The sequence below is a fragment of the Electrophorus electricus genome, chromosome 2, assembly GCF_013358815.1.
Source record: "Electrophorus electricus isolate fEleEle1 chromosome 2, fEleEle1.pri, whole genome shotgun sequence".
In the NCBI taxonomy this organism is placed as follows: domain Eukaryota; kingdom Metazoa; phylum Chordata; class Actinopteri; order Gymnotiformes; family Gymnotidae; genus Electrophorus; species Electrophorus electricus.
Window position 1 is genome coordinate 9,637,813 of NC_049536.1, and position 72,089 is coordinate 9,709,901.

The 72,089-nt window shown below is 38.4% G+C and overlaps 1 protein-coding gene across 1 annotated transcript; it reads right to left on the minus strand.

Moving 5' to 3' along the window:
- Positions 1–11,775: 11,775 nt before the first annotated feature.
- On the minus strand, positions 11,776–37,874 carry wnt7bb (wingless-type MMTV integration site family, member 7Bb). The gene is made up of 4 exons (XM_027020084.2): positions 37,533–37,874; positions 31,266–31,492; positions 16,508–16,779; positions 11,776–13,411 (listed from the first exon to the last, which is right to left on the minus strand). Exons 1-4 carry the CDS (start codon positions 37,613–37,615, stop codon positions 12,932–12,934), a joined length of 1,062 nt encoding a protein of 353 aa, XP_026875885.2. The 5' UTR covers positions 37,616–37,874; the 3' UTR covers positions 11,776–12,931.
- Between the last annotated feature and the right edge of the window lie 34,215 nt (positions 37,875–72,089).

Genomic DNA, 72,089 nt, shown 5'->3' on the forward strand with positions numbered 1-72,089 from the left:
AGATAAATAGTGTGCCAGATAAATAATGGTGAAGACATTATAAATTGCTGAACCTAATGACAAATAAGATATTTGTGTAATGAGGGTTATTAAGAAGTAAAAGGATTTAAATACCCAGCTGTCATGAGCTCATCTTTCATTGTGGGCATAGACCAATCTACACACTGGCTTCCACCCAGACAAGAGTGATTGTGGTGAGTATTGGGGAGTCGGTTCTATGGAGTGCACCATTGATTCTGAGCTCAGTTGCCAACTCTTAGAGGCCAACCCTAACCGCCACACATGGGACTTCGACAGGATATCTGGCACACAGCCACATTTGTGTGCTCCATTCATTTTCGCCGCTATTTGGCTGTACTTTCCTCTGTACCACTTTCTCAAAGTCAAAAGATCTTCATAATTGAGTCTAAGTAAAATGGTCTCAGAGCACCTGCAAAAATAAAACTCTAAACCATATTCACCGGGTTTGATTTTATCATTATAAAAACAGAAGTAGTACCATCCCAAAGATGAGAAGCTGCTGGTAAAAACACAGCTTAACTGTGTAATGATGCTTTAGTTCACACAGGTTTGCGTCCCAGCTGTGAGGCATTTGATGCAAGGCAAACTGACTATTTTGCTTCCCTCTGCATCCACACTGTAGTGTGGATTCATTTATAGGATGAATTAATTTAAATTATAATTGTAGTCAAAAATAAATTAATAATTTGTGATCAAATCTGTCCGAGTGATGTGTCAGAACGATCCCTCTGCATTGCATGCTTCTCATAAAGCATATAAAAATCCAACAGTTTGTGGTTAAATATTTTGTGTGTGGATGTTTAGCAAAAACCATGGAATAAACTTCTTATTGTGTAAATTTTCCACTGAAATTCTGACATACTTGGTAATAATCACTGGTCATACACTTTGTATACCAGCTCAAAATTTTTGGTTTGGATTTCACATTCAGGATGGATTCGTGTGACTTTTTTTCTTGGTCAGAATTCTAAAAATGAGATAAAATGCTTCTGAGTTTTAAATGATCCTGCATTGCATGCTTCTCTTAAAGTAAATAAAATCCACCAGTTTGTCTCCCATATATCAAGGTTTCTCACACATTTCTTCAACTTAAGATCAGCCTCCTGAGCTTCTATCAAAGTTCCATTATTGACAAATAATACTGGCAAATATCAGTCAATTTATTCTGGAGCCAGGCTCTCAGTTCAGTGGGGCAAAACATTTTTTTCATTCTCAGGTACATCCATAGCTCAATTAATCAGAAAAAAACCCATCTCATTAGCTTTTTGTTTTTTGGTTACCTTTCATGAAGGACTTAATTGTATGAACTTGAAGGTTTTCATGGATTCATCAGTCAGACAGCAATACCCTATCTGTACCCAAAGTATATATCCTTGAAAGGATTGGGAATCATATGAAGATGCACAAGAACCAACACATAGATCTTGATCTGTAAACAAAAATTCAGAATAGGAAAGTTGATTTTCCAGTGAAGCAGGGGTATGGTTTTATGGCCTTTGATGATGAGAGGTGTGCATTGGTATCTGACGTCTCTTCCAAATGAGACCTAATGCATTCAAGTTTCAAGTTTCAAGTTTGGTTTATTTGTCACATACATAGTCATACACAATATAACTCGCAGTGAAATGGTTGAGAGTGCTCTGTCCAAACTGAGAAAAAGAAAACAGGGGTGCATAGAGAAATATATATTCTATATATGTACAACAATATATTAACAATGTATGTACAATATATGTATATTATGTTATATTATTCATTCTTGTATTTGTGGATTTTATGATAATGATGCTCCATAAAGGACACAAATATGACTGAGTTTACTTTGGAGAGGTAGAAAAGAAAGGAAAGCCAAGAATAAAAATTAGAAAAACACTTAGTTCATAATTTTGAAAGCATGTAGGTCTGAAAGATTATTCACTTAACAATTATTTTATGTAATTTGTTATTTTATATTTTATTATTTCATGTCAGTCAGTTTATAGAACACCTTTTAAGCAGTGCTGAAACTAGCTAAGGAGGGACCTCAGTAGTTTCCTAAGATTTGATATGATATTGATATGAACAGCTCTCAAATGGCCTGAGAGTAGATCAGATGGTGGCTATGGACTAATATAGACTAATTATCATACATTTGTCTGTATTTAGCTGCTAAACTAGACCTAGTCTAGTTGGCATATTATTTTTTCCCCCCTCAAAACAGCCTATTCAGCCAGACACTGAACTGTTGGAGACATTAGATAGTGTTTATTCCCATGGACATAAATATAACATTTATGCTGATAACCAAATAAATTTTAATACATTTTCAAAGTTGTTCATTGTTTCTTTGATTACATTTCTTTATTTACTATGTAATGCATTTGTGTGATACTGTACTGCACATATGTTGACCTTCTGTACTGTTCGCACGGCTGTAATTAATAAGTAATTAGTCAGATGATGCTCATGTGTTATTTTATTGAGCCCTAAAAGACAACTGGATGATAATTTCTTCTTGCTCTGTGAATGCTTATGTACTGCTCTTATCTTTGCCCGAAAGAATACCTGCCAATGGCACCTTCCATGTAAAAGATATATCTACCAACTCTACTCATAAGTATTAACATGTACAAAGCCATGTTTTGCCAGTAGACCCCAAACACAAAGTGGCTCTGCTTCCACTCTCAAGGACTCTGGATGTAGAAACAGTGAACTGGAAATGGAGATAAAGGCCCATGCTGTTCGATCATGAAGCAGCTCAGTTTGGCCTTCGCCTGTAACCCAAAGACTATGGAGGCTATAGACAATGTAAGGAGGAGGAATTATTAATAAAGCTTGCATTAGAGGTAATTGTTTTAGCAACCCTTTACTGAATGATATACACAGTGAGTGACAGATTAGACAAGCAGAACTTTCCTAAGGTGCTAGACCCTCTCACTTAGCCTAAAATGCACTGCAGTGTGAAGAGACAATGTCCTCTGATGCTACTTCTGCTTTCTCAATATTACAACCTTTGTACACCCTTGGCTTATATATGAGTATAGATGTGCCTATTCTTGAAAATAGAAAAATAGAAAAATTAAAGTAAGTGTGAAGACATTGAATACATTTCAGATTGTATATATTTGTATAATGCAAATAGGTCAAATTATAAAGAATTGTAAATTCTTAAAATAATGCATACTATTGTCTTGTATTTGCTCCAATTCTTGTGCTAGCGAAGTCTCATGCTGTTATAAAGGCTAACACTAAATTCTTTGTTAAAAAGCCTCACGCTGTTGCAAAGCCTCACACTGTTACAAAGCATCACACTGTTATAAAGCCTCACACTAAATTCTCTACAGAATGGTGTTTCTCCTCATCTGCCAGATGATTTGTCTATAAACTCTTCCCTCGTTGACATCTTGTGCACTGTGAGAGCTAACCAAGATGTTGAAAATGCAAATATTTTCCAAATGTCCAGGGATCTTTTCTTTGGGGTATCAAGTTTTGTGGTCTCAGCTGTGTAGCACATTTATGTTTTATCAATGGCATTCAGAACATGGCATGTAGACATGCAGTTTCACAACCCCCAAGTCCTGGCTGAACTATGTAAGACTTACTTACTTAGTTACTTACTTACATCTCCACACATTTCCAGTTTTAATTAAACCTGTCATTGTTTAAACTCACCTGATAATTATATATAAATTGATCAGTCTTCAAAGTAATTTGACATTAGCTAATAGCTAGGTGTGTACAATAATCTAAAACTACACTTCAGTGAAGTAATGAATCAAGTGGAATTAAAGCAGCCTGTCCAAAAACAAAAACAAAAAAACAAACAAAAAACAAACAAACAAATAACAACAACAAAACAGCTGGAGTAGCAGAAGTAAATAACCTAAACTGCTTAAGTACTGACTTACCTACAGCACTGCAAGGTATCTATGGTATGTTTGGTATGCAAATTGTAGTTAGGTGCTCTTCTCTTTATGTGATACTTTCAGTTTAACCTGATAAAGCCCAGTGACAGATATGACTGGTATATCAAAGCACTCTAGAAGTTGTCATAAACAGAACATTTTGATTTAAAATACAGACAGAAATCAGAAAACACAAACAGAAATTAGAAAATAAATGTGAATGATTAATTCTGTAAATAAAATAATTCATTTGAAAATAATCATAAAACCATCAAAGCTGTACTGAGTAAGTGTAGGTCGGCAGTGGTAGCTCAGTCGTTAAGGTATTCAGAAGGTTGCCAGTTCAAGCCCCACTGCTGCCAAGTTGCCACTGTTGGGCCCCTGAGCAAGGCCTTTAACTCTCAATTGCACAAAAATTGTACTCAGTCGTAATTGTAAGTTGCTTTGGATAAAAGCGTCAGCTAAATGCCGTAAATGTAGCTAGTTACTACCCATGTCTTCTAACTGCCCATTATCATGTAAATTTCTATGTTGTGAGACACTGGTAAAAATGTGTGAGAACATATTCCCAAAGGATAAAAATCCTAAATGCTTTTTTTTTTCAAAGCGAGATTTCAACCAAAAAGAATTACATATCACTTTGGTGTCTTTTAGGGATATAAGCCCCAGCTAAGAGCTAGCCATCAGAGAAGGAGGAGGTTTAGGGAGATCATGCCCCTTGCCTAACAGTGAAATCAGATCACCAAATCTCAACCTTAGTGTAGTGAAAAGAAGGTGAAAATATTCTCAAGGGGAAGAAGCCTTGGCCCAGGAGCACTTCTGCCAGACCCAACAGGGCTGTGGGAACCAGACGTGTGTGGGCTGTCCTCGAAAGCTGCACACACATACCCACACACACACACACACACACACACACACACACACACACACACACACACACACACACACACACACACACACACTGATGCACATGTACATTGCAGACTAACACTTGTTCTTGCAAGCAAGTTTCTTAGAAACCAACATAAAACAATTATAACAGAAAGGCACACACATTGCATAGAAGACTAAAGATATATACACGCGCACACACACACACACACACACACACACACACACACACACACACACACACACACAGACAAACACAAGAACCTTTTCCCCTGGCCATTAGACAACCCCACCCTCTGAGGCTGCTGATGCTAGTCGCGGTGTGAGGTTGGAGGGCGGCTCCACACACGCATTAACCCCACTTGAGTTTTGTGAGCACTGCTAGCCCAGACCAGCCAACATAAATAGATACACTGGCCAAGTGGAGAGCAATTCTTTACTGTCCTAATGTCTCATCTCTCCTTTGCCATGTATGTACACTCACTGCCGTATCTGCTGATCTGACATTATTTACGGTTTACTGTTATTCATGGGAACAGATAGTTATTAAAGCACAGTTATTAAATATTCTCACTAGGGGACAATCTGTCATAAATCTATTATTTCCCAGTACTGGAACTGAGTTCCAACAAGCCATAATGAATAGTTGCAGTTATCTTCTTGCTGAAATACTCCACTTGAGAAGAGAGAGCTATTGTAAAAGAAATTTTAAAGAATTATTAAATTACTTCTAAATGTTCTGCAATAAAGCAGATTTGGATTAAAATCCTAAACTTTCTAAACACTGTGAACCACGATAGCAAACTGTCCCTCCCCACCCTCTCTCTCTCTCTCTCTCTCTCTGTGTGTGTGTGTGTGTGTGTGTGTGTGTGTGTGTGTGTGTGTGTGTGTGTGTGTGTGTGTGTGTGCATTCAAGACAGGTTAACATGTGCTGCTGCTTCATCCATAAGTATGATACTTCATGAAGTGTTGAAGTATGTACATCAATGAGTATAGAACTCAAAAGTGTCATCCATTTTTATTTATCCATGTCTTTTATACATCTATATATTATCTTAATATGTATGGCAGCCAATCTATTCCAGTGTTGGTGGCATTCCAGCACAGGCAAACCTCATTCTAGGTAATGAGATATTGTTTAGGTGATCAGCCTGACCCAAATCTTATTTAATGATCAATGTGAAAAACTGGTGGAGAGCATGTGAAGGCTCATGATAACTGTGTTGAAAACTGGGGTGGTTTCATCAAATATTGATGTATGAATTCTTCCTGCGTTAAAACATTAGTACTGTGGGGGGTTGTTTGTTTTGTTATTATTGTTTGTTTTGTTATTTTGACCAGATGTAATTTTCTGTAAATAAATGCTTTAAATGATATTTTTATTTGGAATGTGTGAGAAATGTGGTCAATAGTTTATGGAGAAAAACTAAAATGTTAATTTTACTCAAACACATTCCTAGTAAATAGTAAAACCTTAGAAACTGATCATTTTACAATGGCCTCTTAATTATTGTCTTCTGTCTCTGTTTATAGAGTTCAGATGGCCCTATAATGATAATGATTCTCAAGTTTGCTTGTTTCTTGTGCTGATCTTTATATATTTGTGCTTTTAAGTGACTATATAAAGCATTTATGATTTCTGATCTTAGAGATCTTAAAGACTACAAGCAGGACAAATCAGGTAGTCCTTATCAAGATTAATCTCCACTATATGTTCACCTCTCCCTCTACCCAGCCTGCCTCTCTCCCTCCTGCCATGTATGATGTCACCAGGCCTGTGCCTTTGAATGGCCATGTGTTCCTTACCACTAATATTAAACAGATGAGACAGAACCTCAGAATGATGGTCTTTCAATGAGACAAGCAGTCAAAACAAGGAAGAGATGATGATGAGAGGCACGATTTCTAGACAAAGCTGTGCATTTGTCTCTTTGATGCAGGCTGCACATGCTGCAGCCCTGGGCTAAAAGAATCCTTAAAGGGATCAGGAATGTGCATGGACTCTGGGAAAGACTAAACCTTATGTGTCATTTTAAAGGGTTCTGAATTCAAACAACTCAGGCCAAACCTGACAAAATCCACTATAGCTGTATTAAAACTAAAAATGGATCATACCCATCCAATAGATTTAAAATCTGCAACAGTCACATCCTAGAGACTTTTTTTGACTTTTAACTTTTTTTGTTAATAATGATATCCAGTTCATCTCTGTAAACCAATGATCTAATAGTGTGACACTTTGTGCAGTGCAAGACAAATGTAGCTGGTGATTTCCCAACCTTACCCAAAATGACTCACTAAACAGCTACTGTCATGGCAGTTCATTTTCATGACATGGATGCCACTGATGATGCATTATATGTCAGAAATATGTTAGCTCATGCTGAGTGACTTTCCTTTAGCATGTACATTTATTGGTGCATTCGGAATAGGCTTGAGGGAGTCTGCCTTAAAGCAAAACAAAACAAAAAACTTTTGCTATGCTGCGATTGCACAGAGAAGTTATGTTAAGGACTGACAGAATAACAGTTTTGATTAATCCTTTCATTGTTAAGCACAGTAGTGCAGCCATGTTCCCTTTTATCACTTTGTCTAATGCCATTAACTCCAGGATAACAAACATAAAAGCCATGAGTAAGGGCTTTCCCACTGACGCACTGCCCACACTGAGGGGATAGGGCTTAAGAAGCTCTGGAATAGAGGAAAGCGGCCCTTTCTTCACCAGCCGTCTCTGGAAAATCTCTGATGTCAGTTGAAAGGACCCCTTGACTTCTTTGACTTTACCCCTCACTCCCTCCTCATTTTTTTTGGTGTAATTTATTTTTCACTACCCTCGTCCCTCTCCCCCTCACAGCTGCATGTTATCTCTCCAGAGAGCAAAGCCCAGAATGTCCGAAGGCTGCGAGGCTGACACTGATTCCTGGAACAAGATAGCTCCTCTGGTTTTTTGGTGTATGGTGAATCCTCTGGTTCATGGTGTATGTGCATTATGCATATGTCACCGTGGATATTGGCAAAGTCTGTGACAGTAACAGTCCCTGTTATATATGCTCATCTCTAAATCCTGAGAAAGATGAAGACCCTGAGAAAACTGTGTGGTCAGTTAGGCAGCTTTGTAGTGATGAGCAGGGGAAACACTTAATCACTTCATTAATCATTACTTTTACTAAACTCTACAAAAAAGTAGGCTATGTTTATTCAAACAGGTTTGTGAACCAGTTCTCGTCACCATGACTTTGGCTATGTCTGTCATAAGCCTAATCTTTATGCAAGGGTCTCGCCTCAGAGCCAAAAAATGCTAAAACATCACATCTACTCAGTTTCTGCCCCAAAAGATGCATGCACTGTTTGAGCCTCTCTTACCACCCTAAAGAAGAGATCACATCCTTCCACAAAGCACATGAACTCATTCACCCTTTCAGAGTGCTTAGTGGTAAGACCACACATCTGCCCTCTGCCCATCTCATCTCCCAGCATCTATACCCTGCTCTCTGCCTGATGCCTGGCAACAGGCTTCAGCAGCACAGCCAGAGCTTCAGTGAAGCAAACTGATGAGGCTCATTTCCTGAAGGCCTGAAAGGGGACTTTGTGAGAGAGAGCTGGCGGGTCAAGTCATGAGCACCTCTCTCGATGCCAGTGGGCCGAGTCACCCCAGGGGAAAACAGGGAAGGATTTCATCGGCAGCAGTTGATCTGAGAGGCTTAAGAGACAATCCTGGTTTTTATTGTGCTCTCTTATTCTTGTTTTCCAATGGCTTGTGATAGGAGCTGAATGATGTTTGGCAGTCATTCGGCTGTTCATTAAGCATTTAAACAGTTTAAGCCAGTTTTCAGGGTAGTCAGAAATGGCTGACATAAGAGACTTCTCTCATCACTGTCATTCACATTTTATCTTGCAAGCTGCTTGCTAGCTGAACTGTGCTACTGAAGAAGGAATGTGGTTTTGTATTAGAGCTCTCTCTTTTACACCACTGCCAACAGTTAACAACAGACTGTCCTGTTTATACTGTTCCATTCAATTGGCTGCACTAAGCCATCCATGATTCTGTAAAAAATGAATACAAATCTAGATTCATTCTCATTTTCCAAGTATTAACATTAACTGTCTGAGAATATATTCAAAATGAGAACCTCTGTGCTACAGTGATGTTGGTAAACTGTTTAATGTGTTATTCTGTGTCAGCTTTCTATCATCAGCTGATAATGCTTAAAATTATACTACCAGCAGAAAGTGAGCAGAGGGTACAGTATTAAACATGGGGTACTAGGATCTTCCTTCCCTGTGTTGGAGTGTCACAGCAGGCTGATGCAGTGCAGCTCTGAATCAGCTCTGCTGCCTGCGTGGAAAAAGGCCACAGGCATTAACTGGCAGAATGGAAGCCCTGATGAACTAATGATCCTGACACCTCAACAATAGGTGCTTTAAGAGTGAACACACAAGCAGCAGTCTCTGTTTTTCTCTGTCATATTTTTTATGACAAAATGTTTGTCAGAAACAAATGGATTTATTTTGGTCAAATCCAGGTATAGTACAAGAGCTTAAGTGGTTCCGGGCACCAGAGGTTCAGACGACTAACAAAACACTCCTTACTTCTGCTTGGCTGCATGTCTGTAATGCTTTTCAGCCAAGCCCAAAGCCAGGGAGAGCCTAACACCTCGGCAACAGTGGCATACGCTACCCCCCATAAAAAAGAGGACTGCATATGTTTGGAAAATACTTACTTTTAGGATAATTGTTTCATTTCAATTTGTTTTCAATTTCATTGGCTTTATTGCTTTCTTTCATAACTCATTTGGAATGGTATCTTTTGGACAAACTTCAGCTAGGTGAATAAATGTATCAGTGATTATATTTCTTCAGAAATTTGGGTAATTGTATGCCTATTAAAATGACATTGTCCCTTTAAAGAGTTTTAGATTTTAATCTGTAAAGACTTGGGGACTTGACCTCAAAGCATTATTAAACTATCAAAAGATTAGCAAAAGATGTCTCGTACTGCGGCAGTAAGTAGTGCAGTTTCAGTGTGGAAGCATAGATACAGAAATGACAAGGGTATATTTGTTTTCAGGCATAAAAATTATATACAATTATTAATATTCCTAAAGATAGTCATGCCCTGAACAACATTTTGATTCTAGTTAAAACTACTCCAAGTTGGTCTTAAAAGGGTTTGGGAATATATCTATATTGAGGTCAGTGCACTGAGAAAGAAAATATAATAGAAGCTTTTTAGCAGGGCAGAGACATGCTCCACCACTGAACACCATATTTGAAACCCAACTGGGTCATGTGGTGTAGAAGACCAGCATGGATCTTTTTCTCATAGGCATTTTTACACAGCAAAGACAGAGGTCACTGCAATTGTGGCAATATTTAACCTATAGGCAATTTAAACAGTAATTTAAGCACTGTGGGAAAACAATGTATTTGAATTGTTCTCTTTATGTTCTAAAGGCTTTATAGTAGGCAAACTGTAACATTAGGCAACCTAACAGGCTAAATTTTCAATATGTGACCTTCGGTATGTCAATATGTCTTCTTTTATGTGCTGTGTTCAGGCCTCCCTCACAGACCAGTCTCCTGACATTTGACATTTTCAGCTACTTTCAGCTATTACTCACTAATGATAGCCAAGTTGTATCCAATAACAATGTGTGCTAAGTTGCATGACACCAGAAGTGTCATATGTCCAACCTGATACATTTCATTTACATTGAAGCAATACCACCTCAGCCACATTTAATACTAGGGGGAGAGTATTAGGAAGTGTCAGAGCTAAGCACTTACAACGCTGAGTTCTGAGCATGTTGCATGGATGCTGGTTTTCCATCAAAGATGCAGCTTTGTTCAATCCAAACTGGTTGAGAATGAATGAATATGAGAATGAAGAGACCTACTACTCTGAGAATTCACTATATTTAAATTGCAGGGGAAAATGTTTAAAAGGTCCATTTGAAAGAATCTTTTAAAATATTAATTTGCAAAACCACCAAATCCACTTATAAGTTAAATGGATGTTTTTTTCCCCCATTCAAACACTAGAAAATATTCATTTCTGCCCTGTATAACATTTTTTGCAAATTCACACAAGTTTGTATATAAAATTTGTGGGTTGTCCCTTTAAAATACCCAGCTTCCCCTTCACATGGCTCTTCCTATGTGCCCCTCTTTTTAATGCCTGGGATAACTTTCCTTTGTTCCTTGAATGCCATAATCAAGGGATCTGACCATATATTATTATGACCATGTGCTGAGTACAAAAGAAGGTCTAAGTCAGCAAGTTGGCAGATTTATTGTGCTACGAAGATTTTACTGATTTATGTTTCATCCACATGGCCAGTGGTGTTTAGGGGTGGTTGGAACGTCTGAATTAGGGGCTTTTCTGCATCTAAAAGCACTGGCTCAAATATGTTACACGATGAATATCATTGTCTTGTTTAAGGAACAATTCCAAATAAGGGCTCAAGACATGGTTGTGGAAAGCAGACTTTGCCTAGAGACACAAAGTGGCCTTCTCTTACACAGAGCTGTAGCATCAAGTAATCAGTGCACTACATCGAGTTAGCTGAAGATGTAAAATATGAAGGACAGTTGTTTTGTTTTTTTCATTCAGACACTTAAACACTAATACAGAGAAATTATGTTTATAATATAACTGCCATAACTTAAAACATAGCTATTAAATAATATACCTAATTAATATACCTGTTACATGAAAAACATAAGCTCGAGATGTTCCCTATACTGATATAGGGTGTTGTAGGTTCCATGTAAAGTTGATAAATGGTTAATATAATCATCCCTTCAACAACTGATATCCAAGGGCTACATAGCCATCCAGGAGCTATGTTGAACTTTTTTGTCTTGCAACTTTAGAAGACACAATTGTCATAATCTACATTACATTACACTACATTATAAAAAAAAGTTTTAAAAAGTCACTTGTAATTCAACTGTGCTCTCTGCAATAAAATCCCAATGTCAGTCAAATGGATATTTATTTAGTTTCATTTGCAATGTATCAGAATAGAAAAATATCAGTGCAGCACTCGACAACATATTGAATTGAGGAAATATCTTTAAAAGGGTGTTTTTTTAACTTTTCTTCTGGCTGTTATCTAAGTTTAAAAAAGTAGTGTGATCCAAATTTTAGTGCATACTTTACTGCACACTAAAGTTAGGCTACAGCAAAGTAGAACCAATGTTAAATAAGTAAACTGTAAACCGTCCTAAAAAGTGGTTTCTGAAGTCAACACACCATTAATGGTTAAACCATTTCAGGGAAAAAAAAACTTTCTGTCAAAGAACCTGGGGACTTTTTCTGAAAAGACGCACACCTTCAGTCATGAGTTTCTAAAAAGGGTTTTTTTCCCCATCTCTCTGTTTCTTTACACTTAGTACAAAATAAGACATTTCTACCCGTTAGTGCTTTGCTTTTTTAAGAGACTATAACATAAATAAACAATTTATTTTCAGTGTTCAAACAGACAGTTCCAGTGTGACTGGACAGCTAACATGTTCCACCACATTCCAGTTGGTAGCAGAGGCTTCTTGTAGCAATGTCTCCATTTTTCAATCTGCTCCGTCCGCATTCTGAAATTCCATTCTTGTCTTTACAGAGCTTAAGATCATGAGTTAAATGTACCTTCCTCCCTGCTTCCATCTCTCTCTCTCTATAGTGTAACCCAGGCTAACTTAACCAACCCTTTCTGATCTCTTTCAAGCAGTTACTGTCAATATCCAAATTCCTGTAGCCTCCATTTTGACTGTTGCTTCCCAGGGAATGGAAAAAAAAAACAGAATGCAATGCACAGGTCCAGGGCACATCTTGTATCCTGCAGTCCTTTTGTTTGAATCAGTGTGGATACATCAGTGCATGAGCTTCTGGTAGTTTAAAGCCCAACAGCTGGGCTTGTACCTACTGACAGAATTTAGCATTTAATTTCTATAGGAAAGCAAACATAAAAATTCTGCTGTGCAAAACAATGCCAAGAAGAGCCGATAGTGTCAAACTCCCATTCCGTTTCCGTTTTGTGATATTCCAAAAATAATATCTCTTCCATTCCGCAGGTCTCTTGCTCCAACTGTCTCTGCACTCCCTCTCCCACCTGCCCCCCTCCTTCGCACATGCCCGTTCACTTGCAGGTGAACACCTCCGTCCTCTCACTGCACGTGTTGCATTTGACAAAACAGCACCACTGAAACTTGCAGTTGCACTGCCACACCTTGGTGTACTGGTGCGTGTTGTAGCCCCGGCCACAGCACATGAGGTCGCAGCCATCTGTGTGTGGGGATGTTCTGTTGCACAGGCGGCCCTGTGTGCCCACACTGCCAGTCTTGGTATCCTCTTCACAGTAGTTAGGGGAGCGCTCAACGTAGACCAGGTCCGTCTCCAGGGGTTTCTGATAGCCGTGAGTCTTCTTCACCTTCAGGAACGTGGGCTGGCGAAGTCGACTCGCTCGGACCACCTCCACATGTACTGCTTTGTTGTACTTGTCCTTTAGCACATAGCCGATTTCACGGAACTTAGGGAGGGTGGTCCAGCACGTCTTGGTGGTGCAGGAGCCTGATACTCCATGACATTTGCACTCCAGCTTCATGCGCTCCTCCAGCACCTGAGGATGATGATACGACAACAACAGTCACCATGACGCAGTCGAAAAATTAGTCCACACTACAACTTTGATAACAGAGTTCACACTGGGTAAGCTTTTGCCATTGCCCTTTCTGTATCAGTATTTATATGAAAAATATACATTTTTAATGCAAATGTCAAATTTAACTGTAAAGTCCTTTTGTAGTTTTATCAGTTTTTGATGCAGTGCCTGCCACTCTGCTAGTATCACTGGACTAGTCACTGGACTTACAATAAAGGTGCAATATTTACAATGAGAAGAAAAAAATTAATAAATTAAATTAAATTATTGATCATTAATTAATTGATTGATTGATTGAATAAAAGACAAAGAATTACAGTGTTAAGTCATTGTCAGTTCCCACTCCCTATCTAGGTCTCCCCTATCAGACAAGAGCTGCCAGCCTGAGCGGGTTAGGGCTAAAACATCCTTCCTGAGAAGGCCATCCAGCAGGGCCAGTTATGCCCGGTCAGACTCAGGACCACAGGTGGCTGTAGCATGGTCAGGATTTCCACATGCAATGATCACTCTGTACTTTATCATTTTTAAGAGCCAGTAAAGAAATCGCTGCAGCTCCAAAGATTTCCATGAGATGTATAGCCACTGATGATCTCATGTTCAGTGCATTTTCCATTGTTAAGAAAGCAGCTGATGTTTTACAAGCAGGTTATTCATGAGAAACTCTTGAGCTTTTCATCTGGTCCTCAAAACATTTTTATGCTCCTATAAGAAGTAACTGCACATGTAGTTTTAAAACCATATGTTTAAAATGACACACCTGGAAATCAAACTTATGAGAAATAATATTTCATAAAATGCCATTCTTCGTATGAATGGGGATTTTCACATTTATTCATTTTCACCATTATTTTCACACATACGATTTCACATTCATATGGGCTGATGATAGAATTATCCATATATCATCACTGCTTTCACTATATGCAGAAAGAAATATGGATACAGCACATAAGAATAAATCATTACAAATTCTAATCTTTATTAATAATACCATGGTTTCAGAGAAATATGAGTATCGGATGCCATTCTGCTTCAAATGCAGTGGTTTAGTTGTCTTGTGGCATACCAAAGATTTAATGTTCAACATCACCAATAACCAAAGTCAATGGGATATTCTAAAAGAAAGATGCAGATGGCAGCTATTTGTCAAGACTAGGGAAAGTAAACTTAGCCATAATATGCTACTTTTTACTAAACCCCCCTCGCTACCTTCTTGGCAACTGCATCTAAGGGCAGGAAAAATGAATATAAATTTCATGTAACCATTTACCATGTCAAAGCAGGTAAAAGTGGATGTTTCAGATATTTATGTGTTGCAGATTGTTTGTAGGGCCAAACCAATGAGATTTTTAGCCAGTTATATATGCACCAAACAAAATGAAGTATTTGGTTTTACTGGATGTGAAATGAAAACACAGAAAACAAACTTTTTTTTTTCCCCACAGTGCACAGGTCTCCCCCAATCCTGTTTATAACCTGTTAGTGGTGGCATCCTGTGTTGTGTTTCTCAGGACTGAAGAAACTGAGATTCTGATAGAAGTATTCTTGACAGTTAGAGGCAAGAAACAGTATGTATGCTTAGGGTATATCAGTTATTTTCCTTCTCCAGTGACAAGTAGTAGACTTAGTTTTGGTATGTTTTTTTATTAATGAGAAAAGCTGCATAAAATTACATTTTTAGGTAGGATGCTACTTGGTCAAGTGTTTTTAGTTTTTCTTGTACCACATATTCCACAGGCCAATTATTCTTTCCCTGCAAAATTTGCACAAACTAACTGGTTAATCCAACAAAACTACCTTTAACCACACAAGATTATTCTGAATAGATTGTAAGAATCTTTATTCAGCCATTCTTCACCATGCAAGAAACAAAAGGGCCACTAGCTCATCCAAGACAGCTGTTTCTATTGATCTGAGATACAGATTCTAAAGATTTACTCCATACCAGGCCTTACATAAATGCCCACATGGCCATACACTTTTGAGGGGATCCGTTTACATTCACTGGGCTAATGTGCACCAGTTTTGCCCCCAATCCTTCAAAGCTAGCTCAAACCACACAAACGTCTGATTGCAATTGAAATTCCAGAGCAGCAGCCCTGATCCTGCCCATTCCAGAGTCACATGGTAAATTCAAATCCTCCCTACCCCACCCCCTCCCTCTCTATGATGGCACTGCTCAACTATTACCATGATGGCTCCTTCATGAAAGGCAGAAAAACCCCAATGCAGTGGAGCGAGGACTGTGTTTTCAGTACAGCAGAGAAAGGCTCACAATAATATCCTGTTACTGACTTCACACTTCATGATTCCATACAGAAGACCGGAGGGGGATTGGAGAGGCTCCATCTGGCAACCGCAGGCAGGGCTCCGCTCGGCTTAGGCTGGCTCTCCCAGATCACACAGTAAAGAGCAGCATTATTAATTAGATCCATTTGCCACCAGAGTGCACTCTGTGCTGTTAGGGTGCATGTTATTTTATGTTCTTGGATGACTAATAACAAACAAGCATGGCCAAGGAGGAGCAGAGCCAAGCCAAACCAGAGCCGGAATCAGAAGGACGCCACAAGATGGTGAAGGGAAAACGCATAGTAATTGGCTAAAGCAAAACAAGCTGCTGAAAATGTCTGACTGTTACTTATCAGTCAAAGGCTCTGCAACATCACAGCCTATAAGCCTTGCTGTGGGGTTCTGGGCTTTTTTTGCTGCTATATTTTCAGCTTGGTGTGTGTAAAACTCTTCAACACTTGTTCTACATGAGCAGAACACAAACAAACTACACCATATGCAGACCCCAGTCTACATACAACAATGCTTGCAGTGCTTTGAAATCAAACAGATAAATGCTGAAGGAATAAATATCAGTCATTGTTAATTATAAACAAGTTTATTTTGGCACCTGGCAAAATCTCTGCTTAATAGTTCTACTGTAACCTCATGCTAGAAAAAGTGAACACAAAGTGATTTTTTCCAACTATGTGATTCAAAAAAAGGCATTGCTGCATTCCAAGAGGTTCTTTCAGTACGGAAGCATGATTGCGTGCTTTCTGTTACCTTTCTTCCCGCTTCATTGTTGTGAAGGTTCATCAGACGGCGGGCATTTTTTTTAATCTCACGAGCATCCACGAATCGTCGGGAGAACTCGATGCCGTATTTGATGTCAGCAGAGCAGCCGCCCCACTTCCAGCCCTCCTCCTGGTTGTAGTAGCCCTGCTTCTCGCGGTCGCAGCCACAGTGGCTCATGTTGCCTTGGCTACATGCTGCTGTTACCGCGTGGGCCACTCCTGCCGCCGTGATGGCGTAGGTGAATGCTGCCTCCCTGCTGCCTGAGGGAAAGAGAGATGAGCCGTGATATGTGCTCGCGCTCCTTATGTCACCCTTTTTTAATTAGGCAGGAATCCACATCTCTATGATGCTACTACTGTACTACCTGAACATGCTATTTTAAGATGCCTTCTATAACAATGGGGGGTGGTGTTAGATCCACTTATACTTTATTATAACAACTTACAAACTAACTCTTAAATCAAGTGCCCATGGCTTGTGTGTATTCCCCACACCATGATGGAATGTCAGTATGGAGAAAACCCCAGGGTCCTTTCCGACAGCCTGTTGAAGGACGGAGCAATGGCCTTCTGAAAGTGTGAGACAGTAGTGTAGGTGCTGTCCAAAGTGCTGAATTCCTCAAGAAAGCACCTTGCCAGCTGGCCACAAGAAAGAAAAAAGACCTACAGGCATCCCTGCTTCTGCAGATCATTACACAGTTTTCAGCTGGTACAGAATATGATGATGAATTTATATGAATTTGAACTGTCTTTGCTAATATTATTATCCATGCCCAAAGTCTGTCAAACACAGCACTGAGGTCTGCCAACAGGTATTTGAGGCACACCTGCTCTAGGTTTCTCTTTACTGAACAAAAATATTTGTGCTATAAAAGATATTCATTAACATAAATAAGACCAGGGAAACATACAACCTACAGGGATTTATGCTCAGAGGATCACTATTAGCCCTGGCCTTTACTAATGTCCTCTGCAGTGTAAGTCCAGTAAGTCCTCAGGGGCTGATGCTCTCTTCTCTCCTCCTCTGTTCTGTTGTGTCGTATCATCTGTTTTCATCTCCTCTGCTCTCCAACCCAGCAGGACACTGATTCACAAGCAGAGGCTCTCTGCCATTCTGAGTACCATGAAAACTCTGTACAGCCTTCTTGTGGTAACAGTAAACCCACATTCTCTACACACACATACACACAGACCCTGACACATACTCATACAAAAACAGAAGTGCCCACATACACACATACACACACACATACATACACACTCACACACACACACACACACACACACAGCTCACCACATATGCAGTGCCAGCGTAATGTCAAAAACACACATACTCACACATACTAAGAGGGTCATGGGGAAATGATGGGGCATTAATGGGTTGTCACCCCCTATTGAGTCAGGAACTGCTGAGGCTGATAATGGAGGGGTATTACAGCAGTGTACCGAGAGGGCAAGAGACAGAAGGCTCTATGTTTGTGCAATGGGCCCGGTTGGTACAGATGGCTTGTTTTCCATATATCACTGTTCACCATTACACAGAAAGAGGGAGAGGGAGAAGATTACTGCTTTCTTTCCCTGTTGCTTATTCATAAGCTGCAATTTTTTTTACATCCATGATATTTCTCCATTGCAATGTAATTCATTTTGGCCTGTCTTAGAAAACAACTTAAAAAGATGCATAGAAAAAAGAAACAAAATTAGACTTGAAGAAAAATGAGGAAAAGTAGTGAAAACAAAAAGTAAACAATTTTATACACCATAGGAAGTCACATGAATTGATGTGCACATTTACAGTCCTAATCAGCACTGGAAATGACAGGACATAGAGCAGCAGTATGTCACACTCCCTGCTGCTCATGATCACCCCTCCCCCACTCCTATAGCTGTTTGGCTGCTGAAATGCTTAAGTGAAAAAAAGACCCTGAAAAGTCTTGCCCCAACACCCTGCCTCTGTTCCAGGAGGAACCACCCCAGGATAGCCTTGTACACTGCCAATGGAAAACTGGACTGACCAGAAAAACCTCAATGAACCTGGAGCAGTCCAGAGAGAAGAACACAGCATTATTAAAACATGTGGCTAATAGAGTTTTGTGGCAAGTGTCTGTGATGAAGTGCAAGACAGGAGTTGAGGAGGAAGTGATGATTCCCCCCCTCCACCTAACCTCCAGATAGACTCACTTCACCACTCCATCTGTGAAAAAGGCAGACGTATGACAGTGGATTTTGTGACAACTAACCAGTCTGGTTCGGATGGAGAACGGTGGTCCACTAAACAGATCCCCTGACAAAACAGAGCAGATTTACAACCAAAAGAAAGAAGAGTAATTATGAAAACACACACACACCCTCTCTCTCTTTCTGGGCCCTGTGATTCTCCAATGTGACAGTGTCCAGTTCCATCATTCTTAAGATGAGGTCTTCAAGGGCACTAGATTTGCCCAGACAGCACTACTGCTTCACAAAACCAAGCTTAGCATTTCTAAATATTACAGGCTTCATACCTTGGTTTTTAACATATCCCACAAGGACAAGGCAAAAACCCTAGTTTTTGATTTACCACATAGTATTTATATAAGCCTAGCTGGACACAAATGAACACTACAAGAACTAATTAAACATTGTGGGTGTTGTGTCAAAATGAAAGTTTTCCTGTTCACTGCAACTATAAAAAAAGACAGCAGGAACCATAGTAGATTTTAAGCATATTTGAAGCATACATGGTACATATCAGAATTTATAGTTGTTTCATTATGTAACTTCATCACCACCTGAGTCCATTCTGCCACTGCTCCAAAATGACTCCAGCTGCATCATGAGCTAATTACTCTGACTCAGAAATGTGCTTGGAAGAGCAATGTACCATTATGTGGTAGTACAAATTAGTCAGAAACAAATACAAGAGGAAACAAGAGGAAAATTACACAGCTGCACCTTGAGGCTTGAGCAACACTAAGCAAAGCATGCAGTAAACACCTAAGGCATGTACAGTGAGGCTACCCAAGACTGTCTAAAGAGAGGTCCAGGGACTCCACAGCTCTCACAGGGCATGAGCTTTCTGTTTCTTCAGCAATAACACATCTGCTTCTATGTACCTCTGATTCCAAGTAGTTAATGGTGCACCACTACATCCAGTTCCTCACACAGGACATCAACTGCAGCTTCGATAAATAGTAGAGAAAAAAGTGTCACCCACTGGTGGATACAGGGTGCTGCAGCAATGAAGTCATCCATCAGACCAATCTTGCTGGCAGCAGGATTAACACAAAGCTTCAGGCTCTCTTGTACAAAACAAATACATTAAAAATCATGTTCAAAGTTGGACTGGGTAAATTATTGCGTAAGTGTGATAAGCAGAACTATACAGAGGCCAAGCCAAAAGCAGTTGCTGTTGCTAATGCTGTTGCTGTGCTGTTACCTCCAAGAGAAGCCAGAAGTCCTGCTTTGGAGATCAGAAGTGCAGAAACTGATTAATGCACTCTGCACTACCGTTTTCCGTTCCGCTTTATGTAGCATTGCTATGAACGTGTGCCCAGCAAATTATAGACAAAGTAGTGGTCCATGAGGTTTGCAGCTAGAGGAATTAGCGAAGCCATGTTCCTGGTCAATAAAATAGTATGGTTTTAGCAGAGCAGCATACTTTACAGCAAGCGCTCTGTTAAGCGTGCTATGCTGCATACATGGGTGAGCATGTATAAGAGTGCATATATATATTGTTTTATCCACATCCCATGAGAAGGGGGCTAGGGAAAGAAGAGAGCTGTGTTGCAGTGAAAACTGCAGCATCTTGCCAGCTTCACACCAAGACTGCTTTAGACCTGGGACATGTGGAGCCCTGGAACACTGAACATTTTAGAGTTTTCTTCTCTCTATCACTCTTCATTCAACTTAATTATCAAGCCCTTAATAAGTTAAACCAGGTTGGTTAAAGCAGAAAAACCAATAAACTATGCAGTTAGTTATGCAGTTAATTATGTTTGCAATTTGCATTTACAAATCCTATTATAACAATGCCTGGAGTATGCAACACGGTCTTAAATTATACAAATACCGACCAAAGAGTCAGGGATTAATATTCCTCTATGATTATGTTTTAATGTAAACATTTATGATGATAAAGTCCCTTAAATCTCTCTATTAAACTTCATGTGTGTAGCATTCATGAGATTGCATAGCCTTTTCCTCTCTTCAGCATGTCTGCTTCACCCCAGACAGGAAAGATCAAAATAAGGCCACAAACAGAAAGGATAAAAAATGACATCCCAGATATCTAGTTGAAGATACTGAGAGTGTAAATAATGTAACTGTACAATAATGCTAGACAAAGGTATTGGTCTCCTCCAGATTTGAATGCTCTTGAAGTGTATAAGCCTGCCCAACTCACTGCTAGCATGATTTCCATTCAAATATGGAAATACAGTGCATTATGTATTCAGAGTAAGTATGGCAAGGGCTAAATGATTTCTCCTTCCCACAGGAATGCAGCCAAGTTCTCTCTGTCCAATCCATGCATTGCGTCCATCTGATTATTATTAAGCTGATCGAGCTTAAATCTGATCTCCTAACATCCTGTGCAACACAGATCACACAGATAACAACATCTACTCATTCATCCACCTATCTGTCCTTCCATCCATCCATCGATCTGTCTATCTGCTATGCTCACCAAGCTGACAAAGACAGACACCAATTTGACTGATAACACTTTTAATCTATCTATTCATATTTCTGGAAAAGCTGTTGGCTACCCAGGTAACCAGGCCAGGTTGGTTAATGGGGGGTGGGGGGTGTGCAGGGAAGAAGAGCCTGGACAATCAGAGTTAGCTGGGCTGCATCAACACAGTCTCCTGTTTGGACACACACACAGACAGATAGACAGACACACACATACACACACAGACAATGTCCAACAGCACACATTATAAAAATCACGTCCCCATTGTTTCTCAGCTGAAGGTCAATACTGCAGAACTCCAGAATTTAAATCAGTCTACCAAGCTGTCTAGTCAGATATTGAAACAGTGCTAAGAGAATGCCACAGGTGACACTAAAAAACATTGCTTACATTTGGATTATAAGAGTAATACATGATTATGACGTCTGTAATTCAGCACTTGTACATGGAGCTACAAGGAAGGCTATGAAAAAATTGTTTAGGATAAATAGGTTTTAAATATGTAGAGAGTAATACTATGTGCATTATATATAAGTGTTCAATATATTACATCTGCTCTGACTGCAAGCATGTCACGTCCACATCATTTTATACACCATAGAACAAATTGTCATGGAGAGTTAAAGCAGGCTACGCTTCTGTGCTCTTCACTCTCACTCACTCTCATACTTCACCTCCTTCTCATCAGCATTTTCTTATTTGCAATGGAGCCTGTGCTAGCGGGGCAACAAATACCAAGCCTCTTATCAAACCTCAGCACTTTGGCCTTTTTTTGCACTCACAGTCATACATATCTGTTTCAGAATCACTTTCATTCTTCTGAACTTTCTCTCACTTTCACTTTCTGCATCTTTCTGCCCATGACTGGGAATCACATGTCCTGATAGTCTTAAATCCCTGTGGCCTGATATATATTGAACACATTTGTACTTCCATGCAGATATTTCACTCTGTCTGAGTGAATGAGCAACATAGAGACGTTGCGTGATAATAAGCAATGTATCTAACAGTAAAACTCTGAAGCAATATTTTAGGTCACACTCAAATGCACACATCTCCAGTGGGGGATATGCAGTATTTTCAAGAAAGCAACAGTTTATTAGCTGGATAATCAGATAACATGAGCATAGAATTTATGAGTATTGCAGGCCATACATTGCCATATTAGAGCAAGTGCGACGAGCTTGGCCCTTTTGCATAGGCAATGTTGGCGAAGCAAATGTTTGAGTATCCAAACCAATAATTACAATGTTGCCAGTAGACAATTAATTTAAGAGCTGTAAGAGAAACACATCTACTAATAGAACAGTGAACACACGACTGATGATTCTGATTTCAATATTAGAGGGAAAACCCAGTAACACTTTACTTGATCAATCCTTGTATTTAGTCAACACATTATCAGAAACAGTGCTTTTCTTTTTTTGCTAAAAGTAATGAGATAGCTGTAGATAGTTCACATACCATAAAAACTTGCATCTGCATATTCTTAACCCAACCTGAGTTTCTGTTGTTCTGTGCATGTGCAACAAACCATAACCAAAGTCTTGCACAAAAGCTTTCCAGTTGACTGTCAGTAAAATCACCAGGATTGTGTGGTATCTTCACTATTAGTCAGACTTCACCTGTTTATTAGTAAAAATCCACAGAAATTTTAGGACATCCAAAAAGTGAAACACTGCTTAAATAAGTAAATCATCTACATAATTTATTCTCAGTGTTCAACCTCTTAAGAACAGGACTGAAAACACTGTGGGCATGGTCTGCATAGTAGTACACTTTATCTTAGCAGCATGTTAATTCAGTGGTTTTTATGTAGTAACTCAGCAAAATGACTTTTTCAAAATAGTGCTCACTATAGCTTATTAAAATAAGTATCAATAAACAACCAATATGATCATGGTTTTTTAAACACATGTACACAAAATAGTAATTCCAGAAAATAATAAACCATCTTAGTGAAGTCAGTATTCAGGACAATCTTCAGGACAACTGACAAATATATAGGATGTCTTTGCAGTGTAATAAGAGATGTAGAGATATTCAAAATTGTAGTGAAGTACACACAGTTTTTGCAAGCACAGAAGGACCTCTATCCAAAGCGTCATGTTTCTCTGGTAACTTTGTGTACTTCACTACAGTTTTGAATATCTATATTCTCTCTCTCTCTCTCGGGTGAAGGAAGAAAGTTCCTTCTTCTCCAAGCAGATAGTTGGTGTCCTGAAAAACGGAATCTCCAGAATTCCAAACAGCCATAGGCTCCTCTCCCAAGTCCTTCCTCTGGTATAAAATGTAAAAGAGGAATGGAAATTATAGGGTGCACATATAGACACAAAAAAAAGACATTAATAATGGCACTGATTAGAGCATTTCCGTAACCAATTCCTCAGTCTTATATTAAATGGGCAGGAGTACCTGATAATCATTTGCTTATTCATATAGGCTGATTTCACAACAAAGACTTGTTTACTATAAATTATCCCTTGCCTCGGGAGTTATACAATATCCAAGTTTGGATACATAACATAATGATCAAATCTATTCCTAAGAAAAAATCTTGTTTTGTTTCATACTGGTATGCATTACTGGTATACTGGTACTGGCATACAAAGATATACAAGGATACTGAAGCTGGTAATTTAGTATACCTGTGAGCATACTTCATCCTGATAAACAGGCTTATAGGGAAACCAGCAAAATAGGTCTGGATCTGATGCTCCATGTGCTTCTATAGGCCTTCTTTCCCTGTCTGGGGATTAATCTTTTTATTATGAAAAATCACAATGACAATAATAAGTTGCTGTAGTAGACTAAAGCCATTCTCATGTACAAGTACTGTTACATTAAGAAAATGTTTATCTTATACTCTAAAAAAATACATTTCCCAGTAATAGCCAATGAAGCAGAGAATATTATGAATGGTCCAAAGGGCTAATCAATTTATTATCTTTGCCTTCACTGTAATACCTTAATTGTTCCATACATTATGTTATTATAAAATAGCACTGCCATTTTATCTAATTATGTATTGATAATGTTTAATAATAAGGACTTTCAGCAGGGTCATTATGGACACTCTGACTGGCCTACAGCTACACATCCCCATACTCAGCAAGCAGAGACAGACTATGTGTGCTGACCCCTTTCAATCATAGCCACTATGAACTTTTTCAGCAATTTGTGCCACAGCAGCTCTGCTGTGCATTTAGACCATATGAACCAGCATTCTCTCCCCATGGGCCTTTGGCCAGATAGTTCTATAGTTCACCGGTTGTCCTTCCTTGGACCACTTTCGTAGGTACTGATCAATGCATAGTGAGAACACACCACAAGACCTGCCAGTTTAGAGATGTTTTGACCCAGTTATCTATCCATCACTCATGCTTGCACATTTTTCAACTCATCAAGTTCAACATATGAACTTCAAGAACTGACTGTTCACTTGCTACCTAAAATATCATATAAAATACCAGCTCATGACAGGTGTCATAGATAATACAAGATAATACATTTTATTCACGTCACCTGTCAGTGGTTTTAATGCTGTGGCCATTTTAAAATATGGTCTATTCAAATCTGGCATTACTCAAGCCTAGTCACTGAACAATTCTCCCCATTCTCATTTGCCATAAACTCCCCAGTCTCATTTGCCTTAAAACTCTTCTTGGATTGACTCCTTTCCATGCACTGTTTTGTTTCCTGTATAAAACTCCGTCTATGATGTGGTGAGATCATACAGAAGCCTGCTAAAAATGTTATGTCTCAACTTGTCCCTGCTGCCCCACACCTTACTGATCAGAAGCAGTTCAATAGTCTTAACTTAACATGTGAAAAGGTAACAGAGAAATGTGCAAAGAAAGATATTTCTGAAAGGGAGTTTCTGAAAAGTGTCAGATTTTTTAATGGCTTGCATTTTCCTTTTGGTGAAGGTAATAAAGTAGAAACTCCCTCTGATGTTTTAAGTAGGCTAGTTTTCACTGTTAAGCATTCATATACAATAATCATTATATAAGCATCATTGTTCAGTATTCATATACAATAATCATACTGTGGTTTGCATTCACAGCATCAGCTATTAATGCAAACCACAATACATTGACTGACGAGATCAAATATTTTAGTTTATTTAACCTGTAATATTCTGTAAATTATTCAAACTGGTGGAGTGCAGTGTGATTTAAGCTATCAGTGTGAATGGAAATTGACTGAATTTCTAAAATTAACTCAGGGATTTTTCTTTTGTCATTTAAATGTATTTTCAATTTTATACATATTTTCATGTGTGTTCATTTTCCCTTTCAAATGATGCTTGTTTATTGTGTTTAATTATTTAATGTGCATTAATGTTTGATAAGTGTGGTTATACTCTGACTTTGTAATTCCCTGTTGATATTAATATATGTAATTGATTGCTGTTCCAAATTTAATTTTGAAGGGCAGAGTTAATAATAATTTGATCTACAGAACAGCTGTTGAAATGCTACTGAAATGCAAGTCTATAGTGAACATTAGAGCTACACAATATATCATATATTAATTGCTATCACAGTACTGTCCTATATAATGCTAATTTGACATAAGGCTGCAATATGCAACAGGTCACAAATGTTTTATCGGGTGATGTGAGCATCCTGACCAATCTTTGACACTTTAAATAAATATCGTTGTTTTGATGTCACACCAGTTATATGTCTGTATTGCAATCAGCAGAAACATCGTTCCTCTGCTTCAAATGAGGTGGTTGTTTGCTTCCATACTGATGCACACCAATTGTTATGTTTTGATACCAAAAGCAATTTTATTTTTGGTACTACTTACGTCTCCCACTCAGACATGTTTCATTTATATTGGCCAAGCTGATGTTATTAATTCTATTGTGCCTGTTGCTTAGTCCAACCTCCCATTGCTAGTACCACTATTGACAATATAAGCTACCAACTCATACTAGCTAGCTAATATCCAGAGATATAAGATGCATAGCGGTTAAGCCTCACCATCACTCACAGCATAGGTAGCTTAGCTAACATTACCCTTTAATACATAGATAAACCCATACAAAGTTAACTGTCTTCTGATATTACTCTTAATAGTTTATTGGTGTTGCATCGTTATAACACCAGATTTAAGCTTGATAGGAAATCTATGTACTTTTAATGTACATCTATCAGCCAAGCACAACTAAATATTCATCCATTCTATGATTTAATATATTGAAAAACCATAATAAAAATACAGTAAGTAGCAATATAATCACATTATAGCATTTTTGTCCATATCGTGCAGTTCTACTCAATATTAAGTATAAATGCTACAGATAAGCTACTGAAACAGTTTATTTAGATGGTCCCTTTTCAAATGTACAGATGCTTACAAAACATAAATATCCCTTTTAGATTGTTACTAACAAGCAGATAAAGTGTGAATAATAGGAAAAAGACCACATTTGCATATTTTAATAAAATTAAAATTAATATTTTACTGACAGCTTACTAAAAACATTTTGTCCCAAACTGAGTTTGATAATGGCTTGATTCACATCTGCTTGAACTAATACAGAAACTTGGGTGATAATTTATTGATTATCTATAGATGCTGCTAGAACTTTAACATTATCCTGCATTTCTACATGTATTCTACAGAAAGCCAGTTGAAGTTTTGCTGAACATCTAGAGAAAAAGGACCGCCAGCTTTTAGTAGTCAGATACTGATCAATATAGGCCACTATTTTAAAATATATTGTTACTGAAAAGTTTTTGCTTTGCCATCTGAATAGCCATGTTGACTAAGAGGACTAGTATTAGAAAGAAAAGAAGCATTGTTCCAACTGTTGCCATTTAAAGATGAAGCAATGATGTATCTAATCTTAGTCATGTACCCTCCCAACTGAGTATATACATCCCAATTCAACTGAAAAGAAGCCAATAGTGGTCAAATGAGATTTTTCTTTAGTTATTTACCTTAAAATATAACCCAGAACAAGCATAAAATAACCACATACATCAGATTTTGTGAAGCTATTACTTTTACATTATTTAAAGGTCTGTTTTCACCACAGTGGACTAAAAGAATAGAACACCATCCAATGGTTTCAAAAGAAAATCTGCAGTCTTTTAAAAACTGTCAATTAATACTATTACAATCAATGTGACAGGAATGACTGAGATGGAGAGGAATTACAGAAGGACACCTTCAAATAAACCTCAACACTAAATCTAATTGTTCCAGTACAACCTCAGGGTAATGATTTTTTCTAGTTTCCTTGTTTAAGTCACTGTGTTCCATGTTCTCAGGGAGACAGTGTATTATTCACATAAAAATACAGTCAGTAAACAAATCATACAAGCACTTCATACTTCATTTCATCATTTCATCTTCATTGGTTTATTACTATTAACATGCAGTCAGGCCTAATAGGATGATGGCAGTCGCACATCTACATGGGAGTATTCACAGTGAGAAATAAACAGTATTCATACTGACATTAAATACAGAAGAAAGAACAAAAACCAAAAATTGTAAATCATAGCATTGGCAGCACTGGTTATGTTTACTGAAGAAATATGAAAACTGTGTCATTCTACTCCATGCAAATGGTAAATAGCATTTACATGGTGAATTCTGTGGTGCACCGCAAGCACTTGATATGCAACCACACAGATTTGTGATTCAGAACTATCTGCTAGCATCAAATCTGCAAAAACCATAAGACAAGGACTGAATGGTACCATAGAAATTACCAAAATCAAAAAACAGGTGTAAAGATGCTAATTTTGGGGTGCAATTTAAAACTGTTTCCAACCATATCATACTCATGCTGTAATCTTCGGCACTTCCATGTAATTTTCAGTAACAGTAGGATATGAAGAAACAAAAAATATAAACAATGTTGCAATGTTATCCAATATTATAATTGATCTTTTTTACACTTTGCCTCACACAAAGCTGGTATGAGCAAGGACCAGTCTTATATGTGATTTTAACATACTTTAACACTTCACTTGTGTAGTGCAAACAAAAGGAAAGGCACGTGCCAATCCTAGCCAGTTTCCACTGCATAAGCTATAAACAACCTATACAAGCTCACTCCCAAAGAGCACCAATAATATCTGTTCTACAACCATTAACTCTTCAGCTAGCATTGTATCTTTAACTTGGCATTCACAGAATTGTGTTCAAGTCCATAAAGAGACAGGCAAATTTCAGTAACCAAGACAGGGTAGGTTAACAGAACAAAGCAGCCTACCACCCACAGTACTGCTCCTGTGTTTGACTAAATGCAATATTGTGAGCAAACAGTTGGCAAAAGCACTTGAGTGAAATGGTTCTTGTAGTCACTACATTTAAATTGAGTTATTTGATCTTAAATAGCCATATTAATCACACTCCATGCTTTTAGTGCAAATTTGGGATGAATGTAAAATTTGTTGTATGGGTAAGAGCAGCCCCTCTGCCTGCCCTTGTGAAGTTAGTCAGGGCAACACAAGTTTGAACTTAGGCAATTTTTCTCTGAGATTAGTGACAAACTCCCTTCACAAGAACACACTGAATCACCTGGATGACAAACAGACCAGAAAGGTAAACGCAGAAGAGTTTGAGTGCTTTTCTCTTTCAGCACCTCAATTGTGTAATGGAGACTGGAAGAGCCTGACTTTTAGCGTTTTAGTCCCAATTTAAACACAACACATTTTCAGGATCCTTCTCAGAGCTTCAACAACATTTACACTATATGACAATCTACATATTTACTGGTTGGGCTGAAAATATATTCTCAGATACTGACTGTATATTATTCCTTGTTTATTTTCAAGGTGCAAATTCACAAAATATCTGTGATGAACTGGGATACTAATTTTGTTGGGTTCCATCACAACAAAAATCTTTTTATAATTTTTTTTTTTTTAAAGTAGTAATAAATCGTCTCTAATGTTTTGCAATCTACTAACATAGATGAGTCATGGAAACATAAATCCACTGCAACACTTTCAAGCCAGTGATGAGGGATATTTTGCTCATCATATTCATTCAGCTTGTCATTTTCATCTTTGTGCTAGTTTTGTCTTTCAGCTACAGCTTACAGAGACTCTTCGGTTACCATTTCTCCTTCCACAGATCTTTATATTATACAGGATAATACTGAAATGGGAATGAGATTACCAGCCTCTTTTCTGAAACAGAATCTTTCCCTGAATGAAATCTTTGGGGGCTCGGTAATACTCAATAGCCCAGCTATTAATATGTGCCACACTAGAAAGCCAGATCTTTAACTCTTGAAAAACAAAAGCATCCTTGTAAAAAAATTGTTTACTGGTTATACTTACTTAAAAATAAGTAACAGGGAACTGAGAGAAATATTTTTCTTGAAGATAGCTATAAAAGAGAGTTACAGTAATTCATGAAGTGTCTGGAGACCTTATGGTCTCGATGTTTCACCAATTTACATTAGACAATAAAATGTTAAAATTAAAATACAAAAACAATTCTGTCAGAATTACAAGCAAGGAAAGTAAGAACCAGGCCAACAGAAGAGCAAAAGTCAAAGGTCAAAACATAGCGTGACATCTAAAACCACAAAAAGCCTTTTACCAAAGCTCTAAAATGTAAATGAGAACCTGTGGTTGTAATGGTTAGTCACTCTGTGAGGCAGTTAAACCTTACTTTGTGAATTTCTCTCAAATCAAATAAAACGATCCTTCTACAAAGGTAAAATCAATACAAAATGAATTACTAGTGAAATCTCAACGGATATTGTCACCAGATAACTTTATCTACTATCATTAATCCTGCAGGTGACTGTAAACCTGTTTTTGAGAATTTATTTTCAACAAAGCTATAAATGACAAAGAAGGCACTGGTGGTAATAGGTACAATATTTCTAAACACACTGAAACTCACACTCTGTGCAGCACATTTAGGAAACTGAAAATGTACTTTTCTGTTTATTTCACTATAAATACTTTTGCACATTTGCAAGATGAGAAAACCAACTCTCATTGTTTCAGAAAAAAGTGAGTAACTGTAAATAAATTCTTTTGTTCAAAGATCCACCACAAAAGTGTAAAATTTCCTGCAAACTATGATGCATTTTGTGGAGTCAAGCAAATCATCTGAAAAAGCAGTGATAGTTAACAGAGCAACTGGCCTCAGCGTTCAGTCTGACCACATTTTAATGACAACAAAATAGTCTTGAATGGAAGGAAATATATTTTTAAAAAAAGACAGTAAAAAGCACACTGCACTATGACAATCTCTGGAATCTTTCTCTGAACAAAAGCAATGTAAATGTTTGTCCGGGTGTAGCTCATTTTGACTACATAAATATGAAAGAGGGAGCAAGAGAGAGAGAAGGATAGAGAAGCAGCAATCAACCTTTACCTAAGTCCTCGCAAATATTCTAGTCAGGATCTCAAGAAAGAACCGCCATTGCCATTCTTTTATGTTATTCACAAAAAGTGTTTACAGTCAAAGTCATCAAAAGCATTGAAATGATTTAAGCAAACACTAACATGTGCTGGTAAAATGTGGTGCTATATCAGTCACACTAGACGTACAAAACGTGATTTTGCAAGCAGGTGAAGTTCAAGTGGTGGGCATGACTGAAACTTGTATGTAACTAGGGTTTGGCACATAGTGAAAGCTGCCTTTCATATCTCTGTTTCAGTTCAGGAAAACTCTGCTTTTGTCGCTGCAACAACTGCTACCCCTGTAATCAAGCTTGCAATTGTTCCTCTGCTACAGAGCCTTAAGAACACAGTAACATGATGCTACAGCAGAGATGGGGATACCTACTGAAACTCACTGTGCTTTTCTTTGAGGGAGTATACCCTTAAAAAAAGGAGAGAATACCCACAACAAAAATGTTCAAGCAGGTTAAGAACATAAGAATTCAAACTGACCAGTTCTTTGTTCTTTACCCATCTTTAGCAGCATGTTGTGAGTTGTAAAAACTGATTTGAAAAATTGCTCTGCTCTGTGATTCTTCTACTTCACATCATCAGTTGAGTTTTTTGACTGACCTTTCCTGACTCGTCTTTTTTTCAGCAATGTACAAGAAAAGACTTTAGCACAGACTGACCTACTCGGAGCTCCTGGCCAAAGACTGTGCGCTCCCCCAGTGCCGAGCAGTTCCAGCGGCCGTAGCGGAACTGGTACTGACACTCATTGATGCCCAGCTGAGCACCCTCGCCTATCACGATGATGGCGTCAGGGCGGCTTTGGCAAATGGCCCTCTGGCGTGGAGCCAGGCCTGGAATCTTATTGCAGATGATGTTGGCACCCAGGGCCACCACAGAGGAAAGGGCCCTTAAAGGAGAAGAGAAGCAGACACAAAACTAGTTAGAAGAGCACTGGGAAGGATTTAGTGGGTGGTAAGCACAGAAGCAAAATACATCAAATACAAATAAAGAGTATTGGGTATAAAATACAAAATATATTTTTGCAAAATTCTTTAAGATTTTTATTTTTGGCAAAATGCTTTAACATGATTTACATGTTGTTATATAGTGATATTCAGAATTTTAACAAAATAAAGTACCAAACAATTCACTTTAGGGAGCAAATTCTTTCTGTTTTCAAATAAATTATTCTGTTTGAAATGTTTTATACCAATGTAACAAGGATTAATAAAGGGGCACTTGCCACATCATGCATGCACTGGGTTTCATTACAATTACACAACCTCCTGAAAATTGTTTAGAAATAGATTCCACAGTATGTTTTAGAAGGTACGAAGGACAAACATTTGACAATGCGTGTCAGAACAATCAAAGCAGACAATGACATTTTGTTTATTTGCTTATGGATGAGGTCTGTCCACAGGGGTTTGGCACAGATTCCTGTTAAAGTAAGTCAGCCTTGTACACTAATTGTTAGGTAACATAGCTGGAATTGTTTCCAGACCTAACCAACTCCAGGCATGCTGCAGGTTACAGCACTATTTGTAATTTCTTCTTCTCAAATTTAGAAGTGGTTCACATCTTGACCCTGAAGTCACCGTAAATGTTATTCCTTTTAATTTGGGATTTCATGGTGTTTAGAAAGCATAAATGCTTTCTACACACAGAGCTGTTTTATGAGAGATTCATGTACCATTTGTAGCCTTTAAAAACTACAGTTGTCTATCTCTTATCTCTACACAGACTAATTTAAAAATACATTTACAAAGTGTCACATAGCAAAATCAGTGTTAAGTCTAGCTGGACACTGTAAGAGGTTATTCAACATTGCAGGTGTTCTTTCAACTAAACTTTTATGTTAAGAATTCTCTGCTATGCAATACTCTAGATTTATATTTACTCAAAAACTGAGGAAGAGTGCCTTTTGATAATTGAACAATTCCTATAGTTTCAGAAATCAGCATTCTACTCATCATTCCTTGTCGGTGTTGAGTAGGGACAATCATACTCAAATGTGCACAGGATATTTTGGGCACCGTTTGTATGTATGAAATGACAGTGCTAAACAACCCAGCCCTTTTGTTTACAGCCGTGTAACCCATGCAGATACATGTCTTTCAAACATGTCAGACACAAGGGCCATAAAAACCCATGGAGGCTCATGCCAGCTTTGAAGTGTGACGTCGACCACTGAGGACTCCACCACAAGCAAGACAGGCTGCAGCATGCAAGCTGTGTGTCAGCAAAAAGAAAGCCAATGAACAAAGAAAGGCGGGACAGTCACAGCTTATGGATCCCCCCTTCAAAACACATGAAAGTGGAAAAACAAAAGAAGCGAATGTTCATTGGAAATTGGATATGGTTGGCTCGGGTCTGCTTTGGTTGCATTTCCGTGTCCACAAAGGCTTAAGAATTATTCTTAAATGCAAAACCACATGTGCTAGGGAGACTGAGATGAGAGACCAATGAATGTGTCCTTCACTTTGCATTTGAGATACATGTATAGTTTCTGCAGCAAATTACATCCCTTTGTTTCTGCCAGCAAAAGTGAGCAGGTAGAAATATCTGATATTCTTGATGTAAGTAGATAGAACCCCATTTCTCTAAATTAAAAGAAGACCCATGAACATATATGAAAGTTACAGACAGTTAAAGTAAGAGCAGTTAGACAGGTTTAGTGGTGACTGTCATAGCTTTTGTTATGACCTCTTTCATGGGAAGTCCAAGGAAATTGCTTCTTTATGCAGTAGGGTCAACCAACACCCCTTGGGAGTAATGAAAAAAACATTTAACCAGAGACATTACAAATTCCTTCTTTGAATTGTAATTTTGAGGCAAATCTCAAAGACGCCATAGAGATCCCAGTGTCCTGTGCTGAATGAGACAACAGTTTTAATGAACTGTATGACCACCAAGCTATGGGAGTCATTACCACAAATCACCAAAAAAGATTCTGAGCCTACTCTGTGCCCTGCTGCCACATCAAGGCCTGCTTCCCTTTTTGAAGGCATGCAGATAGAACCAATAAACATCATGTGCAGAACAAGTACAGGCCAGAAATGCAGCAATATTGCACAGGCCAAAAATGCAGCACTGGTGTTCAATACATCATAAGCAAGAGCCCATGTCTGTAAGCGTAACACTTTATAATTCCCTTATAAAGAGGAAAAAGACAGTGGGAATGGGATTCCCACATCAGCAGCGATACAGAGGGAGTATCCATTATTACATAGCCCTTACATGTACATGATAAATAAAGCATAGAAATAAATAATCAAACTAAAACTGTTGTCTGTAATCCAATGCAATAAAGAACTAAGGATAACGCATGTGAAGGCTCAAATGCCGTGGAGACATGACCTCAGTGATACAGAGATGTGTCACATACTAAAAAAAATATAGTAGACTAACTAGGAAAAGGGTGTTTAAATGAAAGAAAGAGCATTCATAAATTCTACTTAAGTTAGAAGAAAAAATTGTCCTTCATAATCATAAAGTAAAAAGTTCTCAGGAACTATTTTTTTGTATATAAACATCAATGTATTTTTAACTATTGTGTGTTCTAGAAAGTCCAATTTCTTCTTAAAAACATAAAATTCTATTGCCTCATTTACTCAGTGTCATTGCTTCTGCTCACTAGCACAAATCAAATTGCAAGAGATGCACACTGCAACAGATTACACAGTCTGTTTAAATTCATTTGCAAATAAGCTTTTCTAAATTATATAGAAATTGAAGTTATGTAGTGACGTCTACTCCACAGACAAATGGACTTCTCCCTCTCATTGTTTATTTGGAGTCCACTTAAGGCTATGTATTATGGCATCCCTCCTTTCCAGCAACTATAATGCATGGACTAACATGTCGTCTAAGCAATGACTTTGGTTAAACAAGCTGAATATAGACTGTCTACCTCAGGCCAGGTTATGGGGAGGTAGACAAATGGAATAATGAGGGACTACAGATAATTATGGTCTAGCATGTCTGTAGTGATGTCACTCTGCCTTTGCATGGAGCCTCGGTTGTTTGTTGACCATGTCAAGGTCCCATAGTAAGACGTTCAGGAAGCCCTCATGAGTGTAGCACTGCTCACCATCTCACACAGAGGTGAAAGAGGCACCACTATGTGGCTCAGGTTTGCACAAGTGCTGAAAATGTCCTTGCTTCATAGGACACGATGTGTCTAATAAAAGGAATGAAGGGCCAAGACGCTGTTGTGTGAAAGCACATTCTTCTGTTGGTGATAGATAGCTCTACAAACAAGATAATAAGTACTTGCATTTTAACCATTGCTTTCTTTGGGGCATTGCCATACTTTCTTATACATGCACTGGTTAAGATAATTTAAAATTAATATTTTCTTAAGGTATAGCCTATGAAAGAATCAATATTTGTTTAGTATATAAAGATATATGAAACTGAAATGCGAAGAATCTAAAGCAAAAGTCAAATGACATGCTCACTGAGTTCATTCTAAAAGTTTTGAATATTTTTACAAGTTGCTAATTGGTGTATCTCCAGACTGAACCTAAGATAATTGTTTGAGTAAATAAAGTCAACTGTATACATTTGTTCAACTATGAACAATAGTACACTCTGGGGTCAACATTCCCAGAATGTATTTTACATCACCCCTATGTAAGACCAAAAGCCAAACACAGTTTGTTTTGATCAACCAACTAAGATCAGTTGATCTAAAGTTTATGTTTAATTGTGGTTGATGGAAAATATTGCAAAATAAATCAGAACTATACTGTGAGGAAGATTTAAAATATGAGTATGACTTCCTGGTAAATGACGCATAAATAATCCTGCAGACGAGTAAATGCACTCTACATTTATACAAGAGAAAATAAATGTTCTCTGTGCGCTTGGCTCCAGCTATCATGCAGTTCACTCCACTTAAAACAAATCCTACTGAAACAACTTCAGAACTACCAAGATGTACTGGCTGGCACCAGATGCTTACGGGAAACTAACAAATCTCAGCCTCACAGCCTCTCTGTGCTCCTATAATTTACTGTTCTTCTGCATTTACAAAGAAAACTGGAAAGTTTTTTTGCATTTGATAAAACTATATTTGTGAAATATATGTGTTCTATAAATGTGTATAAATGCTGAGAGTGTTTTAATTATTTAATTATATATTTTATATCACAACTATGTTGATATGTGTGTACTGTGATGTAAAGTGCATGTTGCTCAAAGGCTTCTCTCAACATCAGGGGCCACTCACACAGATACCTTATTGTATAAATAATACGAGGCTTATATTGACATGATCATTTCAATCTTAAAGAAGTAAATGAGTATTAACTTCCTGATGCTCTTCTGTAAATAGCCAATTTCTGACCATAAACCTCCAAGCATCACTCTCAAAGACCTTTGAGAATTTCAGTATTTCAGTTGTCTATAGGCAGTTTTTTATAATCGTTTTTGTTGTCGAAGTTGTTGCTTTTTTTGTTATTAAATTCTTGTTGTTACATATTTTTTATATTTTAATTTGCTAAACGTCTTTTTTCAATTTTCTTCCAAAATCGGTATTTTTATTATTTCAGTAGCGAATAAACAAGACTTCCCGTCGTGAGCAGAATTCTCCGGGGAGCGGCCTCATGCCAACCGCAAAGGCCGTCACTTAATTTCATCGTTCCTTAAAAAGAAAAAGCGTGAGGAAGAATTGGAGGGCGATTATAAAAAAGAGACCACATCCTTACTTTTTATAACCCTCTCAGGATCTCTTCCATAAATTTATTAAATTTTCTGTATGTCGAATAAATAAGGTTTAAACTGTAAAAACAAACAATGGTATGTCGTTTGTAATGTGCAAACCAAAGCTATACATAGACTTACCCACTGCAACCAAAACCCACATCTATTTTGGGGTCTCCGGCGTTAAAATCTAGAGCTTATGGTGTCATAATTGTTCTAAAAACGAAGGCCATTTTTACAACAACCTTATTTTTTATTCAGAAACCTGAATATGAATGCCAAAAAATAAAAATACCAAATATGTAAAAACACGTGTGTGTGTGTGTGTGTGTGTGTGTGTGTCTCTCTCTCTCTCTCTCTCTCTCTCTCTCTCTCTCTCTCTCTCTCTCTCTCTCTCTCTATATATATATATATATATATATATATATATATATATATATATATATATAAAATGTTCAGTCTCGAGTTATTATATGCACTCCAACTTTACTATCTAAAACAGCATCTCTTTCTAAAATTTGCAGAAGTTAAAGATCAGCATACCACCTGTGCGAAACAAGCAACATGATCTTCAGATTTACACGCGCCCCGAATCTTCCAGAACATCTCTGCCACGCAGTGGCCAGAAGAGATTTTTAAGGATCTTGTTCTAGACCTTGTGAGTCGTCGGTGTAGTGAGGTTTGTAAAAGTAACAGAGGTGTAGTTACCTTGCAAAAACAATTTAAAGAAAAGTAATTACCAATACCCTACGTTAGGAAAGACTACTTTGCTGAAGCTTTTATACCAACAAAAATGTTCAAGCCTACTTTATTCTCACGTGCCTCCAAGACTGACGTGAGGCTTGTGTGCAGGACTCATTATAAATGGTATTCAAAAATGAATACAAGAACCTGATGACACGTGAATTGCATAGAGCACTACAAACATCCTTTCACAGAGACATACCCAGAGGTACAATCACAAGCAATTACTCTGACTTCAGAAGTATTTTTGTCAGCGTCCAACAATCAACATCTTAGGTTATTATAAAGGAGGTTTGACATTATTTTTCACAAATATGTGTAATTGAGAAATATTGCCAAATACTGTGAATACGTCCGTTTTAGAAGGCGACTATACGCCATACAGTAAAATCCGGTTTGCAGCGAAATAGCAGAATATTCTGGTCTACTCTAAAACATAAATATTCACTACAAGGTGGGCGACTGAAACGTTATTCTCAAGCGTGTGAACTTACAGGTAGCTACCGCTCGTAAGGATGAGGAATATCTGCGGGTAGTAGACTGACAGCAGCACACTGCGAGAGGAGAGGATGATCATGGTGACATTGAGCAAATAGCCGCTTTCTGATCGATTGAGAGAAAAACAAATGTGAACTCCTTTATTCCCGTTGAGCGTTTAGTCCACTTGCGCCAAGCGACAAACTCTGTTTTCCAGTTTGATGCCGCGGTCCGCAGTAAAGAAAACGTTCTACGAAGCTCTTAATTCCCAGGACCGTATGTGTGTAGCAGCGAGCGAGAGATTGAGTCTGTCATCTCTCAGCGGTGAGGTTGTTACAGTGTGGTTGCCAGGCTGGAATGATGATGGTTTTAAGGATTTTGCATGGCAAAAAGTGCTTCTCTCCTCTCTCTGGAGATTCGGGGCTGCCATTGGGCAGAGGCATGACTATCCGCCCACTTTTGTAGCATACATGGACAAAGGGGCGACACTGCACCCATGCCCGTTTGAATGGAGAATTTCCAGTGGGAACGCAGGGGTGACCGGTGCAGCATATCCATGCCTGCTGCCTTTATAAGTGCAACATCAGTTTCGCTACCGTTATTTAACTACCGTGTGAAACACCGTGTTTTGGGGTACTCCAATGAAATACCTAAAAAAAAATTTCAGACGTCATCCTTAAATAAATCTAGACACTGGTATATCGTTATTTTCTAAAGGGCAAACTCTTTTTAGACAGAGAGGTCTACCATTACCTCTAGGCTGAATGAAATTATCTGTCTGCACAAGCACCTGAAAACCTATCTGTCATCACCCGTAGTCTATCACAGAGCAGGTATAGTGATAGGTTCTTACTGCCTTTAACTGCGGAGGGCCCGAGGTAAGCAAACAGGTTTGGCCTGATAAAACACAGAGATATCTGGTAGAGTTTATTTCACTCTTCCCTTTACATAAAGTTGTATGTCTTATCTACTGAAACACTGGAGATTATATAATCCGCTATTCAATAGGCCCTAGCTATACACAATGCAAACAGTTAACAGACGAAACGTTATCCGTATATATGGTGCACTAACAGGGGTACCGCACTAGTTAGACTACCATAATGTTTCATAGAGAGTTTGCTGTTTCATCAGAGGTTTGGTTATAAACTAATCTATACAAAATCAAGTTAACTACAACTTTGCTCGTAGCTGGATACAACCACTAAATTCTGTAACTAAATTGAGTTGGCTTGTAAGTTTCTTATTAGCGCCTTATTACTTTTTTTAAACGACAGTATACATAATTGTTTCTTGTTGAACATTAATTATTCATACTCATTTAGCTTGTTCCTTCTAATCACACACGTTCTCTGAGAATACAGGTGAGGTATTGCAAAACGCGCTGCAGCTGCGTGTGAGTAAAAGAATGTGGAAATACAACTCAGCACGCCGTTATTAATGAGGCTACAGAGAGGGGAGCAAGAGGTAGAGCCAAGCAAAGACAGCAGTGTGGATCATCCTCATACGTATTTAGCGATTCCATCTCAGTGTGTTTCAAGTGTACTGACAACAGGGAAAGCATTTAAGAAATGTACGTATATACGTTACAGGTCCGTAACACCTTTTAAAACTAATATATATTGGTTTCAAACTGTTGTGTGAAGTTTACTGAGTTTACATGAGCTCTATATTTCAGCCACATTAACAACAGAATACAGGTGCGTAAGGGAGCGCATATAACTCATACATATATCATTTATGTCTGAAACTACTTAACAAACGTATAAACAATTATGCAAAGAGCTTATGACATGTAGGGTATTCAATATAAATTTAAGGTTAACGTGATTTCTAAAGCTGGAACTCACCCGAGTCTCAAATAGACGATACCAAAACACAGCAGCACTTTACAAATCCACTGTCTCAGGGATCTGGGCATGGTCAAAGCAATGATGCGCCCAGGCCATTCACGGAGGAAATCCGGTCACGCTCGCGTTTACATTGGCACCTCAGTTCTGCCTGCGCAGGTAAAGCAGTTGTATCTGTTTGGCAAAAAGGTTTTTCTGTTTTTCTTTAAAGGTTTCGGAAAACTGAGACCCATAGTAAAACTTAAAATAGAGATCACTGATGCTATACGGTCTTTGTTTGAAGTTAAAGGGATTAAAAAAAAACGGCAGAGCTGAGGAATGAACGACACCGAGCTCTTTGTTTCAAAGGGGACCAGAGTAGTGTTTCCACTCGCCTCGTCAGGTGAACCTGTCGTGCTTCTCAAGTTCCCTCTGGCTTTCTATCCTCCTCTCTCTCCCTGTGGAATGCCGACAGTAGGCTATTATGTTCCAAAGCGCACCGGCTGCTGCTTGTTGTACACTGACGACATCTTAAATTCTTTCCATGTATCTGCAGGTAGTCGAAACAGGTAACTTAAACCACGCCCCCCTTCTTTATGCTTGTATGCACAGGGTGGAGAAACTTCATTAGTGTAGCACGTGTACTTCTGCATATATTCTGCATAAACGATAAGCATATGATTTACTATCTAATTATCATAAATCTTCAATCCCTTAAATTTACTGCCTATATATCTTAGTTTCTTGAGGGGAGTGCGTAGGCAGTTTCAGAGTAAATGTTTTTTCTCTGTAGCTTACGTATCTGGTGCATTAGATCCGTTTTGGTATGAATGATTTTTTAAAAACTGTCTTTGTGGGAGAGGGCAGCCGTAAAATATTGAAAGAACATCACAGGTGTCTCAGTCAAGGCCTCGAAGTCCCGTGTTTGCCTGTTGCTGCATGCTTAATACCCTAATATCTTGCATTTTTACTTTCTATATGTTTATCTCAATGGACGTGGTTTTAGCGGTAGCATATGAAATGCGATTAATACCAAATAATTTTATTACTCTTATTCTGTACTTGTATTTTTAAATGTATAAACGTATTTATTATTGCACATCTAGTGATCAAGTGATATGAGTTAATATTGTAATCTCTCCGAGGCTCTTAAAGACGCAGTTTCGCCAAATACAGGGCTTCGGGAGGTTTACATATCTTAAATACTACCTTGGCACCCTCCACCGATTTTTTTTTTATTATTCTTGACGGCCATAAGAAAACTCCCCCTTGTGGTCATATTATTCGTTACTGTAAAATATCGAATTACGTGTGAAAGGTGGATTACAATGAACAAATTCGGATAAATGTAATCTGAAAAGTTAGTGTTGGAAAACATGTCATTATAAACATGTTTTTACAAATTCAAATGTGTGGTGCGGTGTATCTGCATCTAAATGTACCCCTGATTTTAGTGTTAGGCAGATATACTGATGTAGGCCTATGAAAATGTACAAGGAGTTCATTTACATAGGCCTACTTCAGTATATCTGCCTAACATGGTATGTCTGTATTCCTTGTGAATATTTGAAACTATTGACATGTGATATGGTAGAGGTTCATCTACACTAGCACTATTTAATACAATAAGTACATGTTTTATACTTATCTACAAATCAAATGAAATCAGGGACCACACACACACACACAAACAATTGTTTATTTACATTCATATATACATCAAATAAAACAGTAATCCCTCCTTCTGTAATCCCTTTTTGTTTGGTGTATGTCCCTCATCTCTGACGATGAGACATTGTTACTGACATAAAGAAACGGAAAACTTAGAACAAAGGGCTTTTGTTCTAAAACATCCCAGATTTTACAGTACTAAAACATTAGCTTCAAAATAAGGCCACTAATTCCAGATGGATGTCGGTACGACTGAACTTCAGTATAAAATTCCACATGTGACTTAAGCAGACCCGTTTTTGATGTATTCTTGTAAAAAGATGACATTGTTTGTCACTGTGGACACAGGGTGGGGAATTTCTCATTTAGTTTAATTAAAATCTTCAAAGGACCACCATTTTATGGAGTCCAAATGTCGGGACAACATGTGTCAGTTTCGTGTTCTTTTATGTCATACGTCATACTTATATATGTGCTTGCAGATGGTGTTTTTTTTTTTTTACGTGAAATGTCTTTTCAAGAGAAAACTCTTTAGAACTTTAAGGACTTGCTGGTGTGACCAGACTCTCATACCTACCTCTTGTAATTGCACACCTTTCATATTAGTTTTAATCTAGTTACTGAATAGTTCACAGTAGACACTAAATAATTATCCCTGGAGTTATTAACTAGATAATAAGAAGATAAGCAATTAGGGATGAACACATGTGCATTGTAACAGTGGAATGACAGAGAGTCCATCATTTCTTTGACGAGTCTGACTGGAAACCATATATCCAGTTGCATCATCGGCAGAAAGTCCTGGAAGTGTTTAAATACTGGAACATAAACAAGCATACCTGTTTTGTCTTTTATAGTATTGTAGTGTATTTTATCTCTAGGTCTCAGCGCGGACTCTTTTTCTGGCAGCATTTCAGTTTAAGGGTAGTTTTGGACTTAACTTACTCGTGCTAGCTAGGGATACTTTTCTGAGAAGACAACTAAAGCACTTTTATTAGTCTTTCTGGATAAGAGAATTTGTTAAATGCTATAAATATAAATGAAATGTAGGTCTACTCTCACTGCAATTTTGCCTTCAATAACCAAATACATCTACTTCTGCACACTAAAATATTATTCCTGCAGTGGCATAAACCCATTGTCAATACATATCCTTAAAATAATTTGCTCAAATTCAAAATAGCATCTAATTCTTTCCATCTACTCTCATCTTTCTTCTTCCTTGCACTGCGGAGAAGAGAAGGGGGAAAAGTGGCCAGCTTTAATGCTGGCCATGCTATAGGAGATATGTCTTCCTGTCTTTTTAAATATTATTAAGTAGTCTTGACCAAAAGCTAAATAAGAGAAGCCACTGGGCATAGCTGTGTTTGTGTGGGAGCTCATTCAGCTGGAATGATGGCCACTCCAGGCCAGGGAAATGGATTTATCAAGCATGCCAAACCAAGGAGAGCCGTCTGGATCTGCCACATCTACACTCATGCTACAGGCCTTGGGCGTCCCCACCTCAGAGTCTTTCTGTGTCATAGAGTGGAATACCTCAGAGCCCCTATAGTCCTTCTGTGACATAATGTAGAACACCTCAGCCTGAGCAGTTGATTTTTCCATTTTCTGGTTAAGAATCATTCAATTCTTCATCCATTTCTTATTCATACATAATCCCCATACATCTTTTATATACTCATTTTTTTGTTTTGGCACAAATAGACTTTAATTTTTTAAAAGTACTCATTTGATGGCAGTACTCATTTGATGGCATAATTATGGCAAAATAGTTAATAGAATTAATTCCTTCTCAAGAAATGTAATGTCCATTAATGGTATTTAAGAGTTTGTTCTTTCAGCAGAGAAGACAAGTGTCACATCAGCAACAGTATAGTGTTCTGAAATATGTTCCTCTGGTAAAGCTTTGCATCTTTTGTCATAGACTGGTTGAAATATTTTAGGAAATGAAGGAAGTTCCCAGATCAGCTTGTAACAAAGTCTTATGAACCTGATATGACAGAATATGAATCTAGACTATCAGTCATGCACCACTGCATTTGACTCATTTAATGCGCAGTCATGTTTTACATACTACTGGGGCTTGTGGGCCAGTTACATATGCAGATGCATATCAGTGGTATGTGTACTATTACTTCTCGTCTGGTTGATTGCTCCAGAGCTAAATGCTGCACCATGCCTTTTTGATGGAAAACAGGTTTTCCAAAGTTCTGAACCCAGTGCCACATTTTGTCTACTTGGATAAAGATTCAATAAGAGTCTGTAGAGGAGCTGTGTTTTTAGTCACAGAAAGTCCTTTAAATGCTAATTTGCTGTGTTGCTGTTTTAGTTTGCACTAGGGACCTCGGCCAGCTTGTCAAGTGAGTGTTTTTTCCTGCTCGAGTGACCTCACAGGCAACTTCGGACATCTGTATTGATTTACCCTTCTGCAGCAGGACTTGTGACGCCATGCCAAGCCCCACTCAGATACATTGATTAGAACAGCTCTGTGGCTTCAAACATCCAGACTTGAACTCCAGTGTACCTCTTTATCTCTGAATGGAGGATTTCTGGCTCCTCCTGTCTGGTTACTGTGCCAGGAACTTGGTGACAGAACCTCAAAACTCTCAGTTGTTTCTGAGTACACCCCGTACTGTATCAGAGACAAAATGGCCCTCTGTACAGTGTATGTGATCCAGAGTGGGAGAACACAGGAGAAGTAGAGATAAGCGCTGAATGAATGGATTGAGTTCCAAGCCACTGAACTAGAAGGCAGGTCTGTTAACAGACAGACCACATACAAGCCAGCTAAATGTACTGTAGTGGTATACACACACACACACACACACACACACACACACACACACACACACACACACACACACAAAAAAAAAACAAAAAAACAAACAAACACATACACAAGGCTACAAAAGACTTGTTTATGACCATGCATTTTTATCTTTTTTTATCCTATATTCTACACCATATATTCTAATGAATGATTAGGTCCTTATGCACAAATTAAAAGTTACATGTACTGTATGATTAGACTCAACAATCTTTCTGCCAAATACTGAAGCTCAAAATTTCCAATAGCGCATCAGTGGTTTCCAATGAAGAGTAAGATTAAATGCAGTGTAGGGATAGCTTTTTCATACAGCTATTCCAGTATAAGAGACCAATTTAATCCATATTTCATCCAATTTCATGCTAACCCATGTTATGTTAGCATGCAGTGAGTGTCACTCTCTATCATCTGCAAATGTTTATTACCCACTGAAATATTATTTTATTACTGCAAATTTCATTGTTAGGCCATCAGTGCTAAACCAGGATCGTCCATTTAACAACACACATGATCAAAAAGTGGTACGCCCTGGTCGGCACGTAGCCAAACCAGCTCCCACACATCCACCAATCACAGCCCCTAATCACTCCTCAGCTCACAATCACCCACCTATTAATATTATTACTTTCACCTGTCCCTTGTTTCTCTAGTGCTATTTATTACTGCAGGTCATTAGCCCTGATTTTTCGCATTTGTCTGCTTCAGACTAACTAACACATGCCATGTCCAAGAGATGTTTCTCATCTTAAGTTGTCACATCTGCCTTATTCTCTTAGTTGTTTTCTATTCTTTGTTTTAGTTTTCTGTTATTAAAAACTGCTCATGCTCTGGCACCCCCGTCTCACTCTCTGTCTGTCTAGAGATGTCACAGAATGTGACGCCTAACAAAAGGAGTGCAGCAAGTGAGCTGTGGCTCACAAAGGCACTCAACTTGCAGGGCTCCATGATCAGTCGCCAGGAACAGGAGCTGGCATATCTGTGCCTAGAATGCCTCCACACAGTTGGTTAGGCAATCTCTCAGTTCTGCAACTTCTGCATTAGTGATGGTGACCTTAAGGGTCACAAGAGCTTAGTCCAATGTTATATTTTGTTTTAGATATTTTTTACTTTATATTTATATGTACCATGGCAGTCACCACACATTGGAATGAAGAGGCCCTTATGGATGCATTTGTGGAGGGACTGAGAAAGGATCTCCAAGCTGAGCTGACATGCCGTGAAGAGGCGAGGTTCCTGGATGAACTTGTCAACCACACCATTCAGTGCCCCTTGTAGGAGAAACATGCTACTCTGCAGTCTCAGTCCCATCCACGTGAGTCGCACACACCAGCATGAGCATTTCCCTTTCTTGTCACAGTCCTAGTGGATTCCAAAGCTGCAGGGGGCTTTATGGACAATGGGCTGGCCAGAGACTTTGGACTGGAGGTACTACCACTGCCTAATTCCATTGCTGTGTGTGCACTGGCTGGGAGTCCTGTGGAGAGAGGGCATGTCGCATACCAGACTTCTCTGCTAGGTCTACAGACTAGACCGCTGCACAAAGAGTGCATGTCATTCCTTCTCACTGACTCCCCAACATGTGCCATTACCCTAGGTCTTCCCTGGTTTCAGTTACATAACCCATTCATCTCTGCCTTGATTCCGATACTCTGTTGGTCCTCCTTCTGTCATTCCCATTGCCTTGAGTCTCTGGTTTAGCCACTCTGGTTCAGCTCCATTCTAATATAGCTGTCCCCATGCCAAACCAAAACCTGGCTGATGTTTTCTCTCTTACCAAAGCCACCCATTTGCCACCTAACTATTAAGTTAGTAGAAAGCACCTAGGTGTCGAGTCTATCCCCTGTCCCTGGAGAAGAACAATAGATCATGGAACAATAAATACAGAAGGCCCTGGCCCAGGACTACATCAGCCCCTCCACTTCTCCTGCCTTTCCCAGTGTTTTCTTCATAAAGAAGTACAGTGGCCTCTGTCCCTGTGCAGATTGGAACTTCCCTCTTGGAAGTACCCACACCCCCTGCCTCTGGTCCCAGTGGCTCTAGAGCAGCAGACAGGCATGTGATAATCACCAAATCTATAATCTGATATATGTATCAGGGATGAGGACGAATTGAATACTGTTTTCAGACCTCTGGTCTTTATGAGAATGTGGTTCTTCCATATGGCCTAGCAACCACCCCCTATGTTTTCCAGGTGTTCATTAATTAGGTCTTATGGGAATATTTCAGTAGGTCCTTTGTCACTTATATCAACAACATTCTAATATATTCTTCCTCCCTAGACCAACATATCCACAATGTACAGCAGGTCCTCAGCACTCTCCTGCTCAATAATTTATATTGCAAGCTGGAGAAGTCCAAAATCCATCTGCACCGGGTTAATTTCCTTGACTATAACATCAGTGAGGCCTGCATACAGATGCAGACCAGTAAGATTAAGCCAGTGATGCAGTGGTCATGACCCCAGACGTGCCATGAATCTAGTGGCTCCTTTATTTCCCTCACCCAGCCCCTGTTCTACAGCAGAAGTGGCCTTAACCACACTCTAGACTGACTTCACTATAGCCTCCGTCTTCCACCAACTAGTTCACTGAAGAAGTGGACACCTCTGACATCAGGGTGGGAGCAATCTTGTTGCAACGGACAGGGCTGAACCCCAACATGAGGCCGGTCACCTTCTACAAAAAGAAACTCACTCTGACAGAGAGAAATTACAGAGTGGGAGATTGAGAGATCATATCTGTGAAGCTAGTATTTAAACAGTGGAGCAACTGGCTCAAGGGCACCCAGCATCGCTTCATGGTCCACCACAATCTGCAGTACCTGAAGAGCACAAACAGGCTCAACATCAGACAAACCAGGTGGTCAGTGTTCTTCTCCCACTTTATCTTTTCTATCACTTACAGGCCAGATTCCAAAAACAGAAGGGCAGATGACCTCTCACACCAAATCAGCATGGAGGCCAGCCCAACATGCCAGGAGCCCATCCTGCCCTCTTCCTGGAGATGTGGATTGGCTTAGGTGATTGTGCAATCTACCTCTGCCATACCTGCAAACTATATTTGCAAGCTCAGTTTCATTCTGCCCTCATCACCTGGGCTCATACCTCCCTAGGATCAGATCACCCAGAATCAACATGCATGGGTCAACTGCTGTCAGCACACTATTAGTGGCCATCCATGCAGATGGATATCATGAGGTACATCATATCATGTGTTGCCTGTTCTTAAAGCAAGACACAACACCCCTCCTGCAGGAAAATTGACACCATTAACAACCCCAGAGAGACTGTGTTCACACATCACTGTTGACTTTATCACCAATCTCCTGGCCTCAGAAAATAACAACACCATACTTACCACAATACTCCCCATGGTCCAGTTTGTGCTTCTCCCTACTCTCTCCACAGTGCCTGCTTTTTCACCCATGTCTTCTGGCAAATCGGGCTGCCAGAGGATATCATCTTAGATCAGGGGTACAGGTTACATGACAGGTGTGGCAAGCTCAATGTAATAGTCAGCCTCACCTCTGTCTACCACCAGCAATCCAACTGTCAGGCGGAGTGAGTCAACCAGGAGCTTGTCAAATTTGTGTGGCTCTATTACCACCCTCACCCATTCACCTGGAGCACCTTCCTGCCCTGGGCAAAATATGACCAGAACTCCTTGGACCACACATCCACCACATTTACCCCATTTGAGTGCATTCTGGAATTCCAGCTTTCACTATATCCTTGCAATGCTCAAACCTCCAATCACCCAGCTGATGAGGGAGGTTCACAGAGCCGGAAGACATGGGAGGATACACATCACCATCGGCATGCAGCCATCATTACATACAAGAGAAATGTTGATCAACATCTGGGAGAGACACCTCTGTACCAGCCGTGAGACTAAGTGTGAAGGGCCACTAAAGATGGTAGGACAAGTCCCAGTAGAAAACTTCACCCCAGGGCCTTGGAGGGGCCCTGGAGTGATTACTGTCATGCTCCAGTCAGCACCCAGCCAAACTAGCTCCTGCGCATATAGCGCCTGAACTCTTCCCAGAACACAATCACCCATGCCTTGTTTCTCTTGCCCTATTTATTCCTGCAGGTCCTCATTCCAGACGTTTTACATTAGCCTGCTGCAGACTAACACGTGTCCCATCTAAGAGATTTTTTTTTCAGCTGAAATCGTCGCATCTGCCTAGTTTTATTAGTTGCTTTCTTTCCTTGTTTTGCTTTTCTGTTATTAAAACCCCTCTACTTCCTTGTACTCACGTCTCACTATCTGTCCAGAGATGTCATAAACAGATTTCTTTATAAATATTAAAATCATTAACAAAATTGTTGACATATTTTAATTTTCTATCATGTAAATTGGAATATGCTGGTAAAGATGCATGTGTCCCATGTGTGAGTTTTTGAGAAAGCCTAGATCAGTCAATTGTGTGTTCAATGGGCCCACTTCAGTTACCCCAGTACAGATGCAAATCAAAAACATATTCAACATGTGGACATTTCATTGCACCCATCAGTGCAATTAAATGTTATATTAAGAAGTCAAAATTTGTGTTATTATTATTAACATATCTTAAAGGCTTATAGCAGATATGACACAGACGTTATGATGTGTCACAGGGAAACAGAATTTAATTTCAGATTGTTCACATCAAGACTTTGTAACTGCTGCTGAGTAAATTCAGATAGATATAAGGAAAAAAACAAGGCAGTTTCATGTCATATAGTGAAAAAGGAAGAGTAAATATAGATATTTAATATATTTCCTTTGAGAAACATGCAGTGTGTTTATCCATGGGAAGCTTATTGAGTAAGAGATCATGAATGTTCATTTATCAAATGAGAGGCCTTACTTATAGAAGAATGTTTCACTCTCTCTCTCTCTGTGTCACTCAAACACATATTTCATATACACTACTAGTGACTGGACAAAGAAACTAGAAACTGAAGAAACGTTTTAAATAAAAACCCTTTGGGGTGTGTGTGTGGTGGCGAGTGTACATATTTAGACAAAATGTCTTAGGAAAAAAGACAATTTTTAAAAGTAGCCATTTTGCTGTCTGTGTGTATTTACATGGTTAAATCCTTGCTTCTCTTTATTGCATAGTTTTTAATACAATAAATCCCAGACAGCAAATTTAAGAGCAAATCTCTGTTGAGTATGTCTTGAATACAGAGAGCAAACAAACCTGCTTTATTTCTGTGATTGTGTTATTGTTTCTTTTGTCACATACACATGCACAGGTCCTGGAACAAGTTTCTCTTATTGACATCTCACCCTTGCAACCTCTCTTTATTTATCTATTCAGTGTTTAGATTACATTCAGTTTGGCAGTTTCAGTCCCCATCCTCTAGCATAGCATCCTTTGTAAGTGTAGATGGGCACATTAGACTGCGGACAGGGCTTTTGGCCACCAGACAAGTTTCTTTCAAACAGCAAAGAATATCAGTATCAATAGCCTGTCGGCTTCTCACTCACTACTTCAGTCAGCCTGTGGCTTGGCAGTCCCTTCTATGTGTGCAGTTTTACTTGAAGATTAATATGTGGTATTATAGTAAAACGGAAACTTCATTAGTCGTATCAGGGCAGTTGGAGCTATAGGCTATTACTGTATTATGATACAATAATTTCACAGACGTTATTCATTGCGGTCAAGGTTTAGCCACAGCACTGCACAGTGAACCAAGAGTAAACGGATTCAGAGTTTCTATTTACCAAAGTGCGGTGCAGTAGTCACAGAACGACTTTGACCCGATAGGTGGTACTATAACAGTGGGTTTACCTTGTGGTGAAACATCAAAATATTTTTACACTTGTTAGATTTACACCCCATTCATCTTGGGCCTCAGCCACTGTAACTGTCCTGTGTCTCCTATGCAGTCTATGGGTCTTACTGATCCAATTGTCTAGCATGATACTGCTGATCTAATATCAGTTGTGGCCATTCATGTGGGAATAAATACCGTATGTGCACAAAACTAGCTCAGCTCTGTTGGGTTTCATAGACTTGACACATGTGGATTCTGCTCTATGCTCTGGTCTGGCTGAGAGCACCTTGTCAAACACTGCTCATCTTTGTTTTGGCTCTGTCAGGCTCCCTTACATCGGCCTCACACAAAGATCTGTTGATCATAGCTCTCTAGAACTGCTTGCCACTGCTAAGCACTCATAACATGCTCTGCACATCTTCTATCCTACTGTCAGTTGACCTTATGCACTTCAAAATGTTTCATATAAGAATGAAGTAACAGCTTGAGGAAAACATTGTTCAAACAAACCCACATGCACTGACAAGGCACATATGTTAAAGAGTAAATTTTTAAATATACAAGTGACATCTGTCATCATCATCATTGGACATAAGAGATTCCATCAGGGTGTTTGCATAAAGCCACATGCCTTTACTGAACACGGATGAAAAAATCCGTATGTTGCTTAGTGTCAGTAATGGGACATCACGTAGAGGCTCACTTCCATGGAAAAGTGACAGCAAATGATGAATGGAGAAAAAAATTCCTTCATTTCCTCCTGCCTTCCTTCTGAGGAAGGAGAGCACTAAACAGTAAAGGGACCTTAGGGTTGGCACCTAAGCAGCTTTATCAGAACAGGAGCTAAACTCAAACCAGATCAGTGTCTCTAAGGGCTGACACAGAGCACCACCAACCCCATACACTCAAAGTGACAATTGGCTCCAGCCAAACCAGCACTTGCTGGCACTTTGTGTTTTCACATGGTGGGGAGGGCAGCCCTCTCTTTTGCGTCTGTCATTTTTCCCAGTTTATGTGGCTCTTCTCTGCAGTCTGCCGACAGGCCTCCATGACCTAAATGACAACAGCTTTCAGAGTTGTCTGTGCGTGGTGTGTGTGTGTATGTTTGTTCATCTTCTACCAGATGAGATGAGACCATGACTTCATCGTTGACATGGTTGACAATGACATTTTCAGCCCTGTCAATAAAGTACTGTTTTGCAAACACAAGAGCTTTGAGTTGGGTTTAGATTTACCATATGTATGATGAGTTCAGCCTTGTTTCAGCTCATATGACACACTAGAGGATTTATAAACAATTAAACCACATTCACGTGCAAAAGTCATTAGTCACAGCACAGGCCCTGATTTCTTGACCACTGGGCAACAAATTATTTTAGTGTCTGGAGCCACAAGGGCCTCATGGTGCTATCACTCTGAAATGGGTCATTGGGTCTATTTCAAATGCACTCACTTTAGTGCACCATAGAGAACTTTACTCATATTTACAGTCCTTTATAAACCTTATGGTTCTAAAGTACTACACAAGTGTTACATTAAAATTCAGTATGAGCTATTTTTATTTCTTGTAACAAAAACGGATGAGATTGGAGTTTTAAGCATGCTACATTTTGGCTGGGTGTGCATGTTCTTCTCACAGAATTTATTTGTTTTTGGTCAAAATGGTCTCTTTGGCCATGGTCAAGACCAATCTTGGAATTAGGAGTGGCGACATACGAAAAATTTTAAACATTTCTGAAGTCCAGTGGTTTGTGCCAGCCCAAATTCTGGTCCCAACTGAGCATTTTCCATTTAACAAATAGGAATCATCTGTTTACAGAAACGTGATGGAATTCCCAGATGCCTGGAAAATTTCAGATTTGTCTGCAGACAATGCATTCCCTTGATCACTCATTAGTGCAGAAGTCATTATGAGGTTTATCATAAAAGCCTCAAATCATCTGCTTGCTATCACAGTTTCCAAATGAAAAGCTTACCAGTTCCAGAGGAGAGACATATATTACAAACTGCAACTGAGAGACAGATGTTAAAAATTGGTTTAAAGAGAAACAGGATGTTTCTCTGAGGACAGAGGTCCTTCATCAGCTGTGCAAGCAAAGTGCTTCTGAATTAGTAGGAGGAGGAACCAGTTTATATATGAAAAAGTAGATGTTTAAATCATAACATTTATTCCATGGTGTCCATACAGTATACTTGCAAGTGATGTAAAGGTATGGACTCCACAGACTTTTAGAAACATACCTTTGAGAGTTTGGTTTATATTGACATGACTGCATCATGTAATGCCTGCTGATTTGACAGCTGTATATTAATGGTGTGAATCTCCTGATATTTCACATCCAATGGTACTCTGTTGGATTCAGATCTGTTGACTGAGGAAGCCACTGAAGTTCACTGATTTCATGATCATTCTCATGGAACCAGTTTGACATGACTCATGCTTTGTGACATGGTGCACCATCATGCTTGAAGCAGCCATTACAAAATGGATAAATTGTGACCATATTACTCATGGGCTCGGTGATTCAGTGATTTTTGATTGGTATTACGGGGCTCAACATGTGCGAAGAAAAATATGTTATTTATAACAAATTCTTATGCTTCCATTTGCATGTTAGAGCTGAAATAGAAATTCAGCAAACCAATAACAATTTTCATTTTTTAGGGAGCCTGGGCCTACTGTACCCTCCGATTCATGTTTTTGGCTGACAGGAGAGGAACCTGATGTGCTCTTCTGCTGTTGCAAATCATCCATCTCAAAGCTCAACATGCTGTACATTCAGAGATGCTTTTCAGCTCTCCACAGATCTAAAGATCACTGTAACCTTGCAGTCCTTTCAAACCAGTCTGGCTATTCTCCACTAACCCTATCAATAAGGCATTACTACCTGCCAAACTGCCACTTGGGAATTTTTTATTTTTCACCCCATTCTGTGTAGACTCTAGAGACTCTGCTGTGCAAGAAATCCCAAAGAAATAAATCATTTCTGAATTACTCAAACCATTCCCAACAGCACCAGCAGCATGCCACTCAGATCAGAATCACCCATTCTGATATTTGATATGAATGTTAACTGAAGCTCTTGAGCTGATTGTGCATGATATTATGCATGGCACTGCTACCACATTTGTAAAATTCCATTAATGATCAGGTGTACAGGTGTTACTAATAAAGGGTCCAGTGAGTGTAAATCAGTGCAAAATCAGGAGACTCAAACATTTTTTCCTCTATAAAGATAATACTAACCATCTCCAGAAGATGGAGACAGAGCTTTAAAAATCATTGTGAAGTCCTACTGAAAGAGAATGACAATATTGTTTTATGTTCATATCCATCAGTGAACGTCATTAAATGAGAGTTTTATATTTGCTTAATTTACATTCTACAGTACTATGCACTAAAATGTTGCAGGTTTTTGGCATATTATTACATAATGTAAAGGAGGGGGATTTAAGAACATTACTTTCCAGAGATGTTCATTAATGTACTTTTAAATATATATTATTATATAATCAATACTAGACTTTTGCCTCAAGGTCAAGTGAAGATTTAAAAGTACCACTAGAGGGCAGTGTTCTATAACAGTACACAACTCACTGCACTGCAGAATGCCCTTTGACACTGGCAAACAAAGGGAGCCTGTGCATATCTTCTCTGGCGCCATCTTATATTGCAGTGGCTTGTGGTCTCAGTGTGTTAAATTTGATAAGAGCCCAGTGGAATGTGTGTAGAAGCATGTTCCATATCAATTTACCAGATATAGACTACGTAACATTTCTTAGCACCAGGGGGCAGAATGTTACTCACTGACAATGTTGGAAACCAGCTTCAGCATTAAAACTACTGGCATGACTAGGTATGACACTAAATGATCAAGTGTAGGCTGAATGCCTGGTATAGTAGTATAGGTTTAGTTATAAAGGTGGTATCTGTTCTTTTCACTGATAGTTGACCTTTCAGCACAACATAAATCAGCTAACAATTCCAAAGAGGCCAGTCAGGCATACTGCAAGTGTACTGGTCACAGAAAGATTGTTTTAGTAAAATTCTCAGAGATCACGAAAAATAAATATCAAACACAGACAACCTGCACTGACAAAGAGGAACAGGGGTTGAAAGTCCATGCTCAGTGGCTGATGGACACTTTATTGGATAGCTAGACATGATAAAATGATGGCTTGAAAAACTAGTCTGTGACCCAGGCTTGACAAAAATTTCATATCGTGCACTTCACACTGGCTAACAGCCAAAATGCCCAGAGCCAAAGCTGCCAGATGTGAAGAGGAAAACCTGGATGTCTCACAAAAGAAAAGAGTAAGAAGGTCTGATGTAATATGCTTCCTACATCTGGAAAAAGTGTGTTTATGTTTGGTCAAAGCAAAAGGATCCCATCAGCTCATAGCTCTGTACGGTGGTGGATCCATAATGGTGTGGAATCATCTCATGGGATTTGTTAAGTCTGATGATTGCTTTGCATGATTATAAACACAGTAGACATGAGGACCAGGTGCAAACACTGTTCTCCCATCATGTTCTCATATTCCAAGACTATAAAGTCCCATACACAGTGCTTAACAAAGCTTTGAGTGGTTTCATGAGTTCCCTACACACTTTTCGATGGCTTCTGCAGTGACCAGATCTTAACATTATCATTGGAATTTTATAGGATGTTCTGAAGCACTTGGTGGAAATTAGATTTCCACTTACTTTAAAAGTCAAATAACTAGAGGATTTCTTCTTGAATAATTGTATGATTTCCCACTATACACTCATAACATTTAACACAGTTCAGTATTACACAAAAGGCAAAAGCTGGCTGTACACCTTATTAGGTACTTGGTAGCATTGTTTGTTTTACCTGCTGAATGTGAACATTGCACAACACAAAATCCAGATGCACTATGCTCAGGCCAGCAAAATGCCCCACGAGTCTAGGTGGACTGGCCGTTGCCCTTGACAACTGAGTGTAACTAATGCTTCTCTCATAACTCATTTTTTCTCATTCTGTCAAAACTACTTATCCATTTGGACACAATGCCTAACTGCTCAGTCATAGATCACACTAACAGAAAATTGCTCACTGCTGAGGTGCTGGTGAAATTTACACTTTACACTGATTTGAAGCTACTTTTCAAGGATGTTTTTAACATTTACTCTAAGCAAGTACCACATGAACATAGACAGAAGGCAGATTCTATCCCTCATGAATAATGCACTGATGATCTAGGAATAGACTGCCCTGTTTGATTCTCAACCTTAATTAAAACAGTGCAAACATTTAATTTGTCTCACATCAGACACTGACAGCGCCAGTTTACATTTGCTTGTCATTAGGGGCTTTGTTCACACTTTCAGAAAAAGGGGCTCCCTTAATTGCATACCTCCCTTGAACATACATCACCCATCTTCTTTCAGACTGTTCACAGAGATGAGAAGACTGTATGATTTAAGTATCACCACCTGCACTTCATGTTTCAACTCAAAGGTTGCCATTTAATTCCTGTTCCAGGAATAAAGAATTATGAATCTACAGCTAGATAGATATAATTGGGGAGAGAGATGAAAGAGCGAGAAGGGGAAGAGAGAGTGATCCCTCCTCTGCATTTCAGCTGAATCTGAAACATCTTGAATATTGTGTATTTTTTTAAAAAAAGCTTCAGCTCTAGCATTTGCACTAAGGGACAGTGGCAGGCACTGCAGACTGAAGTGTGTATAAGGGTGTAGGCATGTCTTAGGAAGGTTTCAGGAGCCAATGACAGCTCTGAAGAGTGTCTCTTCTCTCTGTAGCGTCCTTACTGAGGAGGCAGAACTTCAGCTGTGGTGTCCATTGCCTCATGCCCACTGTGAAACCAACTGCTTTTGCAGAGAGGATTTTAACAGCCTGTAAATCTGGGTTGTCCCTCCATCTATTCGCAAGGGACAGCGTGAGCTGTAGAGAATCCACCTTAATCCAGGACAGAGAGAGAGAGAGAAAGCAAGAGAGAGAGAGAGAGAGAGAGAGAGAGAGAGAGAGAGAGAGAGAGAGAGTTCACATAAAGCAGCATATCATGTTTTTCCAATGTTCCCTTTGTATATGCCAATAAGTTTGATCTGGTCTCACCACTACAAGAAACAACTGGATACATGCCGCAGCTGAAAGGGCTACTTTTCCATCAGATACGGGCCAAACACAAACATGAACTTAATCATTGTGTCCCTGAAATAAATGAGTGTAAATTAGCACAAATACCAGTGTACAAAGTCACAGGATGATGAACTTTATTTTTGATCAAGAAAGGTACTACATACATTTGATACAGAGGGAAACAAAAGATGCAATACTGCAGTGCTCACTCAGATTAGGTTTAAGACATATGTTGTGCTCTTGCAAAGAGTGATGAACCATTAACAAATCAGAATCAAGCTGAACAATACCCTATCCTTTGAAGGAGATATGAACAAACAAATGAGAGCAGTATAAGGCTCCCAGTGTTAATCTCTTTGTAGGCACTACCCATTCTTGGTGATATGCAATCATATTTTCAGTGTCTCTTGTAATAACTGGCATTAGGATTTGGAGAGGACAAAATGGCCCTATATCAGTGCACAAGGGCAGCTCAGCTGTTAATCTGCTGCCGCCAGCTTCTCCTGATCCTGCAACATGACCAGGCCATTGGAGGAGAGGCATCACCCCCATCCCATCACACTACTGCTGGGATAATCTCATTAGACTTGTCCCTGAGCCTTTCTGGGTCTCTGAGACAGCATGGGTCATTGGGTACATGTGTCCTATTCTGTCACGGCACACAACAACAGTGACATGAGACACCCAACTCTAAAACTGTAAAGGGATATGCAGAAGTTTATATGAGGACAACCCTACTTACTTGTTGATATATCCATATAAAATCACAGTCCATTAATACAACATTTATATAAAATGCTTGGGGGAGGGATTAATTACGTTTGCTGGCAATGGTTTCAACAAAAATATTGAACTAATTAAAACAGCTTAAACAGAAAAGTTCCCTATCTAGCGTTTATTCTTCTACAGTCAGGTTCATCAAGGATAACAGTTACGAAGGTTAAATATAACACTTTAGTATTACTTCTTACACACACACACACACGTTCGCGCGCGCGCGCGCGCACACAGCTATATCTATCTATCTATCTATCTATCTATCTATCTATCTATCTATCTATCTATCTATCTATCTATCTAGCCTAAATGATTACGAGTGGACTGAAATTTCATAGGTAAAATGTAAGCAGATTTCCCCAACATCATCGGGATCATGGGTCATGTGTACAGTGTGTTGTAAAGAACTGTTATAGCTTATAACCTTGGCTCTAATTCTTAGATTTCTGTAGCTGAAATCGTGACGGTACTCTTCGTTGCACTTTTATGAACACAGTTCCCTCTTAACAAAAAGCCGCGTTTGAATTTTCAACGGTCGCGCATTGTAGATATAAAAACCCCGCTGAACTCAATCTCTCACACTCCCTGTGCTGGATCACAGATGTGTTGCACGTGATGAAAGCTTATTCAAAATACTGGCCATTAGACAGCGGTTTATTTTATTTTAATTTTTTTTGGCGGAATTTGGTTCATTAAGCGCTGCAAACACATGGACTTAACGACGCTGTTCAAAGTATTTCGACAGTTTACCAAAGCAATATGCCGGTTATCAGTCATGTGCAGATTCTGACAACGAGATCGAAGTGACTGAGGGGACGGAAATCGGCGACGCGGGAGAAAGTTCGTCTTAAACCAGCTCCAGGTTTGTGTCGTTGCCCTTACTTGTTTCTTTCTGTTCTGGATGTCGTATTTGTTCATTTTGAGGGAGTTCTTTTTAAATGTAAAAATCTAATATGTGTTATTCGTCTAGCCTACATGAAAGGTGGTTAATTTGATAGTTAAGCGAATATCATAGCGATTTTTTGTTTTTTTGTTTTATTGCTGTAATCTAATGCTACACTGTCACGTTACTGCATCCTGTTCATCTTCAAGGAACTGGAGAAATAGCCTAATTGTTAATGAGTCTGTCTCACGCGACCGCTCTTGTTCTTTTGGAAAAGTATCTTTTCTAAATATTTCACTTGGTAGGCCTACAAAATTATGCATAGCCTGAAGTAATCATCAGTCATTATTTTTTAACTATCCGTAACTTTACATTCAGAAAGGAAACAATATAAAGACTCGGTTTACAGAATGTACTGTAGGTGGGTAACATTGTTAACCAGGATTATTTATTTTAAACAAAACCTTTAGAGGCACTTGAGGAAGCTAAATTTCAGTTTTAAAGCAAGAGGTGTGTTTAGCACTATTTGTATTTGACCTGAAAGAGATATTTTTCATGTTGTGTAGTAATTCCTGGAGATTTAAATGCAGTCACTTATTAAATTTGTCAGTATATTTTCTTTTGATATCTTTTCATTTGATCTTTGGGGATTTTCACCTTCCATTCACTTACATATTACTAGGCTACATTACAATTTGAGTTGTATCTGTCATACTAAATAAGAATTATTTTTAGTCTAGTTATCTTTTCAGCTACCTTTGCAGTTTTGTGTATCTGATTCTGTAATTATTTTATTCATTGACAACATCATTGGCAACGTCGTGGATTTGGCTGTGGTATTAGCAGACGATGCTCTAGATATAAATTAATTGCCTTAATCACCTTTATTTGTCTTTCAGTATTAAAGTTATCTTAGGTTATAAATGACAAAACAGAGCTCTTTTGGATTTGTGCTATTAAAAATGATCACGGACCATTGTTCAGTATAATACAGTATTCAATCAAGCATCCATTTCTGTCATCCACCTTGTTAAATGTCCTGATTGTTAATTGTCTTGATAGTTTCTTGATAAACAAACATTAAAAAGCATATTTGTATTGCAAAGAAGTTTATCAGCTGAAAGCCACATAACATACAAACCAATTCTTGCACTTTCTGGTCACAAATTGAAAAATCCATAGAAAGAAAACATCTAATATTTTCTATGTGCCTTGTAATTGAAGGGTGCCTTGTAAAAACAAACTGAAGTATTTAAAATAATATTACTTATTGACTGAAATAAAATCAGTCATCTTTTGAAACTTAATGAATATTTATCAGTGGTTGCAGGTTTATAGTGTAAAGGAAGAAAGGCTCTCAATGGGGACTGAGCGCAGAAATGTTTTTTATTTCCACAGTGATTGAGGCAAGACTACTTTGTTCCTGTATGGTGAGCTCTTACTGACTCTACATTTAATGTCAATATGTTATTAAGATTAAAAGTATTAGTACCCCCCAAATCAGGAACCTCTTTAGAAAAAAAGACATAAAGAGATATTTGAATTCATAGTAAAGCTCCCTGAATTCTGTCTGCAATAAACAAAAAGTACTCTTTGAAGTTATCATTACAAATGTTTCTGTGTACAACTCTGTGAACTGTCTGTTTATCCACAAATATTTTAAGAAGGAACAGTATTGATATAATTAACTCTGTATAGGTCTTTTTTTCTGTGAAACGAGTTCCTTTGAATCCCGTGAAGGCGTTTGATGGCTCAGGACAGGAAAGGTATTGCCTAAAAACGTTTCTGTTCTAGTACAGGTTTCTCATTTCTGTATACCCACGAACCACCCCCCCCCCGACAAAAAATCCCCAAAATAGATGTTTGTGTGTACAAACACAATGCCAAGAAGAACTGTACAGCTAAATGAGTTTCTAGGATACATGTTGTCTTTAATTAGGGGAGTGTTTTTTGATTTTGTTTGTTTGTTTTGCCCTGTAAGCATCCATTTTTCTGATTTATGTCTTTTGCACTGCCAGATTTGAACTTTGCTGCATAATTGCTCTTAATATTTGATCTTTACCACTAAAGATAAAACGTACACACTGAATAATGTCAATTATAATTTGCAGCTTGATGTCACTGAATAGTGTCAGTACTTGAGTAGGTTTTGGTCTGGTCTCTAAAATTCCTAAGAATATAAAATCATACATTGTGGATATATCCCACTTGCTTGTGTGTGTGTGTACATGTGTGTGTTTGTTCAAGTGCATGGGTGCATGCTATATCTGTAACAAGTTGCTACAGGGATTGGTTTTTTAAATGTCAGTGTTTTTTACTGTGTGAGTACAACTACATTCCTTTCAGTGTCATTTGTGTTTATTGCTCTATTTCAAGCATTTGTGTATGCAGCCCAGTTCAGCAATTGAGCAGAGAATCTGTATTGTAGGGTTTTGTGTGTAAATGTGTGTGCAAGTGAGAAAGAAAAGAGAGAGAGAAAGAGAGAGACATAGCAGAGAGAAGAGAATTGTGTGTGTGTGTGTGTGTGTGTGTGTGTGTGTGTGTGTGTGTGTGTGTGAGAGAGAGAGAGCCTTTTTCCCTCCCCTCCCCCACAGTTTCCTTGTAAGAGCTGATGGAGAGAAAAAAAGAGTTCATCTGAGGACAGGGGAATGCTTTTCTTTCCAGCGTGAATCATTTAGGAAAAATGAGCCCCTGCACTGAGTTGCCCCTGCATTTTGGCATGTTTCTCTGCTCTGCTTTACTGTCTATTTTGGCTGAACTTGCAGTTCTTCGTTTCACTGCCAAGAAAACTTCAGGTCCTTTAAAGATACAGCAGGCAAAAGCCAGTTCCTGACTCAACCACGTACTTAAAGCAAATAAAAACAAATCTCACTAGGATTTGGCCATTTCTTCCTGTTTGGTTGAGAATTCTGTTGGGAGCTGGGCTGTTTCCCTGTATGTAGCTCACAGGGCCTGGTCCTCATGTAGAGAGACAGTTCAGTTTTATGGGTTTTCATAAAGTGCATTCAATGAGGAAAAAGTTGTAAAGCGTAAGAGCTGATCTAAATGCAATTTTGTAGAAATAGGTTTGGCATATTTCAAATACTGAGTTCCTCAGCCAAGAACCTTTGTATATTCTGTACTGTCGTGAATTATGCTTTACAATGTACATTTTATACAAGCCCTCTACCCAATCATTACAGCTATTTAAAATTTTTTATTTAAATTCAGTGGAATTCTGTTTAAGTTTACTAAACCCGCACATGTGTGTGTGTGTGTGTGTGTGTGTGTGTGTGTGTGTGTGCAGTTAAACCACAGCAAGCAAAACAGTGAAACAAAACTGCACTGCTTCTGAATATACACAGTAGGTGCTCATTTAATGGTAGTAATTTTACTTTGCTTACTGGATATTGCAGTAAATCTCTCACTTCAGAGATTTTATATTTTATGCTCTGATCATTTTGGTACATCCACATTGTAAACTACCCCATCGTCTTAATCAGTTGTTAAATTGGAAATCCATGTGCTTGGTGTTAGATAAAGAGACATGTAGCACAGGTTTCATTGTAAAAACCATTCTGAAGTCTGAGGCAAAGAGGTTATTTTGGAGTTAAGATGGAGCACCAGCAAAGGACCACAGCATTGGCAAAACTTTGAACAGTTACACCTGCCCCAGCTGTGGTCTATGGGTGTATTTATTTATTTGTTTGTTTGTTTAAGTGGTGTTTGTTTGAGCTTTTAGTTTGGAGATTAAGTTAATATATAGGGTTTAGTGTATTTTAAAAAAGATCTTGTGTAGTGATATATTCTATGATATACAATGAGTCGCAGTGAATAAGAGTGAATGTTAAATTAACTCTTCAAGCATTAATGTATGTCCAGATGAACTTAAATCCACATTATTGTGTTAATTCACAACTGCGGGTTCTACTGTGAGAAATTATTTACTAACCTGCAAAACCACATTATTTCTTAAGTAAGCCATATACTAATTACCAGAGGCATAGACTCAGAGTGAGACCAAAAAAAGGTTGAGAGAATTAGATTTTTTATTTCTTTTCTCTAACCTCATCTCATCAATAACACTGATTGCTCTCCTAGCACACTGAGACAGCGGACGGGTTCTGGCTTGGTTTGGATCAGAACTTAATGGACTCGGGCACCAGCTGGCCTGTATCTTTCTGAGTTATGACAGCGCTGCACTGGTAACTTGCCTAATTATGATGAATAATTATGTCTTTACTGGAATTTTTCAGACCTTTGATCACCCAATGAGAGAACGGTGAGATACCCTTCTTTTGGCTTTCTCTTGTATTTTGGAATGGATGCTGCTACTAAAGAGGTTCTGGTTGGTTGAAACAGAAACTTCTTCCTGAATTTGACCTGAAAAAAAGTGTTACAGTATGAATAGCCAGGAAGGTGATGTGGTTTCATCTGGTGTTTAAGTTTGCATTTATTAACTAATGTCTCCTAGTAGTTAAGAATTAAACTTGTATATCATGGAACTGGACCTGTCAGTAAATTAATATATGTGATCAGTTAAGATGAAATGACATAGATTATTAAAATCACTTTGAGCTTATATATATTTTTTTTTTCATATTGAAAGTTCCTTGGAGCATAAACGTAATCTAACTTGAATAATGGTTTCAGACCACATTAGCCCCTAATTTGCTCCCATTATGTTGCCAACTAACCATAAGTTTATTTCTTTACTTTCTTGGCTGTATATTCCATCATTCCAGAAAGGATCCAAAGATCCTGCAGAATGAAAATCTGTTACAACCCTTCCATTTTGCTACTCAGCATGTTGATGCTTTTGCTGCTGAAATCTAAAGGAAAGTTTCTGGTTTATGTCATTTTAATGTCTAGAAGGTTTGCTGTTTGCTGGGATAGTTCCATGCTATTAGTGGTCAGCTTCAATCCTGCACCCTCTTTGCCTTCTAATGGTTTGGTTTCTATTTATAAACTAGCAGCCAATGTCAAAACCAGTTGATAGCCTAATTTCATAGACACTTTTTATAGAAAGTAATATCAAGGAAAATCCACTAAAAAGAGGCTTTGAAATAAAACTGCTCTGCAGTTGACTTCTGGTGCCTGTTTCTCTCGTTCCCATTGCGTGTATTCTCTGGCACGAGTCATTTTCAGCGGGAGTGAGAGCAGAGCCTGTCGTTATGGCCTAGTTTTAAGGAGGTGTGTCCAGTGCTAGCACGGCCAGTGCTAGCACGACTGCGGCTTTATTCAGCACTTTGCTTTTGTTAACCTCGGTAATGAAATGTCAAACACTCCTCTTCATGTTAGCAGGGTAACTAAGAAGGCCTAGAGAAAAAGGGACACAGCATGCTTAGACAGGATAGCCATGTGGTGAAGCTCAGACCTGGAGGAAGTTTTAAAGCCATTTTATGTACATCAAATTATAGCTTGATATACTCTCACTGAACTCAATATACATTCAGAGTTCTATATCACAAGTAAACCATTTCTACGCCTAGTGAGTGATTATAGTAGTGGACCTGTTTCCAGTGACTGATTCTATTTTGGATTTTTGGTTAATGGATTTGATTTCATGTAAACAACCCTAATGCAAAACATTCATTTCAAGCCTTTCAGTGTGGTTGTGTCTGTCAGTGACTTTGGGCTCCTGTGTCAGAGCTGTGCTTCTGAAGTTTAAAAGGGAACCAGCCCCCGCACCTTCCTTCAGCCATTTGGGAAATTCTATGCTAGCAGTCTTGACGATTGCCTTCATTTTTCATGCAGAAGAGTGCATTATGTTCAGGCTTGTTTTCCCCTTTTGCTATACAGTGAACTTCTTAAACGTAACGTTTTTTTAAATGTCAAGTTTCCTCATGAAAGCCCATATCCTGACACTATGGAACAACACACTCTGGGTCTTGAGAGCTTGAATAATAATAAAAGCAATATTTTTCACAATGTTCAGAAGTAATTACTGCCTATATGTGGAGTATAGTGTTGACATTCTAGTGTTTTGTCATGTTTTAACTGTCAGTGTCTTCAATAGATGTATTTTCAGTAAAGGTTTAAAGTCAGTGTGAATTATAAGTAGAGCGGAGTGCTGAGCAAAAGTCCAGGCAGATCTGAGCTTTTAGCAAAAATAAGTCAGCATTGTGAGCATTGTCATCACATTACATCTGCTGTGTGTAACCTCTTAATATAGCCAGACTTGTTTTGGGGTTTCAGAAGATTCCAATTTTATTTCCTCTGAATATTTTCAGTGAACAGCTGAGTGTGGTAGCCATTTTGAGGACACTGTCTGGAATATTTCTGCTTCTCATGATAGATGTTTACTTAATCATTGTTAATGCTTTATATGATGTTGTGTAAGATGCTGTGGACAGTTTGTGTGGGCAGTAGTGTGTATTACAGGGTTGTCTGTGCCAGGGTGTGCATATTTATTAATGCCTGGCTCACAGCATCAAGTCCATGTTATGAAAGCTGTGCATGCGTGCCTGTGTGTGTGCGTGTGTGCATACGTGTGTAGAGGGGTCATCAGTGCCATACTGTGAATAGTTATTAATGACCAGTCAAGTAAAGCCTCGCCTTCAGCACTAGTCTTGAGTGCATATGTAGAGCTGTGGTGTGTATCTCACTGCATGCTTGAGTATCATTTGAGTCCACTGGAGTCACAGTGGATTTATTATTGTCTGTAATTTTTGTGTGTGTGTGTGCGCGTGTGAATGTGTTTGTGTAATGTGTGTGTTAGTTAAAGGGGTCATCAGTGTCATAGTATGTATATTTATTAAACTCGTATTTACCCTGTGACCCAGACAGAACCTGTCTGGTGCCATGGATACGTGGGTCCACAACTCTTCCATACTGCATGGATTTGCTTGCTGGATGGCACAGTGTACAGCAGTGCCCAGTCTTATCATCAAAGGATTAACATGGCCCCTGGATGCTGATGCATGTTTAGCTACATGTTTAACAATATGAAGGTCCTAGTTTAAAGTAAAGACTGCTTACTAACTTAAAGGGGGCCATTTATGTGGCTGCGCAAAGACCTGGAGTTTGATCGTCTAAACTGGAACAGAACTGTCTTGTCAACTTTACTCTTTTATAGTTCTTATATTGCTCTCAGATTGTTGATCAAATCAACTGTTATTTTCTCATGCTCCTAAAAACTTTTGATGACATTTTGCAGGTTCCACTGCATTTTAAGAGAATCGCATCACCCATTAATAACGTGTCTAAATCTGTGTGACTTGTGCAAACTTCAGCATGCTGCCAAAACAAGCTTAGAGGCCCAGGCTGGTGTTTCTGTGCTATATACTATATACGTCAGCAGAGAAGTTGTGCAAGTCTTTATCTGCCTGATTCATGCATGACATAGTTTAGACCAAAGGGAGGATATTAACCAGATGTTTTTAATGTATATTAATAAATTTATTTATAGATACTGATTATACATACACCGCTGAAAGCCTGCTCAGCAACAGTGCTTTTTAATACGGTGCTTTTTAAGTGGATAGACTTGTGTTTAAGGATTTGGTGAATGAGCAGTTCAGGAGAAGAACAGCTAAGTGAATGAGTATGGTGTATGCATGGTTTTGGAGCTGGTCTGTTATTCTGTTTCTTGGGGTAAATAGGTATTTCCTGTTGAAGCACTGTCCCAGTATTGGTTTCAATTAGCCCACGCTTGTCTCTATTCGTGAACACCCACGTCTTTTAATGAGGTTCTTCAAGGACATCTTATGAAGTAAGTATGTAGATGGTAAGACATAGTTGATGCACCTGCATATGAGGACAACGCCGACTCCAGTGTGTAAGTCACACCATCAGATGGCACCAGTACCCTCTCTCTTTGCAGAGTCCATCTGGTCAGTGGTCACACAAACAATGTAGTCACATAGATTACACTGCCCTGTTTAGTTTAATGTTTTATTGACATTTTTTCAGAAGCTATATCACTGATGTAGATATTTATAATGAATAAATATATTAAATGACATTATAAACTAATGCAAATCAAAAGTTTTTTTTCTGTTTCAAGATCTGAATTATATCCCTTGCCATTTGCTCTTTAATGTCTGCTGCAACTGGGTTATTAAGCATTATTACATTTGCATTTACATTTATGGCATTGAGCATGCACTCTTAACCAGAGTGACTTATGTCTCTGTCCATCTTCCTCTCTCTCATCATCTTTCTGTTTACCTGTTTCTTTCTTCTGTTTCATAGTTCTCTTATTCACTGGTAAAACACAGCCTTACTAACACAGGTGTCTACCAAATGCATAAATTCGTGAATAGTGTATTTGTTGTGGGTGGAGGAGGGTTCTCTGGACTGGGGTCTCAGAGAAAAAGAGTGAGAGATATATGAACCAGGTGTATAAGGGTACATGTCCAAATCACTTTAACAGATGGCTCTCTCTCCTCAGCCTTACAATAGTCTATTTAAAGGGACACTGGACAGCCTAGCTACTTTTCCACTTGACTTTCCATATGACTACAGTGTTGAAATCATGAGGAGATGGGTTTCACAGAGAAAAAGCTGCAATCAATGTATTGTAGTGCTTGGCTAAAGGAAACTGCATGTCCAAAGGTTTGGACCAGTTAAGAAAAACAGCACTGTTCCCTAATTCAGAGCTTGTCTGCCACATTTCATGAAATGATGAAAAAAATGATTAGGCAGCCTACAGAAAAATGTTTGGATCAGAAGAAAATACAGATCAAGACAAAGAGGCAGATTACAGAATGGTACAGTACAGAGCGGAATCATAGAAATGTCTTTAATCACTGTTTCTGTGGAACTGTCTGGAGCTGTTAGGAAAGTCTGCCTCTTAATGGTTAACTTTCACAGCTGGGCTTTTGCAAGGCATTCTGGGATTTTTGGCTGTCTGACAACCTGCCCGCAAGGCAACCTGAAATACTACATTACTGTGCACAATTGAAAGCTAACACATCTCGTAGAACAATGTAATGTTTTAAATTCAGTAAAATTGTCAGATAAAATTTGTTTAATGTTTAGAAATTTGTGTGTTTCCTCAAAGCTCTGACTTTGACCTGTTGAAAACATGCATGTATCATGTATCATGTATCAGTTTTAATACATAAATAATATGAAGAATATACTGTTTTGTGAGGAATACCAAATCAAATTTTAGCTTCAACATTAAATAACAACTTGAATGAAATTGTACACTCTGATTGTAAACCTTTGAAATTAACGTGCACATTCATTGAAAAGTTCAAACACAAATTTGTTTTTTCTTTTTATTTCATTTTCATTCTTTTTTCACAATTTGCATGATATTTTTCAATTGTACTTTCTTTTTGCCAGGAATTTTTGGACCTGTGACTTTGGACAGTATAAGGGGATAGTGATATTGTAATGGACCCTGTTAATTTAGCTGGAGATGAACTCTTACTGGCCAGTCCACCCAGTCTGTAGATGTGGCTCTATCCTGGGTGCTTTTGTCACTGCAGACCTATTTGAATAGCCTGTAGGATTTAATGGGAGCAATGTCAGTGCTATTTGCATTGAATCCAGCCACAAAGGTCCATAGGTCAATCTAGACAGCCTGGAAAAGTGCAACTTGCCAGAAAGTTTTCTCTCTCTCTCTCTTTCTCTCTTTCTCTTTCTCTCTCTCTGTCTGTCTCTCTTTTGCAAATTGATCTTTCTCACACCCTTCATCTGGAATGAAGATATTTTGTGCAGCCCCTATTCTAAACACACATATACACAGGCATTATGGAGGCAAATTCATGACACTGGGGAACTGGGCTGTTTTTGTCAGGGTGATGCCAGCTGGGCATAAGATGGCGGAAAGAGACCTGTGCCAACTCCTCTCTCCCACTGGCACAGAAGACCCAGGCACTCAGACAATCACCCACAATCACCACCATCACCCTAGCTCTTTGTGAATTTAATTAGGTGTGTGTGTGTGTGTGTGTGTGTGTGTGTGTGTGTGTGTGTGTGTGTGTGTGTCTTTATGCACATGTATGAATTAATTTTCTGTTCAGTGTCAGTTGAGACACATATATTTCAATAATTCAAAAGTAGAATTTCTAAACAGTTTGATTTTTTTTTTTTTTTACTAACACTGTATTTACAATACAGATAAAACTATTGCTCATTTGAACAGTTTTCACTGCAGCTAAGTTAGAAACTATACACCTGCCCTTACACACCTAGCAAATACCATGTCCTTAAGCTCAAATCTGCATCTCAGGTCTGCCTGCATCTTCTTTACTCTCTCCCCTCACCTCAGCCCCCACCCCCCCACCCCACTCTACCCATGCTCCCCCCTTGCCCCACGCCTTTCCTCACCCCACGCCCTTCCTCACCCCACACTCCTCCCTCCTCCTTCCTCCACCCTGGCTTGGGCTCGCTGTCTGTGCACAAAAGAAGCAGCTCTATCTGCATACGCTGTGCATAAAGGGCCCTTTTGTCATGGGCTTGGCACACATGACCATCCAGAGTTCACCCCACCCCCCTCAGTCTAGACTGCAGTAAGAAAGAGACAGAGAAACTACACCAAGTGCACCACCTTTTAAAGAGAAAAAGAACTGTGAGTGGAGCCCCCCGTCCCAGAGCTCTGTGCCTGGTAGGGGCGCTGCAGTGTGCCTGTCTCTGTGCCAGCCTTTCAGCCAAGGGAAGGAACATGCACCCTTCAAACAGGCTGAAGGAGAGCCAAGCTCTGATGCAACATGTCCAATTCCAGTTTAATGGTTTTGGTACTTCATTCAGTGCTTCAGTTGACTCTGCTGATTTGTGAAAAAACATTAACACCTTACCACTATATTTCCACACTGCTGATATTTTGAAACTTTCAATTGACCATGTAAAGATATATTCTGATAAATTAAAGGAAACCTCAAAATAAACGCATTTTTCTTACTGCTGATAGAAATTGAAGGCATTGATATACTTTTTTTTCTATGATACTTTGAGCTCTGTAATCTGCTGCAGTTACTTAAACTTTTCATTACAGTGCATTTTATTTCTTGCCAAAATTTCTGCCCAACCCACAAATTAAATTACCTTAGAAATTAAAGAGGACTGTGCATGCTGTAAAGAAGTCAAATTATTATTACATAAGACAGAAATTCAGTATGGATTGCTGATTGCCTTTTGAAAGGAAAGTGGAATTATCAATGTCTGTGTGGAAAGAGTGTTCCTATAGAGCTTCTGCTTAGTTTATTTATGTGTCCACCTGTCATGCCAGAACATTCTTGCTTTTTTTTTATATATATATATATAATTTTGAAATTTCTACAAAAAGTATTTTTTATGTTTATTGTTAGATTGCTGTGTTGGTCATACCTGCAATTCCAGTTAATAAAATAACTTTTATGCCACTTATTTAACACATATATAACCATCCCAATCAATTACAGTGGTACTGATCATTTTTATAAGTCTCTAATGTGATCTTTAATGAAGTGTGTTTTGAGTGAGGCTCTGAAAATCATTTGCCATTATACTTCGTGCTAGCAGAGTTGTTCTGAAACTATATGCAGTACCATAACAACAACACAGATACTATCTTAAAATATAGTCACTTTTTATTGTCTGGCATATTTCATTGGCCCTTTTTATGTTTTTATGTTCTATGTTTCAGGCATTACTTAAAATTGGATAACTATATATATATATATAAGTTATTTTATATATAAAAAAACTATATAAGAAGGTCCTTTTTAATTCATTTTTATATTATTTTAATAGCAATAATTTATCATTTTGTTACAATTCAGATAATTATGCCAGTGTAAGCTCCATTTATGAAAATGTTAATTTGTGAAGACTAATATTTTAATATCCAGTAATATAATAATGTCTAATATTCTTAAAGGTACTGCAAAGCTTTTCTAATTACTTGATAAGTGAAAATCAATAAATTGATAATTGATGTATTGAGATGACATTACTATGATCAGTATTACTTTTGCTATTGTGAATGTGTAGGATGTGTGACACTGGCACAAAGTACTGAAAACTTTGTTGGGCAGATCAGGTTTGTGGGGCTCGGCTGGTTGACTCTTCCATGTCCATTTCAGGGGCAGGTGATATTGCCCCGGGCGAGTCTCCTTCCTCACATAGGAGACTTGTTGTCATTTAAGAGAGTTTTTAGGAGAACATGACCTTAGACAGCAGATTGGGGTTTTATTTGACCCCCTCTCCCTCTCTCCTTGGTCATCATTATATCCTCTGTCATTATTATATCCTTGCCGACTCTTGAGGGGCTTTCAGAGGAATTTATTGCTATAAAATTCTATCATAAAAATGACCAAATCAGTAGTTTTCACATGAGAAATAAAGTAATTAAATACAATTTTTATAGGAAGCACTTTTTCTTAAGACTTTCAGTAGATTTATGGAATTCATGGAATTGAGACTCATTACAAAATGCCCAGGAAGTGTGCTAGCCTGAGTAAAATACTTATTCGCACCTTTTCTTTCATCTTCTTAATTTATTTTACTTTGATTTCTATTCAAAGACTTTATTCTTTAAAAGACTTTAAAAGACTGAAGAATCAGACACACCTTTTAAAGAAAATCCCTCTTCTCTCTGGTCATTCCGATTTGTTTTTCTTTCTTTCTGCTGTTTGTGGGGTTTTGCCAGGCAGTGCAGCATGCCAGCATCAGGGAGAGCGGGCCATGCAGGAGAGAGCTCCACAGCAGTGGGCTGCTTGGCTAGTGTGGACTGCCACTCACTGCTTCCTGACAAGCCCTTCCTGCAGGTCCTCTGGATGCTGGAAGCCCTGGACAGGGTAAGTTAACGTGTGGATGTCCTTATGTGTCCGATTGCACTCTAAAGTCCTGTTTTTTCTGTTTGTTTATTATAATGGCTGTTAGCTGATTAAAGCAAACCAAAAATGTGGAAATCCCTCTTAATAATGGAAAATGTGTAGTATTTTGCACATTGTATCAAAATTTCCTCATCTAATACATTCCTAAGGATTCCTACAGATTGTTATAAAATGTTTTTGTTTTGTTTCGCTTTTTTTTTCCAAGAGAAAAAGTTTACGTGCCATGTTCCATTTGTCTTGTATGTCATTTTAATGCCATCAGAAATTTCAGAATCACTAAGTAATTCAAATTGCCTTCAGGTTTAAGATTCTGCATGAATGTGTTGTGCCGTTTTGATTCTTTCCTCACCTTTAACCAGAAGAGAATATTAATGAGATGTCAAATACATAAAATATAGAATAATTATTAATGCGATAAAAAGACAAAAATCTGAAGTTTTATGTACATGTAATTTTGCTGATTATATCAATTTTACTATTAATCTTACATTTCAAAGGTTTCAAAAATGTAGTACCAGAATAGCAACACAAATGTGGTTATAATATTGTAGATATAAATAAATATATGATTTGTGGCAAGGCAAAATGTTAAAACAATTGAGAAAAGAAATAAAATAACTCAGGCAGCGGTTATATTAATGCAGTTATACCCACAAATAAACATTTTTTTCAGATATTTTCAAATATTAATTATATGAATGATGAGTATTACTAACACACTTTTTATGGATTTTGCCTTAAAATATATGATATGTATAAGTTGCTTTCCTACACCTTTGTGAATTGTCCTGTAATATTCGTTGGGAGAGTAATTGTAAAAATATGGCCCATGACACTGTTCATACAAATGCATATATGGGTTTTATTTTGTGACAGAAAGAAAAACACATAATATGAAATAATATTATTAATTGTTATGAATGAATGAATTTATTATTATTACCTTAACCAGTGGCAAAGTACACAAAAATTGTGAGAATTTATAAATATGTAACTATTTAAATATAAATAATTGTTGAATCACAATGAACATATCTTCCATATTAATCTTGATTCTTGAAAATGAATGTGGTCTTTGTGAATCCTGTTTTTTTTTTTTAAACACCTGAAATTATTTAATGAACATGAAAATAATAAGAATCACGCACCCTTTTGTTAAATTTATACAGTGAATAATAATACATGCCCATCCATGTACATATTATTATTACTGGAACTATGTTATTTATATACACATTCTATTAGGATTCTTGCCTAGCAGAAGTCTTTTTTCCTTCTATTAAAGAATTTCATAAAATACAAGACAAAACATGATTTATGAGTGAATTGTAATTTTACTATCTTTAGACAATTGTATTGTTTCCTATAAAACACATTTATTAATTCAAATTGTTGTTCCACTCTATTGCAATAAACCTCTAAATATGTCTAAAATGAAATATTATGCTGTTGAAGTTGGCAATATTTAATAAAGGTTTACCTTTTTTCACAATTGAATGTAAAGGTACAATTTATAATACAAATATACTCAGTATATTTAACTCAAATTTTATGTTAAAATGTTCTAAAATGAACAAACCTGTGCTATGCATATTATATACATTTTGTTTTGCCATTGCTAGTCTACTGCAACTTTTTTATTATTATTTACATATGTTGTAGTTAATAGGATTATACTTTGTGTTAGAGACATGTTAGGAGCTGTGTATGTGTGCATGTGTGGTAGACGAGAGTGAGAACCAGGTCACGCTTGGTTGAGTCCAGGGGTCACAGGTCAGTGCTAGTTAATAAGAAGAGCTGTCTAGGTTCCCAGAGGTCGTCCCTTAAGGGCTGACCCTCTTGTCAGTGACACTTAATGTGTGCACAGTCTTTACCTTGTCAAATCAAACAAACACCACAGCCTTTCAATGGAGTCTGAATGGCCCCCTGAGTAACACTTTTGA

Excerpts from the sequence above, each read along its gene's own strand:
- wnt7bb (XM_027020084.2), bottom strand. The coding sequence starts at position 37,615 with ATGATCATCCTCTCCTCTCGCAGTGTGCTGCTGTCAGTCTACTACCCG. Across the intron at positions 31,493-37,532 it reads CTTACGAGCGGTAGCTACCT|GGCCCTTTCCTCTGTGGTGG; the intron begins GTAAGTTCACAC and ends TTCTCCTTTAAG. Across the intron at positions 16,780-31,265 it reads TGGCCAGGAGCTCCGAGTAG|GCAGCAGGGAGGCAGCATTC; the intron begins GTCAGTCTGTGC and ends TCTTTCCCTCAG.